The sequence below is a fragment of the Pristiophorus japonicus genome, chromosome X (genome assembly GCF_044704955.1).
Source record: "Pristiophorus japonicus isolate sPriJap1 chromosome X, sPriJap1.hap1, whole genome shotgun sequence".
In the NCBI taxonomy this organism is placed as follows: Eukaryota; Metazoa; Chordata; class Chondrichthyes; family Pristiophoridae; genus Pristiophorus; species Pristiophorus japonicus.
Window position 1 is genome coordinate 22,334,338 of NC_092010.1, and position 72,089 is coordinate 22,406,426.

The window sequence follows — 72,089 nt, forward strand, 5'->3', positions numbered from 1 at the left end:
GCATTGATGAGGGCTTCAGCAGCGGATGAGCTGAGGCAAGGTCAGAAACGGGCGATGTTACGGAGGTGGAAATAGGCAGTCTGAGTTATGCTGCGGATATGGGGTCGGAAGCTCAGTTCAGGGTCAAAGATGACACCTAGGTTGCGAACCGTCTGGTTCAGCCTCAGACAGGAGTTGGAGAGAGGGATGGAGTCAGTGGCTAGGGAACAGAGTTTGTGGCGGGGACAATGTTTTCGGTCTTCCCAATATTTAATTGGAGAAAATTTCTACTCATCCAGAACTGGATGTTGGACAAGCAGTCTGACAATTTGGAGACGGAGGAGAGGTCGAGAGAAGTGGTATTGAGGTAGAGCTGGGTGTCATCAGCGTACATGTGGAAACTGATGGAGGGAACGGAGTTCAGACCTATTTGGATTCGGTGGGATCTGTGGAAAGAGTTTGAGAATGGAAAGCAAGAGAAAATGAGAAGTCATTCACCAGTCACTATCAATCAGATAAACAGTTCTCCCGCCCTCCACTGCTGGAAGCGCTCAGACTCATACTGGTCTCCTACAGCCCTCACTATCTTCCCTCATCTCAAAAAGAATTCCCACATCTCATCCACGGCTAAATCTGTATCCCAGATGCTCACTTTCCTCTTTGATGCCAAACATTTCTTTTCCCCAGAAAAACCGTGAACTGTCGATAAAGCCCAAGTTTGTCCAAGACTTGAACACTGCCCCCATATCTGGGGAGGCTCTTCCAGCCCCTCTCTCCTTTCACTGAAGTGTCAGCCCTGGCTCAATTAGTAGTACTCATGCCTCTCAGTCAGACGGTCATAAGTTCAAGCCCTACTCCAGAGACTTGAGCACAAAATCCAGGCTGACACTCCAGTGCAGTGCTGACGGAGTGCTGCACTGACAAAGGTGCCGTCTTTCAGATGAGACATCAGCCAAGGCCCCATCTGCTCTCTCAGGTGGACGTGAAAGATCCCATGTCACTATTTGAAGAAGAGCTGGGGAATTCTCCTGGCGTCCTGGCCAATATTTATGCCTCAAACAACATCACTAAAACAGATTATCTGGTCAGTTATTTCATTGCTGTCTGTGGGAGCCTGCTATGCATATATTGTCTGCTGTGTTTCCTACATTACAACAGTGACTGCACGCCAAAAGTAGTTCATTGGCTGTAATGCGCTTTGGGATGTCTGGTGGTCGTGAAAGGCACTATAGAAATACAAGTCTTTCTAAGTAACTCAGCACTTCCTCCTTTCCCAGCCAAAGGTCAGAACAATCTTTTTTTCATTTTCAGTGTGCGTGGTGGAACCTGGAGTCTGTGGAGGAGTTAAACTGAAGGTCTCGTTCTCTTTTTTCAGAAAATAACATTTTGGGACACGGTATAGGAGTCATTTGAGACATGACGTGTGGTGAGTGTTGCAGGCTTGTGAGGAACAGGTGACTATGGACCTGTGGTTCCCAAAGATCTCCACTACTGGGAGTTTTCCTCGCCTCATGTCTGGGCCTGTTGTAGACTCATTGATGGAGACTGATTGCTGTGACTAGTCAATAACCTCATTATCGTTGGATGGTGCCAGGACAGTAGAAGGTGAACTAGATGGACCGTGGTCTTTTTTTCATCTAGCAATTCCTATATATCAAGCAGTTAATCCAGAGTGGTTTCCAAGTTTTACTAAATGCAGGTCTTCTCCATCAGAAAACAGCTGCCAAAAAATGAGTTGATACCACTTTCTAATCAGAAATATCAAGTCTGGATGATAGCTGGAACCACATATCCTTAATATATTTTTAGTATATAATAATCTTGGAATATTGTCATGAATTGACTTGACTGCGGCAGTCTGGCTGGGCTTGTAAAGGTTAGCCGCTGGTTAAACCTGCTCTGCATTTTGGCTCCTTTCACACTCCCCCAACTGAACCCCCAGTGACCTTTCTGCTGATCTTAACTTTGCTGCCAAGCGTAGAATCATAGAAGGATACAGCGCAGAAGGAAACCATTTGGACCATCGTGTCTGTGCCGGAAAAACTGTGCATGGGCCGGGAATCGATCCCACATCTCCCGCAGTGCCAGGGTGAGATCATCATCATCATAAGCAGTCCCTCAGAATCGAGGAAGACTTGCTTCCGCTCTTTGTACATCCCTGTCTGGCATAAAAATAAAACGGGGAAGGCGCCTCAACCGTGGCTAAAAAGGGAAATTAGGGACAGTGTTAAATCCAAGGAAGAGGCATATAAAGTGGCCAGAAAAAGCAGCAAACCTGAGGACTGGGAGGAATTTAGAATTCAGCAGAGGAGGACAAAGGGTTTAATTAGAGTATGAGAGTAAGCTTGCAGGGAACATAAAAACTGTTTTCACTTAGGAAGACACAAATAACCTTCCGGAAATACTGGGGGACCGAAGGTCTAGCGAGAAGGAGGAACTGAAGGAAATCCTTATTAGTCAGGAAATTGTGATGGGGAAATTGATGGGATTGAAGGCCGATAAATCCCCAGGGCCTGATAGTCTGCATCCCAGAGTACTTAAGGAAGTGGCCCTGGAAATAGTGGATGCATTGGTGGTCATTTTCCAACATTCCATAGACTCTGGATCAGTTCCTATGGATTGGAGGGTAGCTAATGCAACACCATTTTTAAAAAAAGGAGGGAGAGAGAAAACAGGGAATTATAGACCGGTTAGCCTGACATCGGTAGTGGGGAAAATGTTGGAATAAATTATTAAAGATGTAATAGCAACGCATTTGGAATGCAGTGACAGGACCGGTCCAAGTCACCATGGATTTATGAAAGGGAAATCAGGCTTGACAAATCTTCTAGAATTTTTTGAGGATGTAACTAGAAGAGTGGACAAGGTAGAACCAATGGATGTGGTGTATTTGGACTTTCAAAAGGCTTTTGACAAGGTCCCACACAAGAGATTAGTGTGCAAAATTAAAGCACATGGTATTGGGGGTCATGTATTGACGTGGCTAGAGAACTGGTTGGCAGACAGGAAGCAAAGAGTAAGAATAAATGGGTCCTTTTCAGAATGGCAGGCAGTGACTAGTGGGGTACCACAAGATTTAGTGCTGGGACCCCAGTTATTTACAAAAAACATTAATGATTTAGACGAAGGAATTGAATGTAATATCTCCAAGTTTGCAGATGACACTAAGCTGGGTGGCAGTGTGAGCTGTGAGGAGGATGCTAAGAGGCTACAGGGTAACTTGGACAGGTTAGGTGAGTGGGCAAATGCATGGCAGATGCAATCTAATGTAGATAAATGTGAGGTTATCCACTTTGGTGGCAAAAACAGGAAGGCAGAATATTATCCGAATGGTGACAAATTAGGAAAACGGGAAGTGCAACAAAACCTGGGTGTCATGATACATCAGTCATTGAAAGTTGGCATGCAGGTACAGCAGGCAGTGAAGAAGGCAAATGGCATGTTGGCCTTCATAGCGAGAGGAATTGAGTATAGGAGCATGGAGGTCTTACTACAGTTGTACAGGGCCTTGGTAAGGCCTCACCTTGAATATTGTGTACAGTAATCTGAGGAAGTACATTCATGCTATTGAGGGAGTGCAGCGAAGGTTGACCAGACTGATTCCCGGGATGGCAGGACTGACATATGAAGAAAGACCGGATTGACTCGGCTTATATTCACTGGAATTTAAAAGAATGAGAGGGGATCTCATAGAAACATATAAAATTCTGACGGGATTGGACAGGTTAGATGCAGGAAGAATGTTCCCAATGTTGGGGAAGTCCAGAACCAGGGGTCACAGTCTAAGGATAAGGGGTAAGCCATTTAGGACCGAGATGAGGAGAAACTTCTTCACTCAGAGAATTGTGAACCTGTGGAATTCTCTACCACAGAAAGTTGTTGAGGCCAGTTTGTTAGATATATTCAAAAAGGAGTTAGATGTGGCCCTTACGGCTTAAGGGATCAAGGAGTATGGAGAGAAAGCAGGAATGAGGTACAGAAGTTGCATGATCAGCCATGATCATATTGAATGGTGGTGCAGGCTCGAAGGGCCAAATGGCCTGCTCCTGCACCTATTTTCTATGCTTCTATGTTTCTATGTTAAAATGAGTCCTTAGGTGGCTGAACAGTCCAATATGAGATCCACAGTCCCTGTCACAGGTGGTACTGATAGACGTTGAGGGAAAGGGAGTGTGGGACTGGTTTGCCGCACGCTCTTTCCGCTGCCTGCGCTTGATTTCTGCATGCTCTCGGCGATGAGACTCGAAGTGCTCAGCGCCCTCCCGGATGCACTTCCTCCACTTAAGGCGGTCTTTGGCCAGGGACTCCCAGGTGTCGGTGGGGATGTTGCACTTTATCAGGGAGGCTTTGAGGGTGTCCTTGTAACGTTTCCTCTGCCCACCTTTGGCTCGTTTGCCGTGAAGGAGTTCCGAGTAGAGCGCTTGCTTTGGGAGTCTCGCGTCTGGCTTGCGGACAATGTGGCCATTTTGGATGCCCCCAAAAGTTTGTCAACATCCTCCGCCTGCTCCACGACGACATGCAGGCTGTGATCCTTACCAACGGATCCATTACAGACCCAATCCACGGGGTCAAACAGAGCTGCATCATCGCTCCAACCCTCTTTTCAATCTTCCTCGCTGCCATGCTCCACCTCACAGTCAACAAGCTCCCTGCTGGAGTGGAACTAAACTACAGAACCAGTGGGAACCTGTTCAACCTTCGCAGCCTCCAGGCCAGGACCAAACCAAGACCACCTCAACCTCTGTCGCGAGCTACAGTATGAGGATGACGTCTGCGTCTGTGCACATACAGAGGCTGCACTCCAGTACATAGCCAGGGTGAGAATTCTATCACTGAACCACAGATGCTTAATAAGTCGCATTGTGGTGATTTTTACAATCCTAGCCCCTTTGGGATTATCCCTGCAGACGTATTTCGCAGGTGTTCACTCTCAACTTAAGGTTGGAGTAGCCAAATCCTAAAGATTCTAACTGGGTTTGAAGGTCTGGTCTGTCTCTCGCGAAAGGAAAGGAACAAGCCGAGAATGTTACCGTGCTCCAGATAGCGCGTTTTAGCAAGTTTCAGGCATATTGTAAGGGTGCAGGGGTACCTCATCACCACAAGAGTGTACAGAGATGTGGTTCACAAGTTAGTGATACAGAAGACTATGAGAGGCAATTCTAAAATATACAGAGGTTTATTAAAGAACCGATCTGCAATTTACAGCTGGTGAGACAGTCAATCGCAACATTAACAGTTCTTAAAAATGTGAAAAATATTATTTCCAGTAGAGAATTTTACTTTTAAATCTAAACTTCGTTACAGTATTACAGATCTTAAAATTGTTTAAGAAGGATATCCATCAATTATCAAGGTAGCAGTTACCTTAATTCCCCAAGTAGTGGATGAGTAGAAGACTATAGAGCAGGCACGATTCCTTCTGCTTTGCTCTGTAGTCAAGAAACACTTATGCCTATTTAAGTGAGTCTAAATCTCTGATTCCAGCTTTCAACATTTATACCCTTTTCAGTTGTTTTTCACAAGCGCTTCCTGTGGATCAAGTTAATTATCGCCAGTTATTTTTTAGCTGACTCTTGCATTACTAACTGTTGTATCAATACATGGCCATTGTCAGATTACCATCTATGGCCAAAGGGAAGATGTCATTTGTTTGTGCGATGGGCACTTGAATTTTGTTACAATATGTGTTTTTCTTTAACAAGTTATACAATAACTATCCACAGTCCCAAGAGGTACTTGACATTTTGCCAATCAGTTGGACTGACTGCTGTGTCCACACATGTCTATTGTTTAGTTTACCATCTATGGTCAAGAGGGCAGCTGCCATTTGTTTATGATGGACAATCCAGATTAGGCCATTCAAGCTGAATGCTTATTTCAACAATTGTCCTGTTTTAAGAAGTTAATAAAGTTACTTATCGAGAGTCAGCCCTTGAAGATTAGCATTCTTTCATGGCCAGGATTTCCAAATTCAGTTTGTCTTATTTTTAAAGAAGTTATAAGGTAGAATAGCTTCACAGCATGACTTTTTTTTCCTTCAAGACCATACTGACTTCTTCCCTTCCCAACTTCGCCCCCACCCCCTTCCCCAATAGTCTTCACTCCTCTCCTACACGTGCTGACTCTAGGTGGGGTACGGCCCCAGGAGCATTTGCTGTCCTCCTTCCTTCCTTTATGAGACCAAGCAAGTGAGTTTCAACAGACTATTTCACCGTGGGGGGAAGGTAGTGGAGCTGAGTCCGATCATGCCTTTAATTTATGTCCACACATGCGTACTATCATCTTCTTAACACACAGCAGCCAGAGGAAGCCTCCCACCACCCCCCACCCCCACAACCCCCACCCCAATCCTTTTATTAGGAGGAATTCGGTGCTATCACAATTCACGCTACTTGGGCATGTAATAATAAATTAAAATAATAACAAGTTAAAATTCAAAGTAGAGACAGTATAATGAAGTGTCAGCCATAGCTTAGTAGGCAGCACACTCAGCTCTGAGTCAGAAGGTTGTGGGTTCAAGTCCCACTCCAGGGACTTGAGCACATAATCGAGACTGACACTCCCAGTGCAGTGCTGAGGGAGTGCTGCAATGCACTGTCGGAGGTGCCGTCTTTCGGATGAGATGTTAAACCGAGGCCCAGTCTGCTCTCTCAGCTGGACATAAAAAAATCCCATGGCACTATTTTAAAGAAGAGCAGGGGAGTTATCCTGGGTGTCCTGGCCAATATTTATCCCTCAATCAGCATAACAAAAACAGATTATCTGCTCATTATCACATTGCTGTTTGTGGGAGCTTGCTGTGCGCGAATTGACTGCTGCGTTTCCCACATTACAACAGCGACTATGCTCTAAAAGTACTTCATTGGCTGTAAAGCGCTTTGGGATGTCCGGTGGCCGTGAAAGGCGCTATAGAAATGCAAGTCTTTCTTTTTATTATAATCGGTATTTTACTGTGAGGCTCAAATGTGGGTGACAAAATCGCAGAAACAGAGGTGATTACAGAAGTGTTAGTACAAAATTCCTATGTTCTAACTTCTTTTAAACGGATTTTTTTAAGAACTTGCATTTATATAGCGCCTTTCACTGCCTCAGGACATCCCAAATCGCTTTACAGCCAATGAAGTACTTTTGAAGTTTAGTCATTGTTGTAATGTGGGAATATGGAATAAGCTAAAGTAGGTGGTCAAAAAGTAACACGCATGTTAAACATTCATACTCCAAGGTTGCTGATCATACAAAGATGGGTGGGAAAGCAAGTTGTGAGGAGAACACAAAAAAATCTGCAAAGGGATATAGACAGGCTAAGTGAGAGGGCAAACATTTGGCGGATGGAGTATAATGTGGGAAAATGTGAGATTATCCACTTTGGCAGAAAAAATAGTAAAGCAAATTATAATTTAAGTGGAGAAAAATTGCTGCAGTACAGAGGGACCTGGGGGTCCTTGTGCATGAAACACAAAAAGTTAGTGTGCAGGTACAGCAAGTGATCAGAAAGGCAAATGGAATGTTGGGCCTTTATTGCAAAGGGGGATAGAGTATAAAAGCAGAGAAGTCCTGCTACAACTGTACAGGGTATTGTTGAGGCCACACCTGGAGTACTGCGTACAGTTTTGGTCTCCGTATTCAAGGAAGGATATACTTGCATTGGAGGTGGTTCAGAGAAGGTTCACTAGGTTGATTCTGGAGATGAGGGGATTGACTTATGAGGATAGGTTAGAGTTCAGAAGAATGAGAGGTGATCTTATTGAAACATATAAGATAATGAGGGGGTTTTGACAAGGTGGATGCAGAGAAGATATTTCCACTCATAGGGGAAACTAAAACTAGGGGACATAGTCTTAAAATAAGGGGCCGCCCATTTAAAACTGAGATGAGGAGAAATTTCTTCTCTCAGAGGGTTGTAAATCTGTGGAATTCTCTGCCCCAGAGAGCTGTGGAGGCTGGGTCATTGAATATATTTAAGGTGGAGATAGACAGTTTTTTGAGCGATAAGGGAGTGAAGGGGAGCTGCAGGGAAGTGGAGCTGAGTCCATGATCAGATCAGCCATGATCGTATTGAATGGTGGAGCAGGTTTGAGGGGCCAAATGGCCGACTCCTGCTCCTATTTTTTATGTTCTTATATCGCACAGAGTAATTTCAAGGCCTCTGTGAAATTGAGGCACACATGTTACAAACGGTATAAATGACACATAATGCTGTAATGGGGAGATGTTCTTGTGACATTTTAAATTTTAAATTTACCAACTCTGTATTCAGGGGCAAAGATGGATTTGTGTATCGAGGTTTTTCTTTTGAAAGGGGGGAGGGCGAGGGAGTCAGAATTGAAAAAAAAATTGCCGAAAGCTTGTCGCTGTTTGCAGATTCCTATCAATTTGGGGGGAAATGAAACTGTAACCACACCTTGACCACGTGCGGGAGGGGAGGCGAGGCAATGCAACATCCGTCTAGACGATTTAATAAACAGTCGTGTCAGGGAACAGCTCCCACTTGAGCACTCGAAGACAGACTCGCTCGTCGATCCGACCCGGTCCCAACCAAAGCAAAATAGAATGAGAATCGCAGGAAAATGACTTTCCGAAGAGTGAAAAAGTTAAGCCGCAAGGAGGATTACGGCAGCGCCGATTGCGCCGCGTACAGCGGGGCTGAGGGTGAAATTTACAAGAGCAGCAGTGAAACTTACAAAGCCGGCGCTGAAACTTACAAGACGTCCGAACTTTACAAGACCCTCGCCTACTCGGGAGGCACGTTACCTCGCAACCACAAACAGGTACTTAAACAATAATCCCATTCCATCAACAAAATCATACACACACACACACTGAAAGTTATCTTCCCGTAAACAGAAGTCAATCCGGTATCTCAGAGGGGCTGAAGTGGATGTTAATGATCTCCACTTACAATGTAGCTTCTAGTCAAAATTGAAGCTTTTTGTGCTCAAGTAACGGGGCTGTTTCAACGGAGTTTGTGCCTGTTACGGTATATGGAAGATTTCCTGTACCGTTGCACAGATTAGCACGCCCGTTTTTGCGCCGTGATCTCGCTCTTTTTTTCCTGACGAGAAGGATGTTGTCCTTTTGGAAAAAACGGCAAAGCGAACATATTTTTTTCTTCTGTGGTTCTTGCAGGAGGGCCCCCGCTGTTTGGAAAATATGCAGGTTTCCGCTGTGTCAGTATACAGCTGGGATGTTTGAGACGGGCGATGCAATAATCGGTGGAGCTCACCAAGAATGAGCATTAGTGGAGCAATTTTAATTTAGGAATGCGTTTTTTATTTAATTTAAAAAAAAATTACACCCGAGGGCAATTTTAAGGCCGACAGGTATAGCTTCCGAGTGTTAATTAAAAAAATAGCGTTTCCATTCATTCGAAGTTTTTCATTGGGGAAAAAGTTATTCTGACCTCAAAGGGTACAATTCTAAAGCGGGTGCATGAACAGCGAGACCTGGGGGTATATGTTGAAGGTGGCAGGGCAGGTTGAGAAAGTGGTTAACATGCTTATGGGGATTCTGGACTTTATAAATAGAAGCATAGAGTACAAAAGCAAGGAAGTTATGATGAACCTTTATAAAACGCTGGTTCGGCCTCAACTGGAGCATTGTGTCCAATTCTGGGCACCGCACTTTAGGAAGGATGTGAAGGCCTTAGAGAGGGTGCAGAAAAGATTGACGAGAATGGCTCCAGGGATGAGGGACTTCAGTTACGTGGATAGACTGGAGAAGCTGGGGTTGTTCTCCTTGGAGCAGAGACAGTTGAGAGGAGATTTGATCGAGGTGTTCAAAATCACGAGGGGTCTGGACAGAGTAGATAGAGAGAAACTGTTTCCATTGGTGAAAGGGTCGAGAACCAGAGGACACAGATTTAAGACGATTGGCAGAAGAACCAAAGGCGACATGAGGAAAAACCTTTTTTACGCAGCGAGTGGTTAGGATCTGGAATGCGCTGCCTGAAAGGGTGGTGGAGGCAGACTCAATCGTGGCTTTCAAAAGGGAGTTGGATAAGTATCTGAAAGAAAAAAAACTGCGGGGCTACAGGGAAAGAACACAAGAACACAAGAACATAAGAAGTAGGAGCAGGAGTAGGCCATTCGGCTCCTCGAGCCTGCTCCGCCATTCAATAAGACCATAGCTGATCTGATCCTGGCCTCAGCTCCACTTTCCTGCCTGTTCCCCATAACCCTTGACTCCCTTATCGTTCAAAAGTCTGTCTATCTCCGCCTTGAATTGGGCGGGGGAGTGGGACTGGCTGAGGTGCTCTTGCAGAGAGCCGGCACGGGCTCGATGGGCCGAATGGCCTCCTTCTGTGCTGTAACCATTCGATAATTCTATTCTCTGATTCTAAGTGGGAGACGCGTTACAACCCATTTAAAATTTTGTATGGTTCGATAGCTTGTGCCCTGATGACTGGGAGTCAATGGGTTAACACATGTGTTTTTGGTGGAGCAGGACATCAATGTGAAGTGAAACTTTAGTTCATCGGTACAGTGAGTATTTAGAGGTGCTTCCTTTTGATGCAATGAAAATGACCTACATGATTCATTAAAGGTGCTGTTCCCTTTTGTGGGTGCGGTTCCTATTTTCGCACGACCTATTCAATCACATCAACCTTTTTTTTGAACGTGAAGTCATTTGACTGGAAATTTTGGTGAGGTTGATGAGGAACGCGGAGGGAATGATAGTGGGGTTTTTGTTTGTGCTGCCCCGGCTGCTGGAAATACTCAGCAAGTCAGGCAGCATCTGTGGAGAGAGAGAAACAGAGTTAATGTTTCAGGTCAGTGACCCTTCGTCAGAGCTGGCAAAAGTTAGGGATGTAACCGGTTTTAAACAAGCGCAGGGCCTGGGAAAGTGGGGAGGGGAAGAAAGAACAAAAGGGAAGGTCTGTGGTAGATTTACAATCAGCCATGATCGAATTGAATTGTGGACCAGCCTCGAGAGGCTGAATGGCCTTCTCCTGTTCCTGTGATAGGGTGGAGGGCATGAGTGATCAAATGACGATTTACAACCACTTGCATTTGTATAGCATCTTTCATATAATCAAGCCACCTCACCTGCGGGGGGGGGGGGGGGTCGGGGGTTATAGGGAGCGGATGTGGTGGTGCGGGGGCGTGGGTAGCTCTTACAAGGTAAAACCTCAGAACAACCATTGTCCAGAAGGGACAGAAAAATCAAACTGAGAGCATTGGATGGCACTGAGTTGCAAAACCTCAATATACTCATAGACAGTTACAACTCTTGCTCAGACTGATGACCAGATCAGTGATACAGTGTGCATTCAGTAAGCTTCTATGTGACGGTGATCACATAAACTGGAGGGTGGAGCGGCGGGTAGGGGGCAGAACCCAACAGGAGCTGAGAGAAGAGTTACGGGAATGGGGGAGTGGGGAGGGGGTGAGGTGACCAAAGATGCAGTGGATGAAGTTTGGTTTTGTTTGGCGCTTCTGTCGGTGGGGAGTGAGGCAACAAGAGGGAAGGAGTGTTGGGAGAGAATCTGGTTATGTTTTGGGACCAGGTGGCTGATTCATTTCCATCGGTTTCAGGCGATTGTCTCCCCTGCTTATGACAGGGGATTCACAACAACAACTTACATTTATATAGCGCCTATAACCTAGTAAAACATCCCAAAGGCACTTCACAGGAGTATTAGCAAACAAAATTTGACACCGAGCCACATAAGGAGATAGTGGGATAGGTGGCCACAAGCTTGGTGAAAGAGCTAGGTTTTGAGGAGCATTTTAAAGGAGGAGAGGGGTAGAGAGGCGGAGAGGTTTAGGGCGGGAATTCCAGAGCTTGGGGTCTCGGCAGCCGAAGGCACGGCCATCAATGGTGGAGCGATGGAAATTAGGGATGCTCAAGAGGCCAGAATTGGAGGAGTGCAGAGATCTTGCCGGAGGGGGTTGTAGTCTGGTACAAATTGTACATTTTCAATTTGCACATTCTCGGCAAAACGTTACCTGCTGCAAGTTATCGAGTGAAACCCCACACTGCTTTCTTGATTTCAGTGCAGCTCACTCTAGATCAAGGCACATCCTGTCCGAGTATGACTGTTACTCTATTAATAGGAAACGTTGCCTTTATATAGCCGCCTCATGTCACAGCATCTCAGACCAGCTTCACACAATGAAGTGCCGTGACTGTTACGTAGGCAACATACAGCAGTCATGCTGTGTCAGCACCCTCCCACAACCAACAGGAAAACATCGATAGAGGGAGCATTGTTCATAGATTCATACATTACAGAAGGAGGTCATTCAGCCCACCGTGCCGGTGTTGGCTCTCTCAACGAGCGATCCAACTAGTCCCTCTTCCCCCTGCTCTTTCCCCACAGCCCTGCAATATTTTCCTTTTTAAGTATACATCTAATTCCCTTTTGAAAGTTACTATAGAATTTGCTTCCACCGCCCTTTCAAGCAGTGCGTTCCAGATCTGGGCACCACACTTCATGAAGGATGTCGAGGCCTTGGAGAGGGTGCATAAGAACAGAAGAAATTAGCAGCAGGAACAGGCCATACAGTCCCTCGAGCCTGCTCCACCATTTAATACGATCATCACTGATCATCGACCTCAACTCCACTTTCCTGCCTGATCTCCATATCCATTGAGAGTCCAAAAATCTATCTATCTCAGTCTTAAATATACTCAACGACTCAGCATCCACAACCCTCTGGGGTAGAGAATTCCAAAGATTCACAACCCTCTGAGTGAAGAAATTTCTCCTCATCTCTGTCTTAAATGGCCGACCCCTTACCCTGAGACTGTGCCCCCTAGTTCTAGACTCTTCAGCCAGAGGAAACAACCTCTCAGCATCAACCCTGTCAATCCCCCTCAGAATCTTGTATGTTTCAATGAGATCACCTCTCATTCTTCTAAACTACAGAACAGATTCACTGGAATGGTACCAGGGATGAGGGACTTATCCGGTTATGATAGAGTAAATAAGGAAAAAACTCTATCCTAGTGGCAGAAGGGTCAGTAGCCAGAGGACATAGATTTAAGGTTGTAATGTATGCAGCTGTGAGCTGTTGCACTGTGAGTGGCTTAGCCAGTCACGTGATGTTCACAAGACTCGATAAAACCCCAGCCAGTTGGGTTCGGGGGGATCCACGATGAGGCAGGTGGTTGTGAGCAGTGTGATTGTTAAATCTTTGCTAATAAACCAACTAGTTCTTAATAGCAACATCTCGCTATGGATTCTTAAGCAAAGAACCCTTGAAGCAAATCCATTACAAAGGTGATTAACAAAAGAACCAGAGGCGACATGAGGAAACATTTTTTTGCGCAGCGAGATGTTGTGATCGGGAACGCACTGCCTGAAAGGGTTGCGGAAGCAGATTCAACAGTAACATTCAAAAGGGAATCGGATAGATGCCTGAAGGGAAAACATTACAGGGCAATGAGGAAAGAGCAGGGGAGTGGGATTAATTGGATAGTGCTACCAAAGAGCCGGCACGAGCATGATGGGCAGAATGGCCTCCTCTGCGCTGCATCATTCTATTAACAACTCGCCGAGTAAAGAAATTGTCCTGCCACCTTCAAAGATTGTAATCTGGGACTCCTTGTTGCTCTGCACTTTAGTGCAACAGGAATTTTATAAAATTCACCCAAATAGGCAGAGGGGACCACAGTTTAATTTGGTCACATCTGACGGGCAGCATCTCCAACCATTCATCACTATTGCAGGGGAAATGAGATACCAAACTCATAGCCTGGATTTTTGTTTGGCAAGGGCATCAAGGGATATGGAATTAAGGTACAGATTGGCCATGATCTGATTGAATGAATGGTGGAGCAGGCTCGAGGGGCTGAATAGAAACATAGAAACTTACAGCGCAGGAGGCCCATCTTATCCGCGCCGGCCGACAAAGAGCCGCACGGCCCTTGGTCAGCAGCCCTGAAGGTTACATGTAAACCTATGAACAATGACGGAAAGGCAAAGGACACCCGGCCCAACCAGCCCGCCTCTCACAACTGCGACACCCCTTATACTGAAACATTCTGCACTCCATCCCAACAGGAGCCATGTGATCTCCTGGGAGAGGCAAAAACCAGATTTTAAAACCCAGGCCAATTTAGGGAGAAAAAAATCTGGGAAAATTCCTCTCCGACCCATCCAGGCGATCGAAACTAGTCCAGGAGACCGCCCTGGCTGTATTCGATTCCCTGCAGTACTTAGCATTATATCTGCGCCGGCCAACAAATCCCAATTACCAGCTCCAGGTCCGTAACCCTGCAGCTTACGGCACTTCAAGTGCCCATCCAACCATCTCTTAAAAGTGGTGAGGGTTTCTGCATCCCGTCCCGTCCCTATCTCTGACCACCTCCAGCCCTTCAATCCGCTGAGATCTCTGTGCTCTTCCAGGCAGCGAGTTCCAGATCCCCACAACCCTCTGCGTACTCCTTGTTCCTATGATGAGTGGAGTTTGAACCCCCAATCCTCCTGAGACCAGAGTGCTACCAACTGAGCTAAGCTGATGCACCATGTTCTACTTTCCCTAGTCATTCCCATTGTACAGAATTCCTGACCCATGCAGCGTACTTGAAAGTGCTCCTTTTCATTATACCAGTGAATGATTGGTTGATTTTCCAAAAGCTTACATAAGAAAGTCCAGAGTAAGAAAATGACCATTTGGCCCATCAGTCCTACTCCATCCACCATCCCTTAGTAGGACTCTATCATGGACTCCTCACCTTCACTGCCTGTGGATTCACTACTTTCAGAAACATTAACAGGCGGAAATCACTCAGTCATATTATTTGTACCAAAGGTTTTCTTTGCTGATTTTAGCGAAAGCATAACTCATTTATTTAAAACATGGTAACCTATTTTAAAGCACATTAGGAACAGGAGGGGGTCATTCAGCCCCTCGTGCCAGTTCCACCATTCAATTTGGTCATGTCTGATCTGTATCTTAACTCCATTGACCCACCTTGGTCCCGTAACCCTTAATACCCTCGCTTAACAAAAATCTATCAACCTCAGTTTTGAAATTTTCAATTGACCCCCAGCCTCGACAGTTTTGTGGAGAGAGAGATTTCCAGATTCCCACTACTCATTGTGTGATGAAGTGCTTCCTGACTTCACATTGCCAAGTCTAACTTCTAGGTTTAAAGTTCTTCCTCTGGAAAAAAAAAATTCAAGTCCTGCTGTTAACTCTCAATGCCACTTCTCAACAGATATTGATCCAGTTCCTTTTTAAAGATGCCCGTTGACCCTGAATCAGGGACCCTAACCGGGAGTCTGTTTTACATGTCCATTATCTGTGGAAGAAAAACATGTCTTGGCAGCAACAGCGTGATTTGGTTACAGCAAAAGATAGGGTGAGGGCACCTCCCTTTCACTTGTGGCCTTTGGATAATTTGTTGCACCATAGGCCTGCATTTATGGCCTGGCCAAATTTGGGCTGATGGCTGAGCTAGGATTCAGTATTGTTCTTTTCTTCAGTGGTGGCCCCTTCTCCTACTCTCCAGTAAAAGGAAGCACGAGATATGAAAAGCAAGTAAAGGGTACTATTAAAACTCGTCCCGTTCCTATCTCTGACCTCCTCCAGCCCTTCAATCTGCTGAGATCTCTGCGCTCCTCCAATTCTGGCCTCTTGAGCAACCCCCAATTTCCATGGCTGCACCATTGGTGGCCGTGCCTTTAGCTCCCGAGGCCCTAAGCTCTGGAACTCCCTCCCTAAACCTCCCCGCCTCTCTACTTCGCTCTCCTCCTTTTAAGACGCTCCTTAAAACCTACCTCTTTGACCAAGCTTTTGGTCATCTGCCCTAATATCTCATTCTGTGGCTTGATGTCAAACTGTGTATGATGATTGCTCCTGTGAAGCACCTTGGGAGGTTTTACTATGTTACAGGTGCTATATAAATGCAACTTGTTGTTACAAGGCTATTAGTTTCAGCAGATCTAGTAAGCCGTGTAGTGGTCAGTTCCTTTCTCCCACCCTTCAGGATTTAGTTCGGGACCTGGAATTTTAGGTCCTTCACTGAAACACCTGTGAACTTTTTGACGTGGAAGCAAGTCATCCTCGATTCAAGGGACTGCCTATGATGTCTCCTGTGGGAAATGCCTGACCTCTCCCACTCAGCAACTGAAATCAGGAGCTGACTGTGTGGGGAATTACAGGCATCGGCCAACGTCCCGTCACCTATGGCATGATGCATTGAAACATTCATGAAAGTAGCCTTTTAGCTAGACACTGCCTGGGGGGCAACAAAAAGTTTGTGAATAACACTGGGTTGAAGGCAAGTTGGTGCATTCTGTTAAAAGAGGCAGTGTCCTAAAATGCTCTGAGTCAGCACAGATCTTCCAATCAATCTTCCAATCACCGTTGTTTTAATTTTGGGTTTTCACTGGCATTAAAATAATGCAGTCCGAAATACTAGGTTATCATGTATAAACAGAAAGGATAGTGTAATATCTCAATCAGCCGTGTCATTTAAAAAAATTAATTATCGACATTTATTGCCCATCCCTAACTGCCCTTGAGAAGGTGGTGGTGAGCCGCCTTCTTGAACCGCTGCAGTCCGTGTGGTGAAGGTACTCCCACAGTGCTGTTAGGGAGGGAGTTCCAGGATTTTGACCCAGCGACGATGAAGGAACGGCCGATATATTTCCAAGTCAGGATGGTGTGTGACTGGGAGGGGAATGTGGAGGTGGTTGTGTTCCCATGCGCCTGCTGCCCTTGTCCTTCTAGGTGGTAGAGGTCGCTAGTTTGGGAGGTGATGCCGAAGAAGCCTTGGTGAGTTGCTGCAGTGCATCTTGTAGATGGTGCACACTGCAGCCACGGTGCGCCGGTGGTGGAGGGAGTGAATGTTGATTCTGGGATGTCAATCGCATTTGGCACTACTAACTTTGTCTTTTATAAAGTATGAGTGTATATTTGCTGTGGAGGTTTATCTTTGGAGCAGACTATTTCAGATGCTAAGAGCGTCTGAAAACTTGTTATTGTTGGCAAAACTTCCCCTTTAAGTTTCAATGTTGAAACTCGAATTTAGGCAAATAAACACTGGAATCTACTTGTCCTAGGGTCAATTGATAAACAGCAAAGAAGCAAATCCTGACCAGTATACCTTTTCCCGTTCAGTCTCATTCGACAGCAGTTCTGATCCAAGTATAGCTCTCCTTAGCAACCGTGTATTTCGCAGCACTCGCCAGTCACCGCCAGTTCTGCTATTTGAAGGTGGGACCTTGGAAACGAAACAAAGTCAGCCAAACACGTTGGTTTCTGCATGACAGGTGGACAATTTCAATTCCTTGTCGAAGGCACTGGCTGGGATTTGTGGGCTAGAACATGGGAAATGGCACTTTTGTCAGTTTATCCACTAAGTGCTGATAACTTCCTTATTAACTGGAGGGAAACATTTTCCATTACCTTATATGTAAAGGGTGACAGTGAGTGGAAGAGGTTGCACTGAAATTGGACAGCAACTTCAAGCCTGCATAACGTACTGTACAATGTTACAGGTGCGGCGTCCAGAATGCGGAACCCTCGGGACCGAGGCCATTCTGGATTCCGCATTTTTCCGGACTTTGAGACGTCTTTCCGACATCACGAATCCGGAAACACCCGAGCCCAGGTTTGGGTATTTTCAGATTTCGGAATGTCAGATGGGGGGTGGTCGCCAAGGAGCTGTTCGGGCTGTCCGGCTCCCGTCGATGAGGTCGTCAGGCGGGCCCCGCCATTGAGGAGGAGCTGTTCGGGTGAGTCGGCGAGGAGGCCCCGAGGTAAGGGCAGCGACGGCGAGGCGAGGGGCTGTGAGGCGAGGTCAGGCAGCGGCGGTACCTCGAGGTTGGCGGGTCCCGATTCATGAACATTTTATGGATTCTGGACGACATTGCCACTAATCGGTCTGGAGTCCGGATTCCGGAACTCCGGATTTTGGAAGCTGCACCTGTACTACAATCCCACTCCAGGGACTTGAGCACATAAATCTAGGCTGACACTCCCAGTGTAGTGCTGAGGGAGTGCCGCACTGTCGGAGGTGCCACCTTTCAGATGAAACGGTAAGCTGAGGCCCTGTCTGCTCTCTCAAGTGAACGTAAAAGATCCCATGGCACTATTTTGAAGAGGAGCAGGGAGTTATCCCCGGTGTCCTGGGGCCAATATTTATCCCTCAATCAACATCACTAAAACAGATTATCTGATCATTATCACATTGCTGTGTGTGGGAGCTTGCTGTGCGCAAATTGGCTGCTGCGTTTCCCACATTACAACAGTGACTACACTCCAAAAGTACTTCATTGGCTGCAAAGCACTTTGAGACGTCCGGTGGTCATGAAAGGCGCTATATAAATGTAAGTCTCTCTCTTTCTTTCCTTCTTTCCTTCTTTTCTCTCTCTTTTTTTGTCTCTCTTTTCTCTATACTGAGTGTTGGTGCCTGATTTGTTCCAACTCTGATGAAGCCACTCGTATGACAGACTCAAAGGAGGACCACCACTTGCAACTAACGTGGGTGTAGTGGAATTTGGTGCACCCACGAGCATCAGCAGTACTGTATCCGTGTTTGGGATGGGCAACCGAACCACATGAGCAGAAGAGACAAACGACCATGGTCTCCGGTCTGTTTGGAGGACAATGTGCCATTTTCCCATTCATTCCAGAACACTATCATTTTCACACCTTCAAGTTCCATGCGGTGCGCAGACTAGGTACTGTAATGAGCTGGCACACACTGCCCCGTCGCCTCTGGAACCTGGGTTTGGATCCAGCTCATACCGATTAGGATGAAAGTCTCCTATCTGAAGTGAGTTTGGCTAGTCAGTTTCCATCACAGGACTTAACTCCCACCCCACTGTCTAACCTACCAGTAACTGGCAATCTCAGGCAAAGAGGCCATGAAGATGGCTGACACTAGAAATGGAAAAAGTCACACTGGCACAGTTGGAAGCTCTCTTTGAGCTTGGGGCTCGGGCACATTTTTGGGACAAAGTAGAGGCAGACTTGCTTTGCGTTTATCTGCTGCACCTGATCTGGGAGTGCAAGAGACACTGGGTGCTTGAAATGGGAAGAGTTCCATTCCATTGCTAAGCACACAAGTTCACAAGAATTGGAATGACCTCAATATCTACAGCACAGTGTAAAATGGAGGCAACAGTTGCTTTAACATAATCGAAGTGAGCAGGATTCCTTGTGCTTGCGGCCCTGCTCCCATCTTTACAGTTCAGGAAGTGTGGAGATGTTTGAATAGAAAGCTCCCCACAATCGCATGAACCGGGTGTAATGTATTTGCTTCATGGGTTCTTTGCTTAAGTATTCATAGCAACACATTACCATTGAGAACTAGTTGGTTTTATTAACAAAGGTTTAACAATCACACGACACATTACCAGTTCATCCACTCGGCTCACAACTGCATACCTCATCGAGGATTAACAAGACCCAACTGGCTGGGGTTTTATTGAGTCTTGAGAACATCATGTGACTGGCTAAGCCCCTCACAATGCAACAGCTCTACAACTATTTTGGTTAACAGATAAAGCTGAATGCCCCTTTATTAAAGGGACACTAGAACACATAAATTAACAATAACATTTGAAGTAAACTTTAAACAATCAAATTAAAATTTGGCTGCCGGGGGTGATGATGCACTCCACTCCCTTCGGCGCCCACCTCTCGCGGAAGGCCGCGTGCGTACTGGTGGACACCGTGTGCTCCATCTCCAGGGACACCCTGGCTCGGATGTAACCGCGGAAGAGAGGCAGGCAGTCAGGCTGAATGACCCCCTCGACCGCCCTCTACAACATGTAATGCATACATTACACTTGGGGACTGTGGATTCTGCCGAATCATGCAGCGTGGACTATCTGAGGCGTGCATGTTCTGCACCTTCTCCAGCAGCAGCAGTCGATGCAACTGAACTTCCGCACATCTCCAGAATTCACTGAATTACCACCGAGTCGAAAATAGGGAAGTGCTGCTGCAGCAGAGGCGAGCTCGTGAGACATGACTGAGTCAGACTTGCAGGCAATTTTTTGCAAAGTGTGTGATTTTTTTTTTTCTCGTGCCCGCTGTCCCTAACCCGGGGTCAGTTTTTAAGCGTCCTACGCTCATTAGCTGAGATCAGCTAACTGCCCACAGAGCTGGCAGTCGTTTCAGTGCCACTGGGTGGGGACGTTCTCTCAGCAAGAAGGCTAAAAGCCCTGCACCTGCTGCCAACCCCATCCACACACGCGCACACCACTCCCATTTGTTACAGGTCATCGGTGACGCACGCTGGTGACAGTCTGCCGATTTACAGTGGGTGTTTGTTCTAGTCTGATGTGAATCGGATGCGCTCCACGTCGTTTTGCTCCGAATCCGGACTTAAAAAGAAAAATAGTTCCCTGCTGATTCTACAGTCAGCATGACTGGGCTGCAAGCGTGCCACAAATGGAAACGGGCACTACAAGTTTAAATAGTGCATGGGGAGTAAGAGCATGCAGACAGATCTGGCCATGATCGAGATCAGAAAGAAGATGCATTTGGTTGGGAGACTTTGTGGTGGGGGGGTGGGGGGGTGTTGGCGTGAGGGGCAGTTTTGTCTGGAAACCTAGGAATGAGGAAATTGCTTTGGCTTTTAGTTGGCTCTTCATGAGGGAGAAGCGCTTTAATGTGCCGATTTCAATCTGCTGCCAGTTAAAATAAAATCTAATGGAAACCAGAAGCAGCAGCATTTATGATATTATAAATCATTCCCTCACTCCCAACCAATCGGGGATGACATCCACCAGGGCCGTGGACTGCGATGAAACTGATGAAATGTGCCTGCAATCCACACACACAAATCCTCAACATCCACAAAGGAGGCTGGGTCATTGAATATATTTAAGGCGGAGATTGACAGATTTTTGAGCGATAAGGGAGTAAAGGGTTATGGGGAGCGGGCAGGGAAATGGAGCTGAGTCCATGATCAGATCAGCCATGATCTTATTAAATGGCGGAGCAGGCTCGAGGGGCCAAATGGCCTACTCCTGCTCCTATTTCTTATGTCAGGGCCACTGGATTACAGTGTGGTGATAGTTTTGAATTACATTTTGTAATGTATTTGCTTCATGGGTTCTTTGTTTAAGAATTCATAGCAACACTTTGCTATTAAGAACTAGTTGGTTTATTAGCAAAGGTTTAACAATCACACTACACATTACCAGTTCATCCACCAGGCTCACAACCACCTGCCCCATCGTGGATCCCCCGAACCCAACTGGCTGGGATTTTATTGAGTCTTGTGAACATCACGTGACTCACAACTCAACAGCTCTACCAACCTGTGAGCATACTCACCGGTGCACACATTATAATGAGATTGCACAATTATGGGATCGCATTGCCTGATTCAATCCATTAGAACCTTTTTGTACCCAAAAATATACTTTATTCAAGTAAAATTTTCACAATACATTGGAAAATAGTTCAGTACCTTGCGATCAGCAATTCTATACAATTGGTTTGGATGCTGACAGCAGTTCCATACAATGTACTAGCGTGCATTTCATTTCAAGGTACAATTTAGTACAATCCGTAAATCACGTTACATGTAGTCCTGTGTAAATGAGGGTATTACATGGAGCAGATGAGAACAGATTTACATTACATTCTAGGATACATTTCAATACCGATCACGAATCACGTTACATGTAGCACTATGCAGATGAAAGCAGTACACTAAACGGATGGGAATACATTTACATTTCTTTACCAGTTACTAGACAGTGCAGAGACTTTCATTATACATGGCACAAAACAGGTATTTTTCGGTACATGGTGCTCTATGTATACAAGCAGATTAACAAGTACAGCCCGAGGGGGGTCTGGTTCTATCCCCTGGGTTTACTGTGGCGGAAGGGCCTTAAACTGTGGTTCTTCCCCATCGTGCCTTTGCGGCGACTGCACCAATCTTTAGTGCGTCCCTCAGCACGTATTTCTATGACTCTATCCATTAGAACCGCCTTCACTTTAGGTGCCTCTTGTGTTGCTCGACTGTTTGTTTCCTGTCCAGGGAGAGCAAACTCTGAGTCACTCTCCCCCTTACAGTCAGGTGCCAGTGGCACTGGGCTCTGCTGTGGAGTGCAGTGATCCAATAACGCGAACAGTGTAAATGCATGTGGCCAGCTGCCTATGTTTACATCACTTAAGCGTTCACCCATCACCCCTGTGCTCACTGACCTAAATTGGCTCCCGGTCCGGCAACGCCTTGATTTTAACATTCTCTCCATGTCCTCGCCAACCCCCCCCCTCCCTATCTCTGTAATCTCCTCCAGCCCTAAAACATCTCGGCGCATCACCAATTCTGACCTCTTGTTCAGCCCCCACTTCATTCACCCCACCATTGTCAGCTGTGACTTCAGCTGTCTGGGCCCTAAGCTCTGGAATTCCCTACCTAAACCTCTCCACCTCACTACCCCTCTCTCATACTTTAAGGCACTTCTTAAAAACTATCTGTTTGACTAAGCTTTTGGTCACTTGCTCTAATTTCTCCTTATGTGGCTTGGTGTCAATTGTTGTTTGAAAACGCACCTGTGAAGCGTCTTGGGATGTTTATGTTAAAGGCGCCATAGAAATGCAAGTTGTGAAACACCTTGGGGGCGAAATTGCCCTGCACCCCGTTTGGTGGCGGTAACCTTCCGGGGCCGGGACATTTACCGCCTGATGCAGAAGTCCCGCCCCTCCCCCCCCCCCCCGACGCGGAATTGCCCTTGCCGCCCCTCAATGAAAGCAGAGCGTAATCTCCCGCATTCCACTTCCTTTAGGGGCGGGTCCCGGGGCGCTATGGGGCAAAAGGTTCAGTGTTACGCGGATGCTCTGTGACATCCGCCCGCGACCCGTGTAGCAATTGTCCCCGCGGGGCGTTAAGGGGTCGGCGTGGGGCGGTGAGGGATCGTTGCGCACAGTGATGATGTCATCGCCGGTTGTGCGGCAGCCCGGGCGCTAACCGCGGGCACTACCTTGCGCCCCGTTACCGCCCCCGGAGGCGCTAACTTCGCCATAAAAAGGGGCAATATAGCCCCCTCATTATCCCAAAGACACAATCGGGGATGGGCACTTTTATGGGTCTACAATGCCCTCGGCTTCTCGGGCATGGGGGCATTTATACTGTGGAGTGCGACTGACCGACGGGCACTTGAACCGGCCTGCCTGTTGACTGCGCTCCTATAATATAAAGGCACCCTATAATATACAAAGGAGCTGCTATTTGCTGGCCGAAAGAGACTCCTAGCTTTGGGAAGGAGTTCTTTGGGGCGAGGATGAATTGTCTTCAGAAAGGCTTTTAAAAAAAAAAAAAAACAGAGGGGGCGAAATTTGGTACCGCCCCATTACTGCCGCGATGTGGGAGTTCCTGAACGAGCGCGGAAGTCCCATCCCGCCCTGCGATCTATATTGGGCTTACCGCCCCCGAGAGGAACTGCAGCGCAAAATCTCATGCTGCAGCTCCTGTCGGGAGCGGAACTCGGTGCTGGGGTGCAAACGGACGCGATGTTTTCAGCACTGTGCCCTGGCGGGAAGACTGGGCCATCCCTTGCATTAAAGCCTCGGACTCTGCGGGCGAGAGACGGGGCCATCGCTGGGCCACCGGGGAGCGGGGTACCATGGCAGCGGCCCGGCTCACAAGCGGCGCGCCGGGCTGCGAGATCGCGGCACAGACCATCGCGATCTACAATCAAGAGGGCCCTAAGTCGGCCATTTTTTTGTGACCGCCGTACCTCCCCTTTAATTTTTGCCCCGCGAGCGGCCCACAGCCTGGTACGCGTCCCGTGAAGCTGTCGCGGCGCAGCTTCACGGGGCGCCAGCGCACCTTCGCTCCGGTGCGAAAAACGGGTCGCTGCGCACGGTGATGACGGTGTCCTCGCCGGTGCAGCGGCCCAGTGCGCTGCCGGTCGGGGCAGGGCGCTACCGGTTACCACTGCCGCCCTGTTAGTGCCCCCGAGAGGGGCAAACACACCGAATTTCTCCCCCGTACTCTGAGATCTGTACACTGAATTGAATAATTGTCATGCTCTAAGCCACATAGCATGATAATGAATAGGAAAGGCATTCCTCCTGTAAGTAAATTCCTACCTGTTAATCTTCCATTATTTTGTCCATGAGGTTGACTGGGGCTTGGTGGTGCCTTTAATCCCAATGTTCCCAGTCACTGTTTGTGATTGAATCTCTTTCAATTATATATTTTTAAAGTATTAATTCATTTCAATTGTAGTACCAAAGGCAGTCAGTTATAGGAGGGAGTTTTTGTTCGCTATATGCAGTTAGTTTCCTGCAATTGCAACTGGCATAGGTGGACTTTAGGACCCAGGAGAGCATGTCCTGTGGCCCTGTCTGGAGAGGGCGAGGCTAATCTTGTCCAAGGTGCAGCCAGTTAGTGTTATACTGCCCCTTTGATGCTGGTGCCAGTTTGGTATTTTTTCAGTGCGCCTGTGCCAAAGGAGAAGTGAGGCCAGTATTGGCAGAGCTGTAGCCTGTTGCGGTGTACTGGTGGCAGCATAAGTGTGCCTATTGCGTCAACCTGTTCTCCTGACATTTCTGACTCGTGCCAGGGTACAGCTGTATGGGCACCAGACACTATCTGGCACCTTAGCCAAGCCGCCATTCTTCAGGTGTCACCTGTGACGGGTGAGTGCCGACCAACTATTCAGCTACCGAGGGCGTCACAGCTGATCCCAATCCTGTCCTCGCCTCACATTTGACCAGGTGCTTTTTTTGTGTTTGTTAGCAGAGGTCATTGGATAGTGATCAGGAACACTGACCACTTTCCACCCCTTCCCTCGCTTTCCTCTGGGTGCTAAGGCCAATCATACCACCCCGACTGCAACAAAACCTCATCGGCTCCTGGTCTGTAGGCTTATGTCAAACACCGGGGGAATAGACTGGCTTGACCATTGAACAATGGGCCCTTGCAGGAGTGTGGGTGACTCAGCATTGAGCTCTGCCGAAATAGAACTCTGCAATATTAGCATAGGGACTCCTGACGCATTTTGCTGAAATTCCTTTGTCTACTATCTTGATGCAGAAGTTCGCCTCTACAGTATTAAAATAGCGGAAAGAGGAATATCACACAAACACATTAAATGCCCGTACACTGATGTTCTCATCCTTATGTTCAAATCCCTCCATGGCCTCACCCCTGGCCTATCTCTGTAACCTCCTCCAGCCCTCAGATCTCTGTGCTCCTCTAATTCTGCCCTCCTGAGCATCCTTAATTCTAATCGCTCAACCATTGGTGGCCGTGCCTTCAGCTGCCTGGGCCCCAAGCTCTGGAACTCCCTCCCTGAACCTCTCCGCCTCTCTACCTCTCTTTCCTCCTTTTAAGACGCTCCTTAATACCTACCTCTCTGACCCAGCTATTGATCACCTGCCCTAATTTCTACTTACGTAGCTGAGTGTCAATTTTTTTTTGGACACGCTCCTTGGAACGTTTTCCGACATTACAGGCGCTGTATAAATGCAAGTTGTTGTTCTTGTCATGTCAGGGTTTGGAATTTGGAGATCCAAATGGGGGAGCTGTGGTATTTTTCTGAATTAAGTCAATGGAGGGTCCCCCCACATCAGGGCATGGCTGAACCTGTAGAAAAGTGAACAGAGTAACTTGATTACAAAACAATAAATACAACTTCCCATCAAGATTGAAATTGGTGCCCAGAGATCCGAATCAGTGCATCAAAGGAACAGGCCAAATGTTCCTCCGCCTCTGGCCTGACTCACGACTGAGAGGGTTAATCAGAGACCTTGTCGATGGACCTGGGGGTTTTTCTTCTCGATGTTAAGCTCTTCACCATATAGATGGAATGCTGCCACTGGAATAAACAGCAATTACATTCCCTCGCATTCTCCTTTGAAGATGACTGGCAATTTGTCATTGCAGCCTCCAGCTACAACATGTTTGCTGCATATGGTGAGCGAATAGCTTAAAGGTCTGTGCTGAATTAAAACAGGCCACTTTTATAAAAAAAAAAACATTGCCGATGGCGCTGCTGGGCGCAGTCGTGAGCCAGACAGGCCCGTCTGCTCTGAGTTAACTGGTCTCCACTGGGGGCTGCAATAGGAAGTGCCGTAATTGGTCAAGGCACTCGTGGGCTAGGGACAGGAAATGTATCAGCCAGGGTGCCCCGCTCTGGATTGCTATCTCCCGCCGTTGGATGGTCTTTTGTCTCGCGTCTCGGGCAACAGCCCTGCGAGTGGAGTGGCCTCTGCCAGTTTGACTGGTGCAGCAGATGCGATGCACACAGCAGAATGGACACCGCGTATATTGTGCCAGGGCTTCTGCACCACTTTGTTTAGGAGGTGGGCTCTCGTGCCTCTTGGATCTGAATAATCTGCCGATGCTCGTTTTCTCGGCTTGCACATGGTGAGTGGCCACTCTGACGAGGGCACCATTTGGGGAGCTCCTGAAACTCATTCGACTTGTTGGTACAGGTGCCACGTACTGTTTCTCCAGCTGTTGGCACCCATGCACACTGACAGCTGGACAAACGACGTTCAGCTAATCGCTCACCAGCACAGCATCGCTACTCTGGGCAAAAGACGTAGATGGTTCGCAGTGTCCTGGCTCATTGATTCAGACAAAAGCAACGCTGACATGCAATGCACTGGCCAGGCAGTGACTGACGAGTAACTCGTTCCCTCTTAACTCAGCAGCTTAACTCGGCAAATGGGATGTTGGCCTTTATTGCAAGGGGGCTGGAGTATAAAAGCAGAGCAGTCCTGCTACAACTGTACAGGGTATTGGTGAGGCCACACCTGGAGTACTGCGTACAGTTTTGGTCTCCGTATTTAAGGAGGGATATACTTGCACTTGAGGCTGTTCAGAGAAGGTTCACTCGGTTGATTCCTGAGATGAGGGGGTTGACTTATGAAGAATGGTTGAGCAGGTTGGGGCCTATATTCATTGGAGTTTGAAAGAATGAGAGTTGATTGTATTAAAACGTATAAGGTTATGAAGGGGCTTGACAGCGTAAATGCAGAGAGGATGTTTTCACTGATAGGGAAGAATCTAGAACTAGGGGTCAGAGTTTCAGAATAAGGAGTCGCCCATTTAAAACTGAGATGAGGAGGAACTTCTTCTCTGAGGGTCGTGAATCTTTGGAATTCTCTGCCCCAGAGAGCTGTGGAGGCTGGGTCACTGAATATATTTAAGGCGGAGATAGACTGATTTTTGAGTGATAAGGAAGTGAAGGGTTATGGGGAGCGGGCAGGGAAGTGGAACTGAGCCCATGATCAGATCAGCCATGATCTTATTAAATGGCAGAGCAGGCTCGAGGGGCCAAATGGCCGACTCCTGCTCCTATTTCTTATGTTCTTGTATCATGTCTTGGAAAGGCGTTGTTTGGCATTTGAGCACATGACCTCTGCTCAGTGCCCTGATGAAGTGTGGCGAAAGAAAATGAGTGTTGCCAAGTCCTGATGTGCAAATGATCGAAAAAACATTGTTTGTGGATCTTTAATTTTGTTTGCTCGTCAAATCTCAGAGAGGAAAGAGCACAAGTTTCTCCAACTTACTGCATTTGAAAGCAGTGCTTGTAGATGATTATGGGTTCGAACGAGACTTTTCAACAGCATTGCAGTCATAATCATATCAAATTAGTTTGCATTTCATTTGTAATCTTTCACGAATAAATCCAACAGGGAATTCAGGAGCTTTACCCAGAGAGCGGTGAGAATGTGGAACTCGCTCCCATAGGGAGGGGTTGAGGTGAATAGTTTAGATGGACTTAAGGGGAAGCTACATAAATACATGAGGGAGAAAGGAATAAAAGGTGGGGTGTGGAGCATAAATACCGGCATGGACCAGTTGGGGCAAGTGGCCCGTTTCTGTGCTGTACATTCAATGGCATTTCATGCTGGCATCAGCTATCTGCCCTCTCCCCCTGAAGGCATTGCCTTGAGCTGGGCTCTGATGCCACAAGGGCCGGTTGCCCTCGCCAAACTGGCCATTCTGCAATGTGGGAACCCTGAAAACGAGTGGCAGCGGGTTATTCGGACAGGGAGGCATCGAAGCCCCAGCTCCATCTGGACCTCGCCCCCCAACACTCCCGCACAGCTTTCGGTCGGGGAGCGCTGGGCAAAGGTCAAGATCGAGTTCCCGGCCTGACCTTGCGTTTGCTCTGCCTGGCCTAGAGGAGGAGGGCCGGCTCCAACACCTGAATTCTCAACTCCAGCACGAGGCTGACTGGCTCAGCTCTGTACAGCCGAGTGACGTAACCACATGGTGCCCTCATGAAACTCGCTGAAGGTGCCGATTCGAGCCCGAGTATCTGTCACGGCCAAACTCAAACGCCAGCCCCTCCTGAAGACGAAAGCCGCCACTCAACCACTGGAGCGACCAGGCCCCATGCACAGTCGAGACTATTAATAAAATGCTTGCATTCCTTAAAACAAATATAGAGCAGAGTTTGACTGTATAGAAAGTCCCTTTAGCCAGAGCTTGGTGCCAGACCTGAGACATGTCCAGGAAGCACATTGAGCTGACGAAGGAGCTAAAGAATTTCCTGTGAAAAGATAAGGGCAGATTTACTGTGGAGATCTGACTTGTGATCCTTAAAGGCCCAGCCATTGCCTTTGATGGATTAACCCCAGAGATGTTCTGGAGTCTCCAGGATTTAAAGATTTAACTTCCCCGCCCGCCCCCAATTTACTTTGCACACCTTCCTTTATGAGTTACACAAATGTTGGAGATGTGAGGAAAAAAGGCTGTTTGACCGTCAAGAATCATCCAGTGGGGCAACAAAGATTCTGTTCGCTCTGCAATAGGCCGTGGGAAGGCGGGGTCCCGTGAGGATGGACATGTGGCGACAAAATGGTGGGGGCGGGGTGGTTGGAGGCGGGAGGGTCATGTGATGATACCTCCAAGAATATTTCCAAGCAGAGCTAGCAACCCTAACCCTGTGATGTGGTTCAAGGGCTAGTTACAGCTTCCCCAGTGGCCCAGCAGATCTACACGGGTAGCAATTGAGACACATCGAATAAGAAGGTCTTAATTTTGATCCCTGGCCCGCTCTACCACATCAAACCCTATTGTAATGTATGCACCAGTGAGCATGCTCACAGGTTTGTCGAGCTGTTGAAGGGGCTGCTCCTCAAATTCTGGCTGCACTTCAGTCCCACACTCCTGATCTTTGGGCACCCTGTGCGGAGGGGAGCGGGTAGGTCCGAAGGCCTCCTCGTAGGACTGCTCCTGGGCACGGCCAGGGGGGCCATCAGCCGGTCCAGGCAGCGGGCGGTCATGGGGATCGTTCAGCCCGACTGCCTGCCTCTCTTCCGTGCGTACATCCGAGCCAGGGTGTCCCTGGAGATGGAGCACACGGTGTCCACCGGTACGCTCGCGGCCTTCCGTGAGAGGTGGGTGCATCATCACCCCCGGCAACCAAATTTTAATTTGATTTTATATGTTTTAAAGTTTAATTCGTTTTTATTGCCGGGTTTTAGTGTTCCCCCTCCCCTTTTATAGGGAGCACTTATAAAATTTAGTGCCCAAAAAAAACCACAAAAAAAGAAAAAAAAATACAAAAAAAGGGCCTTGAAAAATGTTTGGAGTGTCCCCCAGATCAGGGGGCACTTGATTTAACTGTTTAATTTTGTTTTGCAAAAAGAGTGGTAGAGCTGTTGCATTATGAGTGGCTTAGCCAGTCATGTGATGTTCACAAGACTCAATAAAACCCCAGCCAGTTGGGTTTAGGGGATCCACGATGAGGCAGGTGGTTGTGAGCCTGGTGGATGAACTGGTAATGTGTAGTGTGATTGTTAAACCTTTGCTAATAAACCAACTAGTTCTTAAAAGCAATGTGTTACAATGAATTCTTAAGCAAAGAACCCATGAAGCAAATACATTGCCCCTCTCAGCATATCCGTCTATTCCTTTTTCTGGTGAATAAATTAATTGCGCAGGTTAATAAGTGAGGATGTGGGAGTAATCAGTAGAAGTTATTTCACCAGGGATGAGGGGAGGGATCAATATTTGAGTGAAAACCTAAACAACAAACCAGAGATAACCCAAGCAACGAAAGCAAACATGACACAGGGCAAAACATCTCTGAGGAGCTTGTGACCTCAATGGAAAAGAAAACCAGGCATAGTGTAAACCGAGCTGACAATGCGATTCCGCTGGAGATGAATTTGACCCCTAATATTCCTGAGATGACACTGTGGGATAACATTCGCTACTAACTTTAAATTCATCTGAAATCCCTCCCTGTGCTGCTTCAGAAAAGGCGTGGCTTTGTCTAATATAAATGGGTTAAGGCCAGAGGAGGGGAATATAGGTAGAAAGAAAGACTTGCATTTCTATAGCGCCTTTCACAACCTCAGGACGTCTCAAAGTGCTTTAAAACCAATGAAGTACTTTTGAAGTGTAGTCACTGTTGTAATATGGGAAACGCAGCAGCCAATTTATGCACAGCAAGCTCCCACAAACAACAACGTGATAATGACCAGATAATGTGTTTATAGTGATTCTGATTGAGGGGTAAATATTGGCAAGCAGGGATAACTCCTCTGCTCTTCTAAATAGTGCCATGGGATCTTTTATGTTTACCTGAGATAGCAGACAGGACCTCGGTTTAATGTCTCATCTGAAAGACGGTACCAACGACAGTGCTGCACTGCACTGGAGTGTCGGCCTAGATATTTGGGCTCAAGTCTCTGGCTTGGGACTTGAACTTGCAACTGTCATGTATGCAACCACAATGTAACACCACTATATTACTGTATATACTCAACTTAGATGCACACCTTGACCACAGGGGGTGAACTTGTGGGAGACACTCCTTACCTGACCACACAGGTATATAAAGGGAGGTCCCACGCAGGGTCATCACTTCTGGAGTCCTGTGATAAAGAGTTAAGGTCACAGAGTGGCCTTGTCCCTGGAATCTGCCTCGTGTGGTTTCATACTGTAGAGTAAGGACTTTACATTGGCGACGAGAAACGGGAATTCACGACCCACGAGAATGGCCACCAGCAGCACAGAGGAATGGTACTGTGTTGGGGAAGACTGGGACGATTTTGTCGAGAGGCTTCAGCAAAGCTTCGTCACGAAAGACTGGCTGGGGGATGCAGCGGCCGACAAGCGACTCATCTCCTGACCAGCTGCAGGCCAAAGACTTATGCGCTCATGAAGGACTTACTGGCACCCGAAAAGCCGTCGGACAAAACCTTTGAAGAGCTTAGCAAATTAATCGGGGACCACCTCAAACTGGCAAGCAGCATACACATGGCTCGACACAGATTCTACACCCACCAACATCGTGAAGGACAGAGCATACCGGACTTTGTAGCGGACCTCCGGCGTTTGGCCAGCCTCTAAGTTCACAGACGCCTGCAGGGGGGAGATGCTAAGGGACGACTTTATCGAGGGTATCGGTCATGCAGGAATTTTTCGCAAGTTAATTGAGACCAAGGACTTTACCTTGGAAGTGGCAGCGTTGTTAGCTCAAACTTTCATGGCGGGGAAAGAAGAGATGAAAATGATTTACGCGCGCAATTCTGCCTCTAACACAGCGATGGATCAGGGAGTCAACATCATCAATGCTGCTCAGAGCCCCGCAGGCAGGCAGGGGCAGTCCGACATTTACCAGGCAGTAATAGACCCCAGAGCAGGACTTCAACAGAGACAATGGCAGGCTGAACGGACATTCACGCCATCACAGTGGACAATGCGGCCCGGGATGGGGCCATTGACACCCACTAATAGGATACTTGAGAGCAGTCAAAGGGACAGTCAGCGCGGAATGCCTGGCCAATGGAAACTTTAACTCATGCTGGAGGTGTGGGGGAAAACACTCAGCTAGATCTTGCAGATTTCAACAGTTTGTCTGCAGAAACTGAAATCTCAGTGGCCATTTAGCTCGAATGTGCAGAAAACCTGCAACCAGACTAATATATGAGGCAGATGGACCAGAAGAGGGTTCTGTGAGGCAGGATGACCTTTGGGGCAAATCGATGGACGCTGAGGTTCAGCGGGTCCATGTGGTGAATATTCACAGTTCATACACCAAAACGCCACCAATGATGAGGGTTTTGTTGAACGGCATCCCAGTACACATGGAGCTGGACACTGGGGTCAGCCAGTCACTCATGGACGTTCAGCAATTTGAGAAGCTATGGCCACTCAAAGCCAGTAGACCCAAATTATAACGTATTGAGACACAATTACGGACTTACACCAAAGAAATCATTCTGGTGCTAGGCAGTGCAATGATGGCTATCACACACAATGGGTTAGTGAACCGGCTGCCACTCTGGATTGTCCCGGGCAACGGTCCCGCACTGTTTGGGAGAAGCTGGTTAGCCGAGATGAACTAGAAATGGGGGAATGTTCACGCAATGTCTTCGGTGGAGCGAAGTTCGTGCTCACAAGTCCTACAATAATTCAAGTCGCTATTCTAACTGGGCATCGGGACTTTCAAAGGCACTAAAGTAGTGATACACATCACCCCGGACGCCAGGCCAGTGCACCACAAAGCCAGAGCTGTGCAGTATGTGATGCAGGAAAAGATCGAGAGCGAATTGGATCAGCTGTTGCGAGAGGGCATCATCTCGCCTGTTGAATTCAGTGATTGGGCGAGCCCCATCGTTCCCGTTCTAAAAGAGGATGGCTCTGTCAGGATCTGTGGCGACTACAAGGCCACCATCAATCGGGTGTCCCTACAAGAGCAATACCTACTCCCAAGAGCGGAGGACCTCTTTGCCATGCTGGCAGGCGGCAAGCTGTTCACCAAGTTGGACCTCACATCAGCCTATATGACCCAGGAACTGGCCGTCGAAGGGACTGTTTGCGTATAACAGGTGCCCATTTGGCATTCGATCAGCGGCCGCGATTTTTCAACGTAACATGGAAAGCCTGCTCAAATCCATTCCGGGAACGATCGTATTCCAGGACGACATCCTCATCACGGGTCGAGACACCGAGGAACACATCCACAACCTGGAGGAAATGCTACGCCGACTGGACCGGGTAGACTTCTTGTCTAAATGCATGTTTTTAGCACCCGAGGTTGAGTTTCTGGGCAGGAGGGTAGCTGCAGATGGGATTCGTCCCACCGAATCCAAAACAGAGGCAATTCGATGAGCACCCAGGCCCTGCAACACATTGGAGCTGCGTTCATTCCTGGGACTGTTGAACTATTTCGGGAACTTTCTGCCGAACTTGAGCACGTTGTTGGAGCCGCTACACATGCTCCTGTGTAAGGGTTATGATTGGTTTTGGGGGGGTTGTCAGGAATGGGCTTTTGATCGGGCGCGAAACCTACTTTGTTCAAACAAGTTGTTGACCCTGTACGACCCCTGTAAACGTTTAGTTCTGACATGTGATGCATCGTCCTTTGGGATTGGGTGCGTGTTGCAGCAGGATAATGCTGAGGGTCAGCTACAACCTGTGGCTTATGCCTCCAGGTCGCTCTCTCAAGCAGAACGGGGATATGGGATGGTCGAGAAGGAAGCGCTTGCATGTGTCCATGGTGTAAAAAAAATGCATCAGTACCTTTTTGGTAGGAAGTTTGAATTAGAGACAGACCACAAGCCATTAACATCCCTGTTGTCAGACAGCAAGGCTGTCAATGCTAACTCATCAGCTCGCATACAGCGATAGGCTCTCACGCTGGCTGCTTATGACTACTCCATCCAGCACCGGCCCGGCACTGAAAACTGTGCTGACGCGCTCAGCAGGCTTCCACTGGCCACCACTGAGGGGGCAGCTGAGTAAAGCGCTGAGATGGTCATGGCTGTCGATGCCTTTGACAGCGCAGGCTCCCCCATCACTGCCCGCCAGATCAAAATCTGGACAAACAGAGATTCCCTCCTATCCCTGATTAAGAAATGTGTCCTGACTGGGGATTGGGCGCCCGCACACGGAGCATGCCCTGAGGAGGTCAGACCATTCCACAGACGGATGGATGAGCTCTCCATCCAAGCCGACTGTCTACTATGGGGCAACCGGGTAGTCATGCTCCAGAAGAGCAGGGAGGCATTCATCAGGGAACTCCACAGCGAGCACCCAGGCATTGTGATGATGAAGGCCATTGCCCGGTCACACGTTTGGTGGCCTGGAATTGATTCAGACCTGGAACACTGTGTTCGCAGGTGCACGACCTGTGCCCAGCTGGGTAATGCCCCCAGGGAGGCCCCGCTCAGCCCGTGGCCCTGGCCCACCAAGCCATGGTCACGCATTCACGTTGACTACGCGGGCCCGTTCGTGGGAAAGATGTTCCTTATTGTGTAGATGCATACTCGAAATGGATCGAGTGCATTATTTTGAATTCATGCACGTCATCCACCACCATGGAAAGCCTGCGTGCGATCTTTGCAACCCATGGATTGCTGGACATCCTGGTTAGTGGTAATGGCCCATGTTTCACGAGCTATGAATTCCGGGAGTTTATGTCTGGCAATGGCATCAACCACGTCAGGACTGCGCCGTTCAAGCCGGCCTCCAATGGCCAGGCGGAACGGGCAGTCCAAATCATTAAGCAAGGGATGCTCAGAATTCAAGGACCCTCCCTACAATGCCGCCTATCGTGCCTCCTGCTGGCCTATAGATCCCGCCCGCACTCGCTCGCGGGGGTTCCGCCTGCAGAGCTACCCATGAAACGGACACTCAAAACTCGGTTGTCCCTCATCCACCCAGTCCTGACCGACATAGTTGAGGGCAAGCGCAAGTCACAAAACGAGTACCATGACCGTAACTCAAGGGGGAGATGTATCGAAATAAATTATCCTGTATTCGTCCTCAATCACGCCATGGGGCCCAAATGGCTTGAGGGTACTGTAATTGACAAAGAGGGGAATAGGGTCATCGTGGTAAAACTCAACAATGGCCAGATATGCCGTAAACACCTGGACCAAGTTTTAAAAAAAAAAGGTTCAGCATGGACACGGAGGAACCTGAAGAAGACCATGAGATGGAGCTCACACTACCGCCAGTGAACGAGCAACAAGAGCAATCAGAGGAATGCACAGTCCCTGCGGTCAGCCCGGACAGGCCGGAATCACTACAGGTGACAGACACTCACGTCGGTGTCCAACAACCAGAGCCCCAACTGCGGCGCTCCACGAGTGAGCGTAGACCACCTAAAAGACTAAACCTATGATCCCAGTAAGACTTTGGAGGGGGGGGTGGGGAAGGTGATGTCATGTTTGTAACTACAATGTAACACCACTGTATTACTGTATACACTCAACTTAGATGCATACCGTTACCACAGGGGGTGAACTTGTGGGAGACACTCCTTACCTAATCACACAGGTATAAAAAGGGAAGTCCCACACAGGGTCATCACTTCTGGAATCCTGTAATAAAGAGTTAAGGTCACAGAGTGGCCTTGTCCCTGGAATGTGCCTCGTGTGGTTTCATGCTGTAGAGTAAGGACTTTACAGCAATCTTCTGACTCAGAGGTGAGAGTGGGACCCAGTGAGCCATGGCTGACACGACAAGAAGGGAACAGTCAGATAACTAGGAGAGGATACGTCAGGCGTGCGTGTTTGGTGTCGGTGGTCTAGCACATCCTGTAGCATAATCTAAGGGCCTTCTGTCAATCACAAGCCAGCTCTTGACGCTTTCACACACAGGCACCAGTTCATTCACTGCGCTCGAGGTCAAAGGGTGATCTAGGCATTTCTTATACCAATTGTATTCCATTGGATAACGGCTGGAGAATCCTCATACAGCTTTAATTGCGAAATCTAATTGTCTTGTTCTTTTTCGTAGAGGTCATTAATGAAATGGAAAACGCTGACCGACTCTCCTGAACACGAAAGGTAAGAAGCACCTTTATTCATCTCTTTGTTAACTGCAGTCTCGCAAGGTTCCTAGTGTTGACCCCTTATCTGGGAGGAGTAAGCACTCGTAGGAGCACTGCAATTGGTCTCAGTGGCCATTGGCTGGGGGGAAGCATTACAGTCAGTGAGGCTTCTGCTTCTGATCACCGTCCAGTGACTCCTGGCGGAAGACTCACGTCGGTGGGATGTTTTGGCAAGGCTCGATTGCAATGCTTCTCCTGTCTATTGACTAGCCTGTCAATATTCCCTGCTGGGGCTCGTGTATGAAGAATGGCTGCTTGGGCCTGACTGGAATGGTGCTTTGAAGCCTGTGGGATGGTACCTGAACATGAGTCCATGCCTTTGGGAGCACTTGGAGGGAGAAAAAGATATCATTAAAAAGCAGAAGTGTACAGTCTCTCGTAAATCGTATTCATTTTTTGTTTGTTTGTCTTAAGGAGGATTATTACCTTAGAAAAACAAGATGGTGAAGCCTTTGGATTTGAAATTCAGGTATGATTTATTTTACTTTCCCGGCTTCCTTTTCCCGTTTAAGTCCCCTCAATGTACCTGGTGTGTTCACTGAGGAGAGCAGGTGAACTGGCAATGGCCTGCTCTGAAGTTCCCGAAGCCAATGCTGCTCTTTGTTGCTATCTCGACGAAGGGCCAATTGCTGTGGATGTTGCTGTTATGTGAAACAGCCACACTGTTGTCGTCCTGCTCCCCGCCTCCCGCCGCCCGCCCCACCCGCCCCCGCTTCCCTTTTCCCTGTCACCACCTCCGTCATATCCCAGTCCATCTGCGCCCTGAACTGAACAATTGCACCCAAAGCAGACTTCAGTCATGTTTTTGCAGGTTTATCTGCTGGTATTTTTTTCTCCTCGAGGCATGTTTTTATTTTTCTGTGTTGTTTGCAGACGTACGGCCTGCATCATCGAGATGAGAACGCACTGGAAATGTGCACATTTGTGTGTCGGGTCCGGGAAAACAGCCCAGCACAGCTCGGAGGACTGAGACAAGGTAACTAATAGGCAGGGCCACACTCGTGAATCTACCTCTCTCCCTATGCATAACTAGCATTTCTAACCTCTGTTTGTATAATAAATATCTCTCACTGTCGTCGTTCTCTATATGGTGAACATGATTGTAATGTATGCACCCGAGCTATAAAGAGCTGGCCGGGGAGCACTTTGTGAGAGGCCTAGGGAGAAGGAAAAAAACCTGGAAAAAAAAACACACAAAAAGAATGAGAGGGGATCTCATAGAAACATATAAAATTCTGACAGGATTGGACAGGTTAGATGCAGGAAGAATGTTCCCGATGTTGGGGAAGTCCAGAACCAGGGGACACAGTCTAAGGATAAGGGGTAAGCCATTTAGGACCGAGATGAGGAGAAACTTCTTCACTCAGAGAATTGTGGAATTCCCTACCGCAGAAAGTTGTTGAGGCCAGTTCGTTAGATATATTCAAAAGGGAGTTAGATGTGGCCCTTACAGCTAAAGGGATCAAGGGGTATGGAGAGAAAGCGGGAATGGTGTACTAAAGTTGCATGATCAGCCATGATCATATTGAATGGCGGTGCAGGCTCGAAGGGCCGAAGGGCCTGCTCCTGCACCTATTTTCTATGTTTCTATGTACAGCATTCCCAATACATAACTCACGCCACCACTACATAAATCGCAAAAAAACCAAACAATCGCACTTGCCTGAGGTCAGCATTAATTACCTCACTGCGGCCACTAGAGCTCGGAATGTTCGCTTTCACAGGCGGTCCCAGCAGGGGGCGATCTATGGACCTCTACGCCTCTTCTGGGCGGCAATTCTCCCTGCCCCCTCGAAACCGGCTCCGAGAACCCCGGCGGGGCGCTGGAAGCTGGCTGCCCGCCTGGAAGAGCTCACCACCATCATTGCTGTCCCTCCGGGGCGAAAACAGAGGCGGCAACGAGTGGAAAATCCAGCCCAAACACTTGAAGATAAATATTATAGGGAAATGGGATTACAGCAGGTAGCTCTAATAGAAACATAGAAAATAGGTGCAGGAGTAGGCCATTCGGCCCTTCGAGCCTGCACCACCATTCAATATGATCATGGCTGATCATTCAACCTCAGTATCCCTTTCCTGCTTTCTCTCCATACCCCTTGATCCCTTTAGCCATAAGGGCCACATCTAACTCCCTTTTGAATATATCTAACGAACTGGCCTCAACAAGAATTCCACAGAGAATTCCACAGGTTCACAATTCTCTGGGTGAAAAAGTTTCTACTCATCTCGGTCCTAAATGGCTTACCCCTTATCCTTAAACTGTGACCCCTGGTTCTGGACTTCCCCAACATCGGGAACATTCTTCCTGCATCTAACCTGTCCAGTCCCGTCAGAATTTTATATGCTTCTATGAGATCCCCTCTCAATCTTCTAAATTCCAGTGAATATAAGCCTAGTCGTCCAGTCTTTCTTCATATATCAGTCCTGTCATCCCGGGAATCAGTCTGGTGAACCTTCGCTGCACTCCCTCAATAGCAAGAATGTCCTTCCTCAGATTAGGAGACCAAAACTAAGGTGGAGCGAGCACCACATTGGGCCAAATGGCTTTGTTCTGTACTGAAATCTCTGTGATTCCATAACCAAAGGGCATCTTGTGGTGATATAAAAACAGAACATGCTTGAAACCCAGAATAAGTCAGTCAGCATCTGAAACAGGGAGATCGACTTGACGCTTCAGGTGGGTAGCCTTCACCAGAACAGGGCCATGAATTCTGATGGAAGATGGCAGACATTGGCCTATCTCCGTTGCCCAGGGATACCACAGTCGGACCTCAACACGCCTTGGCTAGAGATGATCAAAACTGTGCAACAGTGACCCAGCTTGAGTCAGCACCTCCAGGAGAGGAAACAAAATCCAAGGGGGCGGGGGTGGTGAGAAATAAATATAAATTGTCAGCATTCACAAGCTTAAAATCTGTTAATAATCAAGTTTCCACTCAGTAAGAAAGCCAACTGTCATAGACTGAAGATATATCCGGGTCAGTGATAACGATCTCTGCAAATGAAGCTAAGCAGATAACTCACAATTGTCCTAAATGGTCTCTGGTACAAGTGAGATACTTAGCAAACCCACTGCTGGACCTGACATTTGTTAGACTGAGACCCCGTCTGCCCTCTCGGGTGGATATAAAAGATCCCACGGCACTATTCAAAGAAGAGCAGGGGAGTTCTCCCCGATGTCCTGTTCAATATTTATCCCCCAATCAACACTTAAAAACAGATGATCTGGTCATTTATCTCATTGCTGTGTGTGGAAGCTTGCTGTGTGAAAATTGACTGCCGCGATTCCTACATTACAACAGTGACTGCACCTCAAAATATACTTCATTGGCTGTAAAGCAGTTACGGACGCAAGGGTGACCCTGAGCGGTCGCCTGTCACTTTAAATCCTCGCTCCACTCCCACTCTGACCTCTCTGCCCGCGACCTCCTACATTGTTCCAACGAAGCTCAACGTAAGCTCGAGGAACAGCACCTTATCTTTCGTTTGGGCACTTTACAGCCTTCTGGACTCAACATCGAGTTCAACAATTTCAGACATTAACCCCCGCCCATATCTTGCTCCCTTTCCTCGTCTTTTTTTTGCATAACCCACCCCCCTCCACCCCCCACTGTCCGATCTTATGTATTTTTTTTCTCTCTGTTTTTCATGGCAGCTGATAATTATTCCGCCATTCACACACTCAACTTTTTCGAACCTCCTGTCATACCATCTCAAGTCGGCCCATCATCCCTTTTGTCTCTCTAATCTCTCCTGGCTTCCACCCGATCACAGACCTTCCCTTTTGTTCATAGAAACATAGAAAATAGGTGCAGGAGTAGGCCATTCGTCCCTTCGAGTCTGCACCGCCATTCAATAAGATCGTGGCTGATCATTCGCCTCAGTACCCTTTTCCTGCTTTCTCTCTATTCCTCCCCTCCCCCTTTCAGTGCTCCTTAAGAATCTGTTCTTTTCGAACACTCTCCAGTTCTGACGAAGGGTCGTCGACCCGAAACGTTAACTCTGTTTCTCTCTCCACAGATGCTGCCTGACCCGCTGAGTATTTCCAGCGTTTTCTGTTAAATGTTGTATTATATAAATGCAAGTCTTTCTTTTACATCTAATGAGCAGGGGTCACTGGATAGTGATTCTGTCCTGCCCAGCCCAAGGAATACTGGGGCCAGTTGTGTCTGTATTGCTTCCCACGCTACGAGCACTGGAAGACAGGGGGGCTGCACTTGGGACCGTCCCGGTCTGTATGGGTTGGTTCCACACTGGGAAATTCGACTTTCCAACTCCGCTCAATACAATCACTGTGGTCACCTTTGGGTACTGCCCCTAGCCTCTTCAACTGCACCACACTTCAAACGGCTTCCTCTTGATGCGTTTTCCATTTCTCGTGCAGATTTCCTGTCTTGATAGACAGGTGGGAGGAAGGTGCTTCATCTGCCGTGCTGGCAACCAATGACCAATTTTTGAGCGGCAGGCCATTGCCAATTGTGGTTGCTTCGCGACTCAAAAGAGCTGTGCTCTCTTTCCAGGTGACACCATCACCAGCATCAATGCGACAGCCGTTGATGGATTCCGACACCGAGATATCGTCGATCTGATCAAGTCATCAGGAAATTGCCTGAGGTACTCGAACACCAGAAACGGTGACGCAGTGCGTGGGTTTCCGTTGTAGTTTTCCGAGTACTCCTCCTTCCTTTAATAATACCCGCAATTATTTTTTGTCCGCTCGCTCAATCAAAGTCCGAGGCAGGCACGGGACTGGAGGGAGGCCAGTATCTCAAGGCCACAAAATGGAGTCTCGGGGCGGCCTGTTGCTCCGATTGGTCCTTATTCACAGTGTTTCTTAATCAGTGTTAAAATGTATTTTATGTTTCCAAATTGTCTTTTCCCCCCCCCCCCCGCTCTTGAGCCATGGCTCAGTGGGTGGCAGATTGTGGGTTCAAGTCCCACTCCAGGGACTTGAGCACATAAATCTAGGGTGACACTTTAGTGCAGTACTGAGGGAGTGCTGCACTGTCGGAGGTGCCGTCTTTCGGATGAGACATTAAACCGAGGCCCCGTCTGCCCTCTCAGGTGGATGTAAAAGATCCCATGGCACTATTTCGAAGAAGAGCAGGGGAGTTCTCCCTGGTGTCCTGGCCAATATTTATCCCTCAAGCAACATAACAAAAAACAGATTATCTGGTCATTATCACATTGCTGTGTGCGGGAGCTTGCTGTGCGCAAATTAGCTGCCGCGTTTCTCACATTACAACAGTGACTACACTCCAAAAGAACTTCATTAGCTGTAAAGCGATTTTTGTGACGTCCGGTGGTCGTGAAAAGCGGTATATAAGTCTAAGTCTTTTCTTTTTATGCTCACTCATGCTGAGGTAAGTTTCCATGGCAATCCTTCAAGGATAATCTTCATATGTGAGCCTAAAGAATGAGTGTTGACAGGTTATTTGGCCATCTCAGCCAAGCCTCCTCATGTCCTCATCCAAAATTTGTACATATGCATTTTCCACCGGGGGAGGGAGTCATCAGATAGTGATAAAGAGTGGGAACCCTGGCTTATTGTCCACCCGCTCCCTAACCCAAGAGAGTTGAAGCCTCTACGACCACTACAGCTCGGATCACTCCACACAGGCCAGGAGCTTTGATGGCCTTTGTGCCTCAGTACCACACTGGCTGAAGGATCTCTTCACTAAACCACTGGGGAGTGACATGGCAAATTTCTTGTCATCAACTCGACCATCAGAGGGAGGGATGGGCCAGGAGAGTATTTCCCCAGAGGGGCGGGGAAGGGGCAGGGGGGGCAGGACGCAGGAAATGTCTGCGATGTCAACCCAGGTTATTCCTCCGCACTTAATTGGTTGGCCGTAGAGCAGTGTTGGCAGAGAACTGGGAGCGGCACGTCATGTAGGGGACAGCCGTGGGTTAACGGGCATTGAGGTAGCGCTGATTGGAAAAGCGCTAAGGAATAAGTGGACGTGAGAAGAAAGCGAATAATTTGACCGTCTGTACTGCAGTGTTTAACTCGTACATTCCCACTGACAGGCTGGAGACTGTGTACGGGACCTCCATCAGACGCGCCGAGTTGGAAACCAGACTGCAGTACCTGAAGGTAAGCTGCGGTTAAGGCTGCCGTCAGTGTTTTGGGCCTTGGAGCGTTGTTTATTTTAAGGTGGGCTGCGAATGCAGAATTGGAAGACGCCAAATTAACATACCTCGAGCAGGATCTGAGATTAGAACCAATTCCAGCCCTCCCTCACCGAAGACCGATTTCCCCGATTAAAATTGCCCCTTTGTGCAAGGCCCGTTACCGCCGCTGGCTGCGCTAATAGTGCGCTAAAGGATTTTCGCCTGGGTGCTGGGCACACAGTGCTCCCCCCTCGGATTTGCCCCCGGGGATCGCCGCGTTTGTGCTGCGCTGCGCCGATGTCGTCCTGGCCGTGCGCGCCAACCCCTTTCCTCCCCCGTGATGACTGCTTTGTGTCCCGCGGGGGAAATTACCCCGCGGGAGCGAGGTCAGCACGGGGCGATGCCACCGAAGGCCCCTCGGTGCGAGCAGCTGTGGTGCCCCGGCAGCCCTTAAAGGGGAGGTACCGCTGTGACGGCCACCATCTTTTTTTATGTCAGCCGACTTATCAGTCGGGCCGACAGTGGCGGCCACTGGTTCGGCCAGGCCACCAACGGGCAGCCTGGCACCCGCTCTTGGGTGCCAGGCCGCTGGCCCTGCCGAAACCCTCCCTGGTGGCCCAGTGGGCAGCACTGAATGTGCTGCTCGGATCGCAGCGGCCTTCCCCTTTAAGGGAAGGGGGAAGGGCTTGCGACGCGGCGCCGTGATGTGAGTAACGCCGCGCGAGCGCCAATAGAAGACATGGTTACCACCCCCACCATTTTCTTCTGCAAAAGAGGGCAAATCCACTCTGGCTCCAGTGTTTCTAGCATGGCACAATTCGACCCACTAATTCCAATTATGCGCTGCAAATCCAGCGCGGGGCAATTTCAGCCCCAAAGTATTTCTGGTGCATCAATTGATACCATTTTTATTTAAAAAAAAAGCTGGATTGTTATCTGTGAGATGGAGGGTTGTAGAGATAAGTACAGATAGAGATGATCGGGTGTTGTGTGGACCATGTGGGGGCGGGGACCATGGCGATGTCACACCAACTGGTCAAGGGATAGAAGGTTAGATAGATGGTCTGGAGTTTTGTTTGATTTCCTATTGAAGTACAGAAAGATCCATCCCTCCTGATCTTTGAAGCTCTTTGGCCTTACTACACCGTTGACTGCTGGGTCTCGCCTCTTCAGTGGCACTCACCAGTACAGTATAAGCAACTGGACCTCCATGCAGCTAACTGACGAGCAGTTGCACCTTCTTATGGGCCTTCCAATCTCCCATCAGAACATTGAGCTTCTGCTGTGACCTACCGGCAATGAGTTGGTTCAGTGTGTTTGACACTTAACGACGACATGAAATAGAGTCACCATGCGAGCACATTGATGCACGAGTCCAGCTTGGTGTCAGATTCCCTGGCCTGCCCACCGTGTGCCAGTGTGTCAAGCCCATCTCCTGAACTGGTCTCAAATTGGCCACCAGCAGCATAAGGTGGCAGTGTAAATGCGGCAAAAAGGCTCACGTAGATCGCTTCTGCATCGGCCTCCCTACACCTGACCTCACTGGACACTAAAGGTAGTAAATACCTTTTAAATGGGCAAAATAGAATCCATGATCGATCCGGATTGCCCGCGGTTTATAGAAGGAATAGGTATTGTAATGTATTTGCTTCATGGCTTCTTTGCTTAAGAATCCATAGCAACATATTGCTATTAAGAACTAGTTGGTTTATTAGCAAAGGTTTAACAATCACACGACACATTATCAGTTCATCCACCAGGCTCACAACCACCTGCCTCATCGTGGATCCCCCGAACCCAACTGGCTGGGGTTTTATTGAGTCTTGTGATCATCACATGAATGGCTAGGCCACTCCCAGCTCTACCAACCTGTGAGCATACTCACCGGTGCGTACATTACAGGTATGATGGGATGAGTGACACCTTCTCATTCCATGATCAGACAGGTTAACGTTTGAGGCATCGACCTTTTATCAGAACTGCTCTGTTCCGTTAAAGGGTCACCCCATCCTTCATCCACCCACCCACCCCCCTCCCCCCTGTTAACCTGACTGTTCTCTTCACAGAGACTCGCACACTGATTCTGGCATTCTCTGTACTATCTCAGATTTGTATCGGGCTTATTTTTCCTTCTGTATGAGATTTCATCGTTGTCGTTGTTCTTTCCCAGCAAACGCTGCAGGAGAAGTGGGAAGAGTACAGGTCACTAATGGTCCAGGAACAGAGGCTGGTGCATGGTAGGTGATCTCCTCGTTTCCTTCTCAGGGGTCAGGCCCAGGCACAGGGAGGCGTGTCCTTCTGATGACCATGGCTGACTATGTTGGGCAACAGTAGTTCAGGTTTTATAGAACTAGTAGCTTGGATTTCCTGATCAGCATTGTTTTGATCCAGGTGTCCACCCAGGGTTAAAGCCAGCATTAAACAAGCACTGGTCCTAAAATAAAGGGTAGCGAGCGTAATCATTTTAAACACTCATCGTTTTGACTTTTGTAATGTATTTGCTTCAAGGGTTCTTTGCTGAAGAATTCAGAGCAACACATTGCTATTAAGAACTAGTTGGTTTATTAGCATAGGTTTAACAATCACACTACACACTACCAGTTCATCCACCAGACTCACAACCACATGCCCCATCGTGGATCCCCCGAACCCAACTGGCTGGCGTTTTATTGAGTCTTGTGAACATCACGTGACTGGCTAAGCCACTCACAACTCAACAGCTGTACCAACCTGTGAGCATACTTTGCAGGTATGAGACGGGGCCGACTTTGAACAGAAGTTACAGTCCTTGGACTGTCCCTCCCTTATTAATGAATACGTATGCAGACGATAAGATCGTTACAGACAGCCTTGTTCCGCGGGCTTGTTCACAGTTCTTGGGATGTACCAGGGCATGAATGCAATCCCCGCCGCTTGTAGCGGGTGTGTTGGTGTGACCAAGAAACTTTTTACAAAGCACAGAGGGAATCTTCATCCAACATCTCTGCACTTCCCTGCTCTGTTTAAATACGCCACTAATGGGAATTTAGACGTGTCTACGTGTCAGCAGTGGCTCAGTGGGTACGTGCGGCAGTGTCGTAGCTGTCATCTTTCAGATGAGATGTTAAACCGAGGCCCCGTCTGCTCTCTCAGGTGGATGTAAAATATCCCATGGCACTATTGCGAAAAAGAGCAGGGGAGTTATCCCCTGTGCCCTGGCCAATATTTATCCCTCAACCAACATAATAAAAACAGACGATCTGGTCATTATCATATTGCTGTTTGTGGGAGCTTGCTGTGCGCAAATTGGCTGCTGCGTTTCCCACATTATAACAGTGGCTACACTCCAAAAAGTACTTCATTGGCTGTAAAGCGCTTTGAGCCATCCGGTGGTCGTAAAAGGTGCTCTATAAATGCAAGTCCTTTTTAATGATCCAAAGAGGAGGCAGACAGACAGAGAGAGAGAGACTGAGAGCGAGCTAGTGCTCTGCTCCGTTTCCCCTGCACCGTTGAAGAGATGAACGGGGCTGAATGGCGCAGCGGCATTTTAATGGAGGCGCGAACAGCTGCTTGAATCGCCCGCAAAAGTTGGCGCACGTAAAACGCTTTAATCGCCTTTGCCATTGACGCTTATGGTGATGGCAAATGCTCAGTGCCATTTGCCCGATTATAGGTGGCTGTCCTCAACGTGATGAGACAGTATAAGTGGCGGGGCCAGCATTGCATGTGGCTTACTGAATACTGCAATATACACCAGCACGATGGGCCGAATGGCCTCTTTTTGTGCTGGATGGTTCGAAGAACAGAATCCCAGCAATTGTGTCTTTCATTGGCCGCAAGAAGTTAGCATATTCATTGATTTGCTCCCCTCCCTTCCCGTGCTGCTTGCCCAAGTAATGACCATGCGTGTTGCCAGCGCAGAATTCTCCCGATTGATTGAATTCATTGATTGCTGTGATTGGTCAACAACTCCATTATCATTGATTGCTGTGATTGGTCAACAACCCCATTATCGTTGGATCATGGGACTACCAGGATGGTAGAAAGCGATCTAGATGGACCTTGGTCATTTTTCGTCCAATAATTCCTGTTCCTAGGGATTAAACTCCCAGCCATCTGGGTTTACTGAGCCCGTTTCCCCCGAACCGCTCGGCTCTCTTGTGTCCTGTGGCACCGAGGAGTTGAACCTGGGGCCCCTCTCTGGTCAGAATGGCTCAGTCCCGAGTTGTACAGGCCAGAAGATCACGGGTTTCATTTCTAGGCTGTGCTGAGTTATTTGGGGTGGGCAGCGGGGGCACTGCCATAGGTCTCGGCACCCTCGGGCAAATGAGGGAAGGGGGTGGAAATCCCCTGCCCCTGGTCATTGTCCACTGGAAAGTGCAGGCAAGTTAACATGACCAGGCTTGGCTGTGATGTCCTAGGAACAGGAATTATTAGCCGAAAAAAGACCAAGGTCCATCTAGTTTGCTTTCTACCATCCTGGTAGTCCCATGATCCAACGATAATGGGGTTGGTGACCAATCACAGCAATTGATGATATGGAGTTGTTGACTCCATCAATGAGTCTACAACAGACCCAGACATGAGGTGAGGAAAACCCCCAGTTGAGCAGAGCTTTGGGAATCACAGGTCCAAAGTCACTTGTTCCTCCCGAGCATGCCACGCTCACCACATGCCATGTCTTAAATTGCTCCCAAACTATCTCAAAATGTTATTTTCTGAGAGAAATCAATCCAATTTGTATTTGAATGAATTAATACTAACTGCTTCCACCATCTCCCTAGGGTGCCTGTTCTATAAATTGACCACTTGCTCATTGAAATATTGTTTCCCCAGATTGGCTTTGAATTTACTTCAAGCATTGTGTCCTCTGGTTCTACTGTTCTGGGCAAGGTGAAACAGCTTGTCATGGTCGACATTATCTAGTCCCTTTAGACCCCTAAAAACAGCAATCATATCACCTCTCAACCTCTTATCCAGTGAGAATATGCCCAATTTACATAAATCCATTCCCTCAATCATTGCTCTCGTCTGTATCCCCCTCAATAGTTGCAATACCTTTTCTGTACTGCGGGGACCAGAACTGTGCGCAATATTCTAAGTGCGGTCGCGTTACTGGTTTACAAAGTGGCAGCATTGCCTCACTAGCTTAATATTGAGCTGTTAATAGCTCCCAACATCTAATTTGGTTTACTCACTGCCACCAAACATTGTTGCGATAGCTTCAAATGGCAGCCAAGTACCTTGCCAACACTCAGTGTTTCGACTCGCACTTGCATGCAGGTAGTACCAAAGAGCTGCCAGTGCCTATAGAATTGTGCCCGTGCTTGAGGTCAAGGTCTGGCCTGGTGTCCCTGGCACCTGTTTGCAGGCCGCCATGGTTTGAAGTGTCTGAAGCCACTTTGCACCAAGCTCCTTTTCAGGTGCCCTTAAATGGACGTTCGATTATGTCAGATTGCGGGGAGAGCTTCATCCATAAGCTAGCTCTGCACGCTTGCTCTGCTAAAACTGGCTCCCTCCTTCCAGTGGCATAATTGTAGATCCAATGGAGAAACTGGGTCTATGAGCCTGCCGCGACGATAACGGAGCCGGATTTGGCGGTGTGAGCGGAAGGAACTAGCGCAGGGCTGCCCATCTCCCGGAAGCCGAGTGCCAGCGTAAAAGTGGCGAGACTGTCTAGTCTGTAGACCTCACCGCCTGGTGTTTTGTGCCCTCTTTCCAGGGATCGTGTCAAAAGATCCAAGTGTTTATGACACTTTCGAGTCGGTCCGAGCCAGCCTCTTTGGCCAGGGCCTGGAAGCCAGCCTTTCGGCCCAGGGGCAGCCCCAGTCCAGTGGCAGGAGCGGCAGTGGTGCCATGGAGGGCGATGACGAGCCCATTTATCAGACTTGTATCTTTGACCCCTTAGACGCGGGCAGCGACGACAGCCACAGCACCCACAGCAACGAGGTGGTCGTCGCCAAGAAGGCGCTGACGAGGAGCGTGAGTGCCAGGGTTGGCCACAACGGCGTCGCCTCCTCCTCCTGGGAGAAATGCAGCAGCCAGAGCGCCTTCGGAACACTTCCGCGGAAATCCCGGCGGAAAAGTTTGCGGAAGAGGCTGCTCAAGTACATCCCTGGACTCAACCGCTCGGTGGAGGAGGAAGAAAGCCACTTATAGGCGATGGGACAGCGCCTTTATTTATTGTGTTTCCGATTTTCAACGCTAATCTCGTACATTGCTGCCACCAGAAGTATTGTGGAGCGGGTACAAGAAGAGAAGGGGCGCGACCAAACCGCTTCAACGTTGCTTCGCACAGAAGGTGGCAAATGGGCTGCACAGACTGCCCAAGGTGACCGTGGAGTTCGGACAGTTTCGGCAAATTCAAAAGCGAGCTGGACAGTTTCTGGGCTGAAAGACCGCGAGAGATAAGTGTACTCGTTTTTTGAACTTTGGGATATATCGGCGGGACTGCAGTGCTCCTTTGCGGTTCCGTGCACTCGTGTGCCTATGTAAGAGTTTACTTTTGCTATATCTTTTTCCAGGTGTTTTCCCCACACACACCCCCCCCCGCCCATCTGCTCAAGTGGTGGAAGGGGAAATGGGGGAAAGAGCGAGGGGGGGGCGGTGGGGAGTGGGATTAATTGGATAGCTCTACCAAAGAGCCGACACCAGCACGATGGACCGAATGGCCTCCTTCTGTGCCATGTTCCCTCGAAGCGCACAGTCATGGGAAAGGTTCCGCGCAGGCCACTCTCCATTGTAAATACTGCCTATGCGCAGAATTTTAAAGGGACCACGCAGTAAAAGGAACAGGCCACACGGTACAAAGCGCAGCTTACAGGGAACATTGCCGCTATGCTGTATCATTCCATCTCACCTGAATGCAGAGACTCCCACCCGGGTAAGGTTCCACTGGTGCCAACAGCCCTCTGCTACCTTGCCCAGGCGGCCAGTCTTCCAAGGGTGGGCCGAGACAATGCATGTCGGCAACGCCTTCCAACTGCTGCTGCCGCGCATCCTGCCCTGGTCCAACGTCTGCATGCGCGCGCTCTCCAGCAACCGTTGCCGCATAGTGACGAGGAGCTGATGCCTGAACTGTCGTCCCATTACCCTCCCCCGGCCGGGAGGTCTGAGACTAAAGACCATCATTTCGGAGCTGCCCCGTTCGGGGGCGGTAACGCTCGCGAGGCTTTGCGCCAGGCGCAGAAGTCTCGGCCTCTCGCGGGAAATTGGGGTTCCCGCCCCCGGAAGGAAGTGGAGCGCTAAATCTTAAATCGCTCCACTTCCTTCCTGGGTCGGGAGCGGGGTGCAGGGCGACACACTGGGCCGTGTAGCGCTGTCGGGTAGGAGGGGCTCTTCCCTGAATTAAAGGGACGGTCCCAAGCTGCAAACTCTGCTGTGATGACCGGGTCCTCCGACCACCGGGGAGCGGGGTTGCCACGCCAACAGCCCGGCTGACCGATCGGGGCACGGACCCCGCGTTCAAAGCACCAACTGTCATCGCCCGGCGCAGTTTCAGGGGGCGATACCCATTTAGGGTCCGGGGCGCTAACGGGTTACCGCCACCGTTAATTTAGCGCTCCCTGCCCCCCCTCCCGCCCCCCTCCAGTGACGCTAACGGGAGGCGCAAACGACCCCAATTTCTCCCCTTAATTGTAGTGTCTTCTCCACAACCCATAAGCTGCCCTGGCAAACCTAGTTCAGACCAGGGATCCAACTTAAGACCTACCTGACCTGAGAGGCTCAGGCCCACATTCCACACACAGACATTCACCCAATGAGCTAAGCTCTCCTTTTTATTTTGCTTGTTGCTGTCCAAATTCTTTTTTGGTTCTTGTGCTGAATGTTGATCTTTTTTTGGAGTGGGGTGGGCGGGGGTCGGGGTGGCGGGGGCAGAGGGAGTCTGACCGCTTAGTAGTTTCCATCGCGGCTCCAATACATTATTGGGAGAGCTGTATAAACAATTAGTCTCGAGGTTCCTGGCTGACGTCACTTCACTCTCAGTTCCGCATGAGGTGAAGGAACTTGATATTTGGTGGTTGCCTGTGGTCGACCAGACGCAGGCTTATTTTTTTTATTTGTTCCTGGGATGTGGGCGTCGCTGGCAAGCAGTCATTGCCCATCCCCTAATTGCCCCTTGAGAAGGTGGTGGTGAGCCACCTTCGAACCGCTGCAGTCCGTGTGGTGAAGGTGCTCCCACAGTGCTGTTAGGGAGGGAGTTCCAGGATTGTGACCCAGCGACGATGAAGGAATGGCCGATATATTTCCAAGTCAGGATGGTGTGTGACTGGGAGGGGAACTTGGAGGTGGTGGTGTTCCCATGCACCTGCTGCCCTTGTCCTTCTAGGTGGTAGAGGTCGCGGGTTTGGGAGGTGCTGCCGAAGAAGCCTTGGCGAGTTCCAAGCTCTTCTCCCCTCGCTGCAGCCTTGCCCTCTTTCTCTTTGGCCATAGCCACTTAACTCTCCCTCAACGGGAAAAGGATGGCAACAACAACTAAGGCAGAAAACAAAGGCGCTTCGCAGGGGCACAAGTCAGAAAAAAATGGAGGCTGAGAAGGTGACATTAGGAGTAAGCTCAGTCAAGGGGGTTGGCTGCGAGGAGAGATTAGATGATAGGCCGTGTGGTAACTTGGGGAGTTGGGGGGTGTGGTTTGGAGGCCATAGCTTCACAAAATTTCTTCTTTGATTTGGGCCATTTGAATATCAGAACCAAATCGTGCCGATATCAAATGGACCTCTCAAAAGAACATAAGAAATAGGCCATACGGCTCCTCGAGCCTGCTCCGCCATTCAATAAGATCATGGCTGATCTGATCATGGACTCAGCTCCACTTCCTCGCCCGCTCCCCATAACCCCTTATCCCCTTGTCTTTTAAGAAACTGTCTATTTCTGTCTTAAATTTATTCAATGTCTCAGCTTCCACAGCTCTCTGAGGCAGCGAATTCCACAGATTTACAACCCTCTGAGAAGAAATTTCTCCTCATCTCAGTTTTAAATGGACGGCCCCTTATTCTAAGACTTTCAGTTTTCATATTTTAATTGGGACGTCTCGGCTTTAGGATGACTGCAAAAAAACAAACCGCTTGCGCCGCTCCCAAACTCCCGCCGATTTGCCAGCTCCGCCCTTAAAACCGCCTTCCTGTCTCAGCCACCAGTTAGAATTTCAGCCTTTCAACACATTGTAAGTTAGGAAGCTGGACAGTGATGTCAAGCTGTGACTCAGTGTCAGCCGTGGCTCAGTGGGTAGCACTCTTGCCTCTGAGTCAGAAGGTTGTGGGTTCAAGTCCCATTCCATGAGATTTGAGCACATAAATCTAGGCTGTCACTCCAGTGCAGTGCTGAGGAAGTGTTGCACTGGCGGAGGTGCTGTCTTTCGGATAAGATATTAAACCAAGGTCTGGTCTGCCCCCTCAGGTGGATGTAAAAGATCCTATGGCACTATTTCAAAGAGCAGGGGAGTTATCCCTGGTGTCCTGGGGCAAATATTTATCCCTCAATCAAAGAAACAGATTATCTGGTCATTATCACATTGCTGTGTGTGGGAGCTTGCTGTGTGCAAATTGGCTGCTGCGTTTCCTATATTATACCAGTAACTACACTCCAAAAAGTGGCTGTAAAGCGCTTTGAGACGTTGAGTGATCATGAAAGGCACTATATAAATGCAAGTCTTTCTTTTCAATGCAAGTTAAATGTATTTCAAGCTGTTGTAATCTAATGGAGACTCCACAGCTATTGCAAGCAATGAGGCGTATGCACCAGAATCGAACTTCAAACCTGCCGTTGGTATAAATCTGTGCAGCGAATCCTCCTGGCAAGGCTCTCTGACAGCACGTGACCTGCCCAAGACCTAGCGCAGCTATTTCCCAATCTTCTTAACTGAGCTCTCCTCATTTTAAGACATGGCCGGGGGTGGGTGCGGTGGGGGGGTTGATTTTTATTTTCGTCTGCAGTATCTGGGCGCCAATCAATGGATTGACAATCAGGTGGGCTCTATAACGGCCGTGCGATCCGCTCTGCTAGTTTACCAGCCAGGCTATGACGGCATGAACCTACTCCACTGACTCTTATTGGGGTTCCCCAGTTGTTGCCAGACGCCCCCCCCGCCCCTGTACCACCCTGTGCCTCAATCAAAGGGCAATTCTTCATGCACATCCCTAGACGGTGAGTGTCAGCTGGCTATTCGACTGTGTGAGCATCCCAGCCAAGCCCTCTCCTGCCCTCAATCGACTGTGGGAGATGTGCCTTGTCCAGCAGGGCTCGGTGGGAACCCTGGCTGATTGTATCCTTCCCCTGGCCCAGTGGCACTGAGTGCGATTACACCACTTCCAGTACTGCCACCCTGATTGCTATCGGCTAAATCAACACCATGTGGAAGAGCTTCCTAGTTATATCCTAAACATGGCCTTATGGAGAGAAAGAGAGAGAGAGAGAGCGTCTGCTGCACTTAGCTTGCAGCCGAGTTCCCCCTGCGCAGCATTAATCTATATTTAGGTTTGTCAATTGAATTAGTTGCTTTGGCTCAAGTTAACTGAGTCGATTTGATGGGACTCCACCAAGGTCATGGGTCCATTTCATTGCTCAGTTCCGGGGCAGCAGGTCGAACCATGGTCAGAGCTTGAGTATTGCGGGACTGAAGGGGCTACAAGGAGCGGCAATTGAAGGGACCGGGGTCACTGCCCCTTTAAATAAGCTGCTACTGCACATCTAGGCTGATTGCTTCACAACGGGGCTGGGCTGTAAATAGCCCCGCAGTAGTGACTTTATTCAGTAGCCACAAGGGCTTGCAGGCACTGCTTATGTGAAAAAAATATATATTGCTGACAGGACATGGTGTGGGAATGGGCGGGTTTCAGACCAGAATCTCTCACAACTTGAAACCCAGTCAAGACAGGAAGTATAACGGAGGTGGTGGTGGGGGAGGGGGTGAGGGGCGGATGCAACAGCCTAACAACAGTAAGTGCTCAGCAGAAAGGAAGCCTGTGGGTAACAGCGAACAATACCCCGACTGAGGGACAGCAGTATACTTGCTTGGGCTGTAGTTAATCCAAAAGGTTAGCCTTGCACCATTATCATGAATTCCTGAGGCCCGAAAGGCCTCTCACCAGCTGCCTTTGGCCATCTATGTGCTTCTCAACATTGGCTGGCAGTAGCCCTAGGACCTCGCCAGGATCTGAGGAATTCAGCCAGGCGTTGGGTTAACGGAGAGGAAACAGTCTTTATTTCGCATGGTTTGGATTTTGGGAAGAGTAGGTATTCTGGTTGGCGGTTTTTGAGATCGGGCAGGAGAAGGTCAAGTTGGCCAACAAAACCCATCTCTTTTTGATAGGTCAAGTCTACCTCCTTATAGCAAACGTTGAAACAACATTCAGTGGAATGTTTTACCGTATCCGAACCCTGAGTAACCTGTTACGCACAATGTCAAATAGGCTCTAGATAATGGCATCACCAAATGTGTCAGCTGTGACTCAGTGGGTAGCACTCTCACCTGAGTCCGAAGGTTGTGGGTTCAAATCCCACTCCCGAGACTTGAGCACGAAAATCCAGGCTGGCACTCCCAGTACAGAGGGAACGCTGCACTGTCTGAGGTGTCGTCTTTTAGATGAGACGTTAAACCGAGGCCCCGTCTGCTCTCTCGGGTGGATGTAAAAGATCCCACGGCACTAATTCGAAGAAGAGCAGGGGAGTTCTCCTAGCCAATATTTATTCCTCAATCAACATCACTAAAACAGATTATCTGATCATTATCACATTGCTGTTTGTGGGAGCTTGCCGTGCGCAAATTTGATGCCACGTTTCCCACATTAAAACAGTGACTACACTCCAAAAGTACTTCACTGGAGTGTCCTGAGGTTGTGAAAGGCGCTATAGAAATGCAAGTCCTTTCGTTATTGGCTTAGCAGAAAGATTGGCCGAGTAAGCACCAGTGTAACCTATTGTTTATGTCCAGCCAGATGAAGCTGCTGGCACCAGTTTTGCTAACGTGCATTTGTCCCATCCTCCTCTGCGCTGGAGGATACAGAGTGCCTGCGTGCCTTTCCTGGACTGCTTCGACACCAAACTCCAAAGCGTATCAAGAGCGCATTCTTTCCCATTTTGGTTAATTCCCAGGATATTCTGAACTCCAAATATTAACCACTCTTTATAGTGATTCAGTTCTACTTTATAATGTCCTCGTTTAAATTTGACAAAAGAATCCTTGTTTCCCACACTTAAGGAAAATTGTGCCTATTTTGAAAATGAAAAAGCCACTTATTCCGAAAGATGTGTAACGGCAGTCTCTCTTTCTCTCCCTCCGTTCCCTTTTCTTTCCACCTCCTCTCTTTGCCTCACTTGTTTCCACTTTGTCTTCTGAAGCCCAGATAGGCTAACCTGTTCAGAGACCTTAAGTCCTCCCCTTTTGCTGGGTCTGAACAGTGATCTTCAGCGGTGGCAGGCAATGACTAAACTTTGGTCCGAGGATGTCACTGCATGTTTCTTCAAGATGTTTGCATAGAACGTACGGCACAGAAACAGGCCACTCGGCCCAACAGGTCCGTGCCGGTGTTTATGCTCCACACGGGCCTCCTCCCACCCCTCTTCATCTCACCCCATCAACATATCCTTCTATTCCTTTCTCCCTCATGTGTTTATCCAGCTGCCCCTTAAATGCATCGATACTGTTCACCTCAACCACTCCCTGTGGCAGCGAGTTCCACATTCTCACCACTCTTTGGGTAAAGAAGTTAAAACAGAAAATGCTGGATATACTCAGCAGGTCGGGCAGCATCTGTGGAGCAAGAAACTGAGTTAACGTTTCAGGTCGATGACCCTTCATCAGAGTAAAGAAGGTTCTCCTGAATTTCTTACTGGATTTATTAGTGACTATCTTATCTTCGTGGCCCCTAGTTTTGGACTACCCCACAAGTGAAAACATCTCCTCTACTATGATTCAGTATAATGGTCAAATAAAAAAAAATGGAACATGATTACAAGATTGAAACTCTCTTCAAAAATGTAGCCGTTCACTTGCATTATTTCTGCAGTGTAAAGCACGTGCTATATTTAGACAGTTTCTTAACCGATAAGGGAGTAAGGGATTATGGAGAGCGAGCAGTGAAGTGGAGCTGAGTCCAGGATCAGATCAGCCATGATCGTATTAAATGGCGGAGCAGGCTCGAGGGGCCGTATGGCCTACTCCTGCTCCTATTTCTTATGTTCTTATGTTCTTATATTCGACTTTGATTAGAATTGGGTATCTTGAGCCAGGTACTATCAAAGTAGTGCACATCCAGTTCCACTGAGTTGCCAACACCAATCCTGCTGCTTGTGCCAGGACAACGTGGGGGAATAGTCCATTTTCTCTTGGCGGGAAGTGCTTGTGTGAGTGTGCCATTGCAGGCATTTGCCTACGAATCGTATTTAACCAGATTTTAGTTTGCCAGTACCGTAGCGACACTTTGCAGATTGTGCCACAGTGCCTTCAAGGAAGAAAATAAAAGACAGAAGCTGGTCTTAATTCCGTTTCAGAGAGGTACCTTTTGTATTAAGTCAAAAGTTTTTGTTGGGTAAGGATATTAAGAGATAGGGAACCAAGGCAGGTATATGGAGTTAAGATACAGATCAGCCATGATCTCATTGAATGGTGGAATAAGCTCGAGGGGCTGAATATCTTCCATTTGTTTCTAAGTCATAGCTTTATAAATTCTTTGAATAATAAGGAGGCAACTTCTGCGCTAGAGGGATATGAATATTCAAATACCAACTTTATTTGAAAAAAGCAGTGTGATTTTTATAATACAAATTTTATGCTCTAGGAAAAGAACCTCCAACTAAACCACATTCAAATATTCAGTTTAGACATGTTGCTGGTACAATGGGGTCTAAAGTTGTTTTGTGGGCCTAACAATAACCAATTTAGCAGTGCAGTCTGCACGGCAGTGCGGGCCACTGCTAAATTGGCTGGGGCCTATTTTTAGGTCCGCCTGAAATGAACACATGAGCCTCATTTCAATATTGCACTCATTTCCAAGCCAGACTCCTAAATTTGTCTGCTGTGGCAAGCTCTGGCTGGCAATTCCAGATCTCGAGAAGCCTAGCCAATGCTCCACACAACAGAGTAGGCTCGAGGGGCCGAATGGCCCACTCCTGCTCTTATTTCTTGTGTTCTGAAGGGACCGCTGGAGGCCACTCAAAAAGCGCCCAAACTTCCAATATGTTGTCTTTTGTGGAGTTGGAAGGAGCAGAAGTGCTCCTCCTGGCTGCGCAAACTAGCCTGCCCTCGTCCTGCCCCGCCACTCACAATCCTCCTCGGTACAGGCTGAAATTTCTAAGGCCCCCAACAGGCAAGTTTTGCGGGGCACTCAATTGGCAGCTCGCCTGATTTATTCTGATGAGGCCCGGGGTCAACTTTACTTTGGTCCTCTGACCTCACCTGGCGTGCCATCACCGTGCACCGCTGGAAATCATGGCCGGTCGGGGACACTAAGGAATTTCGGTCCCAGTGTCACCAGAAATGGTGCCTGTTGGTTGGACATCGAATGGTCGTTGGCTGTTTCGAGATTATGCTACAAATCCTTAAACATGTTCATATCAGCCTCTCTCTGCCTTCTATCTTAGTATTGGAGAAAGGAATTTAATAAAAAATCTGTTAAGGGCTTGTACAATAACTGAACAGCATAAGTTCCAGGCTTTAGTTAATAGCTTGTCTAATGCAAAATAATTGTCCAGTTTATTTAAACATTCACTGAGTCACTATTGTGTTCATGCAAATAATTCTGTAATATTTTGTAAATATCTTTTTTCACTGATGTCTAATGTTCCACTAATATTTATTTTAATATTGTATTTTGCTAAGGTTTTATGTTGTATGAAAATGTTCGTCATTAAAAGCAGCGTGTGTTTTCAATGATGGAAAACAAAATGGTGGAGCTTTTTGTAAAATAGAAGATTTGACATTAAAAGTTTTCAAACTTTCGGAGAAGTGTGTCTTTTTTTGATCAGCAGCAACGAGGAGGTCACTTGGTGAGGGAGCTTGGGCGGGTTTGCTGTGACATTTGCTAAATCTGCTTCAGTCACCATCCAGTTGATTCAGAAGTCGAATCCATAAGGTGAAAAAAGCCTCAACAATGTGTTCCTTTCATCAACCAACACTTCTGGTCTTGCATGACTGCGAACAACTGCAACACATGGCCCCGAAGTGGCGGTACTTAGCTCCCAATTAGTCACAGCAATTCTCGCTTGTTATTTTTGTAACCAGTCATTAGTGTCAGGATCCTGATAGCAAGCGGCACAGATCCTGCAGAGACTGGCATAGGGGGAGCAACTGTGTCAACTCCAAGGTCTCTGCACTCCTCCAATTCTGCCCTCCTGACCATCCCAGATTATAATCTCTCCACCATTGGTGGCCGTGCCTTCTGTTGCCTGGGCCCCAAGCTCTGGAACTCCCTCCCTGAACCTCTCCACCTCTCTCTCCTCCTTTTAAATCGCTCCTTAAAACCTACCTCTTTGACCAAGCTTTTGGCCATCTGTCCTAATATCTACTTACGTGGCCCGGTGTCAAAAGTTTGTTTTGTAACGCTCCTGTGAAGCACCTTGGGGCGGTTAACTATGTTAAATACGCTTCTAATGGCTCCCATACAAGATGAGTACTGAACAAACAGTACTCCACTGCAGCATCAGCCGGTCGCAGTCATTATGTAGCATTTGAACTACACGCCTTTGAAAGTAATTTATTAAATCATTCATTAAAATACAGAATTGTTTTTTGCTTAACACGCTTGTATTTAGAAGAGTGATAATGTCCCCGTCAGTCCTGGAAACCATTCGTCTGCTTGCTATGAGTAATCATGAGCATGCTCAGACAGGGCAGTGTTTGCGACACTATGATCGGGCTTAGCGCTCCTGAGCAAGCGAGAGAGAGAGAGCGAGAGAGAAATCTCATTGGCCCATAACGGTGAGGCGAGGGGCGCTCGCCATTATTTACGCGCAAACGGTACAGCAACCTCAGGTGAGGAGCAGATGCGCGGTTAAACTCAAAAATCCAAAAGTCACTGCCCGAGTTGCGACGCTCCGACATTAGCTTTGCTAAAACGGCAGCTCTCTGACTGTCTCACCAGTGACCTGCATTGAACGATCTGATAGATAGGAAGTAAACTCACTACAGAAAGTTAACTTTCGTCCATTCAAGTCTAAGTATAGTATTAACAACATGATGTGTTAATCACTGCTAGTTAACCACTCTGGCACTGAAGCTTAACTATTGCAAGCGTGGAGTCTCAGTCCTTCAGGTTTTAATTGTTGTTGGAGATTTTCAATTCTGTTTCTTTTTCTCTCTCTTAATTCAGACTTTCTTTCCCTCTACCTGATGTGCCATTGGATTCACCTGCTCTAATTTACACTTCCTCCTCCCTCCTTGCGCTGTTTATTTCTCAATCCTTCAACCTAATTGGAGATACACAGTCGCTTGGCCTGCTCACTCAGTCCCAAGTGCCCTGTTCCCCTTGCTGCACCGTTATCATCTCGCACTTTCAGTAAATTGCCACGCAGGCAAATTTAAAAACCTAAGTGTGCAAGAACAACTCTAACTAATGCCAGATGCCATTAGGTGCCCTGCCACAGCAAACAATGGCCCATTTGAATTCAACACCATTTTTTCTTAAGGGGCAAAGGATGTGATTTGAATGTCTTTGCTTTCTCCCCCCTCCCCCTCCTTTCTGAGGATACTGCATCTGGCTGGGATCCAGATCCATGGGAATTGGTCTCCCTCCTGTGCCTTGACCGAGTGACCACTCTTCATGTGTGAGCTAGAATGGCGAGTGACTATTCAACTGCAGACGGCATCACAGCAGAGACCTGATTCTGTCCTCCGCCAACCCGCAGACAGACCAGTTTCCAACAGTGGGAGCTCTGGATGATCTCTCGCTCGAGCTCCGGCCCAGAGTTACTAAGCCCCATCACAACATCGCAAACACTGCCCTGGTGGAGATCGGCCTCACGCAGCACAGACCAGGGATCAATCCGGGCACTTTGAGGCCTGTGTGGCTCAGTGTCACAGACGGTTGGTGCCGTTACTTCTTGGGCCGTCTTCGGATGAGACGTTAAACCAAGCCCCCCCCCATCTGCTTTCTCAAGTGGACATAAAAGATCCCATGGCACTTTTCCGAAGAAGAGCAGGGGCCAATAGTTATCCCTCAACCAACAATACTAAAACATTATCTGGGTCATTATCACATTGTTGTTTGTGGGAGTTTGCTGTGCGCATATTGGCTGCCGTGTTTCCGACATTACAACAGTGACTGCACTCAAAGTACTTCATTGGCTGTAAAGGGCTTTGAGACGTCCGGAGGTCGTGAAAGGCGCTATAGAAATGCAAGTCTTTTTTCTTTTTCATTCTCCGTTTTAGTGACAAGCCCGTGGGTGGAGGTGGTGTGGGTTGACCATCTGCCATCGTTATGAAGCAAAACCGAGTGGACTCATACGCTCCCACTAATTTACTTGCTGCCTCTGCGTCAGTCAGGTCAGCATAGAGCAACTCAGCTGTGACTGAATGTTCCACTCCGCTGCAAGCTCAACTGGGCCGGCGCAGCGAAGCACAGACTGAGCCCTCGCTGCGACTTCCTGTTGCGAGATTATTCCTGGAAAATGAATTCTGTGACCTGCTTCACTTGTTTTTTTTTTGGGTTCTGGTAACAGGAAACAAATGTGCAGAAGATCAGCGACTTCCGCCTGAACATTTACGACAGGACTGAACGGCTAACTGAGCAGCTCGTGCGGCTGGAAAAATATTCTGAGCCCTTGAGTTTTCAGTTTAATTTAAACAAGGCAATGAATTACTGCTCCCTGCTCCTTTTGCAACAGGTCCAACAGAGCCCTGGGGAACCCTCATTTGCTGGGAGAGTGGAGTGGTCCGGCCCACTGTAATTGACCAGATGGCGTCAGACTTTCTACTTGTTTGAGCCACCAGGAAAGACGCTGTAATCCATGTGGGAAGGGTGGTGCCTCCATTCTCTGATGATTCAGTCAAGGCAAGCAAATGAGTGCCCTCTTAGGTTGCGAAAGTTAATCAAAACTGGCTCTTCCCCTCTTCCTCATTCCCCTTTGGAAATGACTGTTCGCTGACTCAAGTGACTTCTTTAAACCAGACGAAGGTCCCCGCTAATATTAGCGGACAGGACGCTGGCCCACGAAAATGTTAACCAGTTGTCCGTTGTTACCTCCAACAACAATTTCGAGCCTCATGTTATATTTCATTAGTGGTACACAAATTTGATAGCAATCATGGAAGGAAGATTCCCTTTGGTCACTATCTTAGTGACATTGTCAACACAGCGGGAAGATTCGCTTGGTCTCGCTGTGTAAGTGACATTGTAAACACAGTGGCAAGATTCACTGGGGCTGAAATTGCCCCTTCCCTTAAGGCCTGTTACCGCTGGAAATTGGCAGCTACGCTGCGGAGTGCAACGGCCGCCGAATTTTCGTGCAATGGCCACCATTTTGAAAATTCCATTCCTGCGGTATCCTGGCGACGACCCACTCATCAGAGCGCGCACCGCACCGCCGATGTTCCCCCCCCTCCCACGGTCGCGAAATTCCGCCGAAAAAAATCTTGCTCCCGCCACACGGTGCCACCGACAGCTTTTTCTGTCGGTGCACTGAGCTTGCAAAATGGCGGTGCGGCTCCCATTAAAGGGGAGGGCGTACTGCCACGGCCGCCATCTTTTTTTTTTGTCAGCCGATTGCCATGTCGGGTTGACAATTATGCCCCCCGGGTTCGGCTGGGCGACTGACAGGCAGCCTGACACCCCCTCTTGGGTGCCAGGCTGCTGGCCCGGCCGAAACCCTCCCTGGTGGCCCAGTGGGCCGAACTAAAAGAATTGCACCGATCTCCCCTTTAAGTGAAGGGGAGAGCCGTGGTGACGCGGCGCCGTGATGATGTCATCAGCGCTACTCTGATGACTGACAGCGGTGGATGCTCCGCCCCCCCCCCCAACTTCCAACCCTCTAGTGTGCGACCTTCCGCTCACCGCCCCACATCCGCCCCCATTCTGACCGACTTCTGGTCCGCTGGGAAAATAAAACCAAAGAGCGGAATTTCGCTCAAGAGACCACCGCATCCACCGCACCGGTAAAATCACCAGAAACACGGTAGGTGGGCTCCGTTTCCAGCGGTGGACAGTTTCGGGCCCACTGTGTCTTAGTGACAGTATAAACACAGCTGGAAGCTTCTCCCTGGGCTCACTATTTTCTCATTGCAACTATTTACAAGAAAATCTGTCCAATCTGACCTCCTCGATGAGAACAGAAAAGATCTGACATTCCTAGAATGACTTTGGTGTGCTGCATTGTGACACGATTTGGAAAGCTAAGACGCCTTAAAACTGGCTGATGCTATTTATAACACAGATATCAAACCATCTGCAAGTCATTGTCTGGAGTAACCTGGCATTAATATTAATGCTTAAATCTCATGGTCTGAGATCACACGGAGCCACAAGGGGAACAGAAAACAACCTCAAAGAAACCAGCTACAGTCAGCACATTGATCTCACATTGGAAGCATCAAATCTGTCTGCTGTGGCTGCCCTTCTGATGCCACAATATAGCATATGCAAATTTGTGTGACCCACTTAAGTTAGTATAAAGAGAAACCTCGTCCAACCTCGAATTGACTTGGCGATCTGCTTAAACCAATTAGTCTCTAAGTGACCCAAGGAAGGCTAAGCAATTACAACGTGTGGCCAAGTTACACAAGGCTGCACTTGAGCAGCAGAATATTACAGTTTCCGCTATAAGGTTTAATTATCCTGTCCTTATCAAAGAGTAGATTTACATTGAGCAGTGTCATGACTTAACAGCAGCTATAATTACCTGGATGTGCCTGTTGCGACCAGAGTGTGTTTGATCAGTGGCCTTAAATGGACAGTCCAGTTTTCAGCTAAACATCACAATAGTGCTCGAGACTATGAGCAATGCCAGAGGAGATTAACTCATTTCAAAGTTTATTCATGTCACACCAGCGGGGCCTTACGGAATTATGTGCGGTGCAATGCAATTGGGAAGAACATCTCATCCCAGAGTCACTTTGGTAGAGGCCTGGAAGCAGCTTGCACTGGGGAACCAGTAGATGTGGTGTATTTGGACTTCCTGAAGGCATTTGATAAGGTGCCATATAAAAGGTTACTGCAAAGATAAAAGTTCACGGGGTTGGGGGTAAAATATTAGCATGGATAGAGGATTGGCTAACTAACATAAAACAGAGAGTCGGGAAAAATGGTTCATTCTCTGGTTGGCAACCAGTACCTAGTGGGGTGCCGCAAGGATCAGTGCTGGGACCTCAACTATTTACAATCTATATTAACGACTTGGAGGAAGCGACTGAGTGTAACGTAGCCAAGTTTGCTGACGATATAAACATAGGAGGAAAAGCAATGTGTGAGGAGGACACAAAATATCTGCAAAAGGACATAGACAGGTTAAGTGAGTGGGCAAAAATTTGGCAGATGCAGTAGAATGTTGGAAAGTGTGAGGTCATGCACTTTGGCTGAAAAAAATCAAAGAGCAAGTTATTATTTAAATGGAGAAAGATTACAAAATGCCTCAGTACAGCGGGACCTGGGAGTGCTTGTTCATGAAACACAAAAGGATAATATGTAGGTACAGCAAGTGATCAGGAAGACCAATGGTATCTTGGCCTTTATTGCAAAGGGGATGGAGTATAAAAGCAGGGAAGTCTTGTTACAGCTGTACAGGGTATTGGCGAGGTCACACCTGGAATACTGTGTGCAGTTTTGGTTTCCATATTTACGAAAGGATATACTTGCTGTGGAGGCAGTTCAGAGAAGGTTCACTAGGTTGATTCCGGGGATGATGGGGTTGACTTATGAGGAAAGGTTGAGTAGGTTGGGCCTCTACCCATTGGAATTCAGAAGAATGAGAGGTGATCTTATCGAAACGTATAAGATTATGAGGGGGCTTGTCAAGGTGGATGCAGAGAGGATGTTTCCACTGATAGGGCAGACTAGAACTAGGGGGCATAATCTTAGAATAAGGGGCCGCCCATTTAAAACTGAGATGAGGAGAAATTTCTTCTCTCAGAGGGTTGTAAATCTGTGGAATTTGCTGCCTCAGAGAGCTGTGGAAGCTGGAACATTGAATAAATTTAAGACAGAAATAGACAGTTTCTTAAACAATAAGGGGATAAGGGGTTATGGGGAGCAGGGGCGGGGGAAGTGGAGTTGAGTCCATGATCAGATCAGCCGTGATCTCATTGAATGGCGGAGCAGGCTCGAGGGGCCGTATGACCTACTCCTCCTATTTCTTATGTTTTTATATCCTTATATACAAAAGCAAAATACTGCGGATGCTGGAATCTGGAATAAAAACAGAAAATGCTGGAAATCTCAGCGGGTCAGGCAGCATCTGTGGAGAGAGAAACAGAGTTAATGTTTCAGGTCGATAACCCTTTGTCAGAACTGGAGAGTGTTCGAAATGAACAGATTCTTAACAAGCATTGAAAGGGGGGAGGGGAAGAAAGAACAAAAGGGAAGGTCTGTGATAGGGTGGAAGGCAGGAGAGATTAGAGAGACAAAGGGGATGATGGGCCGAATTCAAATGGTAATGGCAGGAGTTAGAAAGCATAAGTCAAGATAAGGAATGAATGGTGGGATTATGACCAACTGCCATTAGAGACAAGGAGAAAAGAAGAAAGAAAGAAACAGGCTCTGTTCTTTCGGAACACTCTCCAGTTCTGACGCAGGGTCATCGATCCGAAACGTTAACTCTGCTTCCTCTCCACAGATGCTGCCTGACCTGCCGAGATTAGCAGCTTGCACATGTCTGCCCTGCGAGAAATATAATAATTATGTCTATCAATATATTAAAAATCTTATGACTACGCACAATTCCTGTCTGGAAAACCTCACCTCCGGTTGTTACATTTTTGTCACACTTTTGCGTCAACTTTTTCCATTATAAATTCTTACGTCCACATTCATAATGGCTACTTCCCATGTAAACTTGTCACGCTGTAATGACACGCTCCCACCAGTGATGGTGCCATAGTGCCTCAGTTTTACTTCCCTCAGATCCTCAGCCTATACCCCAGAGAAAGTCATATGTCCCAACCAACTTTACTTTTCTGTTTCCTCAATTGTGATGGTAACTAAATAATAATCTAAAATCAAAATGTTGGCCCAGAATTTGCTGGAGCGGGGCATCTTGTGGTGAGCGGCGTGAATTGGTGCTTCCCCTCAAGCTTCAGCTCTTATTGTTTTTGCACCGTAAGTTGCTGCAAGGGCGAGCTGATAACACTGTGGCGATGGCAACTGGGCTTCTGGAACCTTGGTGAACAACGGGACCAGCGGTGTATCTCCTCAACCAATGAGATTTAAGAATTGAAAAAGAAACAGAGGAACAAAGGAGAAGGAGGGTGAATTAGAGTCAAATAAGAACACAAGAACATAAGAAATAGGAGCAGGAGTCAGCCATTTGGCCCCTTGAGCCTGCTCCACCATTCAATAAGATCATGGCTGATCTGATCTTGGCCTCAACTCCACTTCCCCGTCCGCTCCCCATAACCCTTGACTCCATTATCGCTCAAAAATCTGTCTATTTTCACCTTGAATATATTCAATGACTCAGCCTTCACAGCTCTCTGTGGTAGAGCATTCCAAAGATTCACGACCTTCTGAGAGAAGAAATTTCCATTTTAAATGGGCGGCCCCTTATTCTGAAACTATGCCCCCTAGTTTTAGATTCCCCCACGAGGGGAAACATCCTCTCTGCATCCACCCTGTCCAGCCCCCTCAGAATCTTATATGTTTCAATATAATTTCTCATTCTTCTAAACTCCAATGTGTATAGGCCCAACTTGCTCAACCTTTATTATTAGACAACCCCTTCATCTCAGGAATTAACCTCATGAACTGTCTCTGAACTGCCTCCTTAAATATGGAGCACCAAACTGTACGCAGTATTCTAGGTGTGGCCCTGTACAGTTGTAGCAGGACTTCCCTGCCTTTATACTCTATCCCCCTGGCAATAAAGGCCAACATTCTATTTGCCTTCCTGATTACTTGCTGTACCTGCATACTAACTTTTTGTGTTTCATGCACAAGGACCCCCAGGTCCCTCTGTATCGCAGCATTTTGTCGTCTCTCTCCATTTAAATAATAATGCGCTTTTTTATTCTTCCTACTAAAGTGGATAACCTCACATTTTCCAACATTATACTCCATCTGGCAAATTTTTGCCCACTCACTTAACCTATTTATATCCTTTTGCAGATTCTTTGCGTCCTCCTCACAACTTGGTTTCCCACCTATCTTTGTATCGGGCAAGCCCCAGGTGGGCAGAGGAAACGCTTCAAGGACACCCTCAAAGCCTCCCTGATAAAGTACAACATCCCCACTGACACCTGGGAGTCCCTGGCCAAAGACCGCCCGAAGTGGAGGAAGAGCATCCGGGAGGGCGCTGAGCACTTCGAGTCTCGTCGCTGAGAGCATGCAGAAACCAAGCGCAGGCAGCGGAAGGAGCGTGCGGCAAACCAGACTCCCCACCCACCCTTTCCTTCAAACACTGTCCCAGCTGTGACAGAGACTGTAATCCCGTATTGGACTGTTCAGCCACCTGAGAACTCACTTTTAGCATGGAAGCAAATCTTCCTCGATTTCAAGGGACTGCCTATGAAGATGTAGCAAATTCGGCTACATTATTATTATTAATGATAACAATAAAATTAATCACTTTTATTTATATAGCGCCTTTAATGTAGTAAAACATCCCAAGGTGCTTCACAGCAGTGTTACAGACAAACAGATAAATTTGACACCGAGCCACAGAAGAAATTAAGGCAGATGATCAAAAGCTTGTTTAAAGAGGTGGGTTTTAAGGAGCGTCATAAAGGAGGAAAGAGAGGTAGAGAGGCGCAGAGGTTTAGGCAGGGAGTTCTAGAGCTAAGGGCCCAGGCAGCTGAAGGCACGTCCACCGATGGTTGAGCAGTTATAATGAGGGATGTTCAAGAGGGCAGAATTTGAGGAGTGCAGACACCTTGTGGGATTGTGAGGCTGAAAAAGATCACAGAGATAGGGAGGGGCAAGTCCATGGAATGATTTGTAAACAAGGATGGAATTTTGAAATCGAGGCATTGTTTAACTGGGAGCCAGTGTAGGTCAGTGAGCTCAGGGGTGATGGGTGATCGTGACTTGGTGCGAGTTCGGACACGGGCTGCTGAGTTTTGGATGACCGCAAGTTTACGTAGTGTGGAATGTGGGAGGCCAGCCAGGAGTGAGTTGGAGTAGTCAAGTGTAGAGGTAACAAAGGCATGGATGAGGGTTTCAGCAGCAGAAGAGCTGAGGCAGGGGCGGAGGCGAGCGATGTTATGGAGGTGAAAAAAGGCGGTTTTAGTTATACCGTGGATATGTGGCTGGAAACTCATTTTAGGGTCAAATATGACACCTAGGTTGCGAACATTCTTGTTCATCCTCAGATTGATGCGAGGGAGAGGGATGGAGTCAGTGGTTAGCGAACGCAGTTTGTGGCGGGGACCAAAGACAACGGCTTCGGTCTTCCCAATATTTAATTGGAGAACATTTCTGCTCATCCCGTACTGGATGTCGGACAAGCAGTGTGACAATTTAGAGACCAAGCAGGTTGCGACAGAAGTGGTGGTGAGGTAGAGCTGGGTGTCATCTGCGTACATGTGGAAACTGACTCTGTGTTTTCGGATGATATCGCCAAGGGGCAGCATATAGATGAGAAATAGGAGGGGGCCAAGGACATATCCTTGGGGGACACCAGAGGTAACGATGCGGGAGTGGGAAGAGAAGCCATTGCAGGTGATTCTCTGGCTACGATTAGATAGATAAGAATGGAACCAGGCGAGTGCAGTCCCACCCAGCTGGACGATGGTGGAGAGGCGTTGGAGGAGGATGGAGTGGTCTATTGTGTTCCGAACACAGATGAGACTGCACACAGGGAGGTTAAAGTAACAGTGACCTCAGTCTTTATTAAGACACTCCAGAGTGAGGAACAGGCCTTAGGGGCGGGCTTATACAGTGCGCCCAAGGGATGCTGGGATCCCTTGGGACTTCAGGGGATGCACTGCCTGATGGCGGAACATGGGAGTGCATGCTTTACAGATACACAACATCGCTCCGCCCCCCCCCCCCCAAGTCAAAGTGAAAACTATTTACTAGGTGAGGCTGTCGGGAGCCTTTCTTTCCCTGGTGGACCACCTCGGTACAAATGTCTGTTCTGGTGTGTTGGCTGTGCCCTCGCTGGGCTGGTGTGTTGTTGGCCCTGCAGGGCTGCTGGGTGAGCCTGGCCTTGCTGGGCTGTTGGGCGTGATGTGTTTGATTTCCTGGTCCGGGGTGGTGTCATTGATCCTTTGGGTGTGTGTTGTGGGCTCGAAAAAGGTGGTGTCTGCTGTGGGTTGTTCAGGGCAGTCTGTGAACCGCAGCCTCATTTGGTCCAGGTGCTTTCTGCAAATTTGTCCATTGTCTAGTTTGACTACAAACACCTTACTCCCTTCTTTAGCTATCACCGTGCCCGAGATCCACTTGGGACCATGTCCATAGCTTAGCACATACACAGGGTCATTCAGATCAATTTCCCGTGACACAGTGGTGCGACTATCGTTTACATTTTGTTGCTGCCGCCTGCTCTCTACCTGATCATGCAGGTTGGGGTGAACCAGCGAGAGTCTGGTTTTAAGTGTCCTTTTCATGAGTAGCTCAGCCAGTGGCACCCCTGTGAGCGAGTGGGGTCTCGTGCGGTAGCTGAGCAGTACTCGGGACAGGCGGGTTTGGAGTGAGCCTTCTATGACTCGTTTAAGGCTCTGTTTGATGGTTTGTATTGCCCGCTGTGCCTGCCCATTGGAGGCTGGTTTAAATGGGGCCGAGGTGACATGTTTGATCCCATTGCGGGTCATGAATTCTTTAAATTCGGCACTGGTGAAAAATGGCCTGTTGTCACTGACCAGTATGTCAGGCAGGTCGTGGGTGGCAAACATGGCCCTTAGGCTTTCAATGGTGGTGGTGGCAGTGCTTCCCTATATTATTTCACATTCAATCCATTTTGTGAAAGCATCCACCACCACCAGGAACATTTTACCAAGAAACGGGCCCGCACAGTCGACATGGATCCTCGACCATGGTCTGGAGGGCCAGGACCACAAACTTAGTGGTGCCTCTCTGGGCGCATTGCTCAACTGAGCACACACGTTGCATTGCCGTACACAGGACTCAAAGTCAGAGTCGATACTGGGCCACCACACGTAGGATCTGGCTATCGCTTTCATCATTACTATACCCGGGTGTGTGCTGTGGAGATCCGAGATGAACGTCTCCCTGCCCTTTTTGGGTAGCACTACGCGGTTACCCCACAACAGGCAATCTGCCAGAAAGGACAGCTCGTCCTTTCGCCGCTGGAATGGCTTGATTAGCTCTTGCATTTCAACGGGGATGCTGGCCCAGCTCCCATGCAGTACACAGTCTTTTACTAGGGACAGCAGAGGATCTTGGCTGGTCCAAGTCCTAATCTGGCGGGCCGTGACAGGTGATTTATCATTTTCAAACGCTTTCATGACCATCAACAAGTCTGCGGGGCGCCACCATCAACAAGTTTGCAGGCTGTGCCATTTCCACCCCCGTGGTGGGCAATGGTAGCCAACTGAGAGCATCCGCACAGTTCTCGGTGCCTGGCCTGTGGCGGATGGTGTAGTTATACGCTGATAGCGCGAGGGCCCACCTTTGTATACGGGCTGAGGCATTAGTATTTATCCCCTTGTTTTTAGCGAACAGGGATATGAGGGGCTTGTGATCGGTTTCCAGCTCAAATTTGAGGCCAAACAGGTACTGATGCATTTTCTTTACCCCGAACATACACGCTAATGCCTCTTTCTCAATCATGCTGTCGGCCTTCTCGGCCTTAGACAAGCTCCTGGAGGCATAGGCGACAGGTTGCAACTTCCCCGCAATGTTAGCTTGTTGTAATACACACCCGACTCCGTACGACGGCGCATCACATGCGCAAGTCTTTTACACGGGTTATACAATACAAGCAGCTTGTTGGAGCATAAAATATTTCTGGCTTTCTCAAAAGCAATTACTTGTTTTTTTCCTCATACCCAGTTCTCACCTTTGCGCAATAACACATGTAGGGGCTCTAAGAGGGTGCTTAACCCCGGTAGGAAGTTACCAAAATAGTTGAGGAGTCCCAGGAACGACCGCAGCTCCGTGACGTTCTGTGGCCTGTGCGCATTCCTGATAGTCTCTGTCTTGGCGTCTGTGGGTCAAATGCTGTCCGCCGTGATCTTTCTCCCCAAAAACTCCACTTCTGTTGCCATGAAGATGCATTTTGACCTCTTCAGCCGCAGCCTTACGCGATCCAGTCGCTGGAGGACCTCCTCCAGGTTTTGTAGGTGCTCGACTGTGTCCTGACCCATGAGCAATATGTCGTCCTGAAAAACCACTGTGCATGGTATTTACTTGAGTAGGCTCTCCATGTTTCTCTGGTAGATCGCTGCAGCCAACCGAATTCCAAACAGGCATCTGTTGTAGATGAACAGTTCCTTGTGTGTGTTGAAGCAGGTGAGGCCCTTCGAAGAATCCTCCAGCTCGTTGGCTACAAAGTACTGGTCTAGCCGTTCGACATAGGCTTCCCAGTCCTCACCCTCCGAGAACTTCTCCAGGATGCCCACAGTTTGCTGCATCTTTGCGTTTGATTCGTATACTCGTCGCCAGTTATTGTGTTCCTAACACAGATGAGGCTGCACACAGGGTGGTTAAAGTAACAGTGACCTCAGTCTTTATTAAGACACTCCAGAGTGAGGAACAGGCCTTAGGGGCCGGCTTATATACAGTGCTCCCAAGGGATGCTGGGATCCCTTGGGACTTCAGGGGATGCACTCCCTGGTAGCGGAACATAGGAGTGCATGCTTTACAGATACACAACATGGTCAACCGTGTCAAAGGGTGCAGACAGGTCGAGAAGGATGAGAAGGGATAGTTTACCTTCATCACAGTCACAAAGGATGTCATTTGTGACTTTGATGAGAGCAGTTTCGGTACTGTGGCAGGGGCAGAAACCGGATTTTGGAGGGATTCAAACATGGAATTCATGAAAAGATGATCACGGATTTGGGAAGCAACAACACGTTCAAGTACTTTGGACAGGAAAAGGAGTTTGGAGATGAGGCGATAGCTAGCAAGCAAAGTGGGGTCAAGGGTTGTTTTTTTAAGGAGAGGGGTGATGACGGCAGATTTGAAGGAGAGGGGAACAGTACCTGAGGACAGAGAACTGTTAACAATGTCGGCTAACATGGGAACCAGGAAAGGAAGTTGGGTGGTCAGCAGTTTAGTGGGAATAGGGTCAAGGGAGCAGGAAGTGGGTCTCATGGATAAGATGAGTTTGGAGAGATTAAGAGGGGAGATCAAAGAGAAACTAGAAAAAGATATGAGTTTAGGGCTAGGGCAAGTGGGAGCGTCAGATGAAGTTTGGCCCAGTGGGCTCGGTGAAAGAAGGAAACGCGCAGAGGCAGCTGATCAGATGGTCTCAATCTTTTAAGGAGATGGCTAGCAGTAGAGAATAGTAGCCTGGGGTATTATATTATATTATATTATATTAAATAATTATGTTATATTACACTCGGTCCCTTCATCCAAATTATTAGTGTAGATTGTAAATGATTGTAAATCAGGTACAGGGAGTGAAATAAAGAGAGGGAAAGAAAGATTGGATTAAGAGAGAGAAATAAGGTTTAGAAATGTAAAAAATGTGCAAGTGGACATATCCCACAAATTGTCTACTCTAGGGGTCCATACTGGTTTTCCTTAGTCTGTAGGCTACCTCTAAGATCAGCATAATCAACCAGCATGAAATCTTTAAAATGTCTTTGTCAACACTGCATGAATCTGTATTTTCATGTTCCTTCTGAGCGGCTCATTAGGGATGGTGCTCTGAAACACATCACCATTTCACCCTGCTCTTGCATGCCTCAAAGACTAGCGTGCCAAGACAGTTTAACACAGCCCCAGATCTTTAATGAGTTGTCCCAGGCTTCACGGAGCAGACTTCATGTCTTCATTTCCTGTCAATCTTTCTTCTTTTCTTTCAAAGCACACGGGGAGGGAGAGAGGATGTGGTTTACATCTTGGTCGCTGCTCAGCACCAAAAAAAAAGTTAGTTAAGCATCTTTCACGTACAGAGAGGAAACGGGTAATCACCCAGATGACCGCAGCTTTTATCGCTGTAGTCATAACCTATCAACGGTTGGATGCAATTCGCGTCACTGCAGCCGGCCGGTCTTCGAGGCGTGACGGGAAATCGGTCCGGGGTGGCCACATGTTGTGTCACCCACACGCAGCGAAAAGCCCCGCTCATAACCATCATTCAACATTATTGCAACGGTAGCCTATAAAAAGCTCGATGTTCGATTTTTTTTCCCGATGCGTACAGTTTATCATTTTTGAGAATCGAATAATCTTTTTGAAGTGTGATCAACTCCTCGAATGCTCGTTCCAAGAAGCAGTTTAGGGGGCTCCTTATGAGATGAAAGCTTGGGTTGCTTTACAAGCAATACGTGGTTAATTATCCTCTCGAAAGTGATATTACGCAAGTTTTTTTAAACATTTGTTCTCGGGACGTGGGGGTCGCTGCGCATTCATGACCTCAGCACAGCACCGGGAGTGTCAGTTGAGATTATGTGCTCAAGTCTCTGGAGTGGGACTTGAACCCACGACCTTCCGACTCAGGGGTGAGAGAGAGTGCTGCCCACTGAGTCACAGCTGACACTTTATATAAATAGCCTAGAAGAGACATGTATCGCTTTCATAAGAGAAGAAGAGTTTTTAGGAACATGAAAAGGCCATTATGCTGAACATTATGCCCCATTTTGACAGATTCAGACAGACACTGGAGGGATGTCAGCTTGGCTCAGTGGATGCCAGTCTTGCCTCTGAGTCAGGACTTGAGTATAAAATCTAGGCTGAGACTTCAGTGTAGTACTGAGGGAGTGCTACACTGTTGGAGGTGCCGTCTATCGGGTACAATGTTGATCTGAGGCCCGATGTACTGGTTTGGAGGAGGTTAAAGATCCCATGGTACTATAGGAAAATGGAGCAGGGCTGCAATTGGACAACAATTCTCCCTCAACCAAAAGCAGTTTAACTGTTTATCCATCTTATTGTGGGATCTTGCTGTGTGCGAATTGGCTGTTGTGTTTACCCACAAGCAACAGTGGCTGCACTTCACAAAGGAATTCCTTGGATTTGGAAGTGATTTGGGAAAGCCAGAGGAATGTAGCAAG

The 72,089-nt window shown here is 48.2% G+C and overlaps 1 protein-coding gene across 1 annotated transcript; it reads left to right on the forward strand.

Moving 5' to 3' along the window:
• The first annotated feature begins 8,433 nt into the window (after positions 1 to 8,433).
• tamalin (trafficking regulator and scaffold protein tamalin) lies at positions 8,434 to 48,366 on the forward strand. The gene is made up of 8 exons (XM_070869304.1): positions 8,434 to 8,747; positions 35,638 to 35,687; positions 36,146 to 36,200; positions 36,605 to 36,707; positions 40,252 to 40,345; positions 41,762 to 41,828; positions 44,016 to 44,082; positions 47,547 to 48,366. Exons 1-8 carry the CDS (start codon positions 8,547 to 8,549, stop codon positions 47,981 to 47,983), a joined length of 1,074 nt encoding a protein of 357 aa, XP_070725405.1. The 5' UTR covers positions 8,434 to 8,546; the 3' UTR covers positions 47,984 to 48,366.
• The last annotated feature ends 23,723 nt before the right edge of the window (positions 48,367 to 72,089 follow it).

Coding starts and splice junctions, on each gene's coding strand:
- tamalin (XM_070869304.1), top strand. CDS start 8,547: ATGACTTTCCGAAGAGTGAAAAAGTTAAGCCGCAAGGAGGATTACGGC. Junction 40,346..41,761: donor TCATCAGGAAATTGCCTGAG/GTACTCGAACAC, acceptor TCCCACTGACAG/GCTGGAGACTGTGTACGGGA. Junction 44,083..47,546: donor GGAACAGAGGCTGGTGCATG/GTAGGTGATCTC, acceptor CCCTCTTTCCAG/GGATCGTGTCAAAAGATCCA.